General features: G+C 46.0%; 1 long non-coding RNA gene across 1 annotated transcript; it reads right to left on the reverse strand.

The window, feature by feature from the left end:
* Positions 1-9,505: 9,505 nt before the first annotated feature.
* Positions 9,506-60,526, reverse strand: LOC129384967 (uncharacterized). The gene is made up of 2 exons (XR_011893698.1): positions 60,385-60,526; positions 9,506-9,655 (listed from the first exon to the last, which is right to left on the reverse strand). It is a non-coding gene; the product is annotated as an uncharacterized lncRNA (long non-coding RNA).
* Positions 60,527-60,948: the final 422 nt, after the last annotated feature.

A 60,948-nucleotide genomic window follows, 5' to 3' on the forward strand; every position in this document is an offset into this window, starting at 1 on the left:
GTGTTCTTTATACGTCACTACTACGTGAAATATGGTGGAGGTGCTTTATGTTCATGTACCGAACGCCCCCGACAAGCCGTGATGCAAGCCCGGACCGCACAGACAACACGAACGTGGTCCCGGAACATCGACCAAGCCGCCGACTATAGCAGCTGCCCCCCGAACACGGACTTTTACCAGAGACGACCAAGAAGATCGTGGCCAACACAGCCCCAAAAGCAGCCGCAGCGTCCTCAATAGTACTGCAGCAGCCCAGGTAGCCACCGGCGTTCTGCTGTTCCACATTCGAGGAGCCGGAAAGCTGTCTGGAGACGTATGAGAGGGTCGCAAGGATTAACAGCTGGAACAGCGACGACAAGCTTCGACATGTCTATTTAAGATTGGAAGATGCCGCCAACACGTGGTTCTAGAATTGAGAAGCCACCTTAAGGTAGTGGCACCTGCCCAAAGCGGCTTCCTGCAAACGTTTAGAAGCGTCGTGCGTAAAGAGCGAGCCGAAACTCTACTAGAAACCAGAGTTCAACTTCCCAATGAGACCATAGCGATCTTCACGGATAAGATGGCCCGTCTTTTCCGGAACGCCGACACGGAAATGTCGGAGGAGAAAAAAGTCCGCTTCCTGATGCGGGGCCTTAAGCAAGAACTTTTCGCCGGACTGATTCGGAACCCACCCAAGACCGTAGCTGACTTTTCCACAGAGGCATCGAAGATTGAGGAAGATTGAGAAAACTCTGGAAATGCGCACTCGGCAGTATAGCCGACAAGTGCTCACGCCGCAGTGCGCCATCCAATGACTGGGTTCTGACGACCTTCAAGAGACCATCAATGGAATTGTGCGCGAAGAACTGCGCAAGGTCTTCCCTTTGCCGCTACCACAAGTTGACTCGTTTGCCGACATCGTGAAAGACGAGGTTCAGCGATCGCTTGGAGTTCTTCAGGTGCAACTACAATTACCGCAGACCCACCCGGAAGCGATGACCTACGCCTCTCTCCCATCGTCAAGATCCCCCTCCGCGACCGCGCCAGGGCCCTGTGATGCCGCAATTCCGTCGTCCACAACCGCTGCCGCCAGCACGCATACATGTCGCCCAGCGCAGCTACGCGGGGAAGACGGAAATTTGGCGCGCCCCCGAGGAGTGCCCGCTCTGTTTTCACTGCGGAGAAGCTGGACATATCTACCGCCGATGCCCATACCATGAAATGGAACTACGAGGGTTCCCCGCCGACGGTTCGCGCCCGCAGCAAGGTGAACGCCTCTGCGGTATTGCCGACTACCTCGTCGCTACTCAATTGAGCTCTCGAAAACCGCCCCGTTCGCCATCACCAGGCCGCTACCTGTTGCAGCAGCGCCGTCCATACACTGGGCCAGCCGGAGGCCACTCTGAGAGCCCATATTCGGAAAACTAAAAGCAGCAACCGATCCAGGTGCGGTTACTGTTCGTGGAACTGAGGAAGATCCTCCGCTGCCGACGAGGACGCCGAAGAGACTATCTCGACGACATAACAACGACACGCCGCCGACCCGACGAAGTCTAGAAGCAAAGAAGACGCCTACTAAAGACGACCTGACGACGCCACGTACCAGCCACAGGTCAACGCGACGCAACCGTGATCCGACGCCAAGACCCAACTGTAACGCAAGGGAAAGAACCACCGACCACGACATGCTTTACGACGGCCACGCAGTCACCGCCTTAGTGGACACAGGAGCCGATTACTCCGTCATGAGTGGACACATCGCCGCCTAGTTAAAGCAAGTTAGGTCTGCATGGGAAAGCCCTCGAATTCGGACCGCTGGAGGGACCCCATTACGCCGGCTAGAATCAGCACGGCAGGAATTATCGTTCATGAGAGGACTTAGCCTGCCACCCTCGTTATCCTCTAACAGTGTAGACTAGATGTCGTGTTCGGCATGGACTTCCTAAACCAACACGGCGCAGTCATCGACCTGAAGTCGAAATAGATAACGCTGTCGGAAGATAAAGCGGTACTGCCGGAGAGCTCTCGTAGTGGCCACGCCAGAGCTCGAAGATCAAGTGAGCATCCCACCGTGCTCCAACATTGCTATTTCCATCAGCACCGAAACACCCGCTGACGTAGAAAAGGCGTCATTAAGGGTAACCAATGGCTACTACTCCACCGTGAAATATGTGTCGAGTGAGGGATCGCTGGACTGCACGGAGGAAAAACGAAGCTGTTACTGACAAACTTCAGGCGGGAGTTCAAGCGCGTCAACAACGGCACGACATTCGCGTGCATCGAGGAAATTGTGGAAACCAGCAATGCGTTCGTCCTCTCGCATTCTGTCGCATCTACCCTGACGACCATAGTTTCCCAACGAGACTTCGACATAAATCCAAGCCTCCCCATGAGTAAGCAGCAACAGCTCAGAAATCTTCTTCGACGACACAAAATAGTGTTTTTCGACGTCATTGAGGATTCGGCAAATACCAGACGCGAAGCATCGCATAATAAGTGAAGAGTGCGCTCGACCACTCCGCCAGAGCTCTTACCCAGTTTCGACGCGAGAACGTGACGCTTTTCGGCAACAAGTAGACGAAATGCTGCGCGACGACATCATGCAGCCGTCGAAGAGCCAGCGGTCCTCTCCTGAAGCCTTGGTGAAGAAAAAGGACGGAACCCTACATTTCTGCGCCGATCATCGCCGAATCAACAAGACCACGAAGAAGGACGTATACCCCTACCACAGACAGAGGACGCATTGGATCGGCTCTGCAACGCTAAATACTTCGCATCGATGGACTTCAAGTCTGGCTACTGGCAAATAGAAGTCGAGAGAGATCGCGATAAGACCGCCTTCATCATGCTAGACGGCTTCTACGAGTTCAAGATCATGCCATGCAGATCGTGCTCGGCACGTGCAAAGTTCCACCGCGGCATAGACATGGTATTAGCAGGACTGAAGTGGCACACGTGTCTTGTTTACTTGGATGGCGTCAGTGTCAGCGCCGGAAATTACGACGATCACCTTAGCCGGCATGCGACAGTATGAGAGGCCTTCATATCATCAGGGCTCACTCTGAAGCCGCAAAAGTGCCGCTTCGCTTACAATGAGCTTCTGTTCCTAGGCAACGTCACCAGATATCTGGAGTCCGCCCCGACCTGCAGAAGACAGCTGCCAATGCAATGTTCCCATAGACCATCGACAATAAGGCATTGCGTAGATTCCTTAGCATGTGTCGACTATAGGCACTTCGTCAAGGACTTTTCACGCATTGCGGAGCCACTAACGCATATAACCAAATGCGATATCAAGTTCAAGTGGGAAACCCAGCAGACCGATGCATTTCAAGAACTCAAACGACGCATGCAGTCACCTCCCGTACTTGCACATATCGACGAGGACGCCGATACCGAAATACACACTGACGCCAGTCGCCTAGGCATTGGTGCCGTCCTAGTCCAGAGAAAAGAAGGACTTGAACGAGTGATATCTTATGCTAACCGGTAGCTGTCAAAAAGCGGAAAGTAATTATTCTACGACTGAAAAGGAGTGCCTCGCCATCATTTGGGCTACAGCAAGATTCCACCCATACCTATATGGCAGGTCATTCAAAGTCGTCAGCGACCATCACGCGTTGTGTTGACTAGCTAACTTAAAGGACCCTTCAGGACGGCAGGCGCGGTGGAGCCTCAGACTGCAAGAATATGACGTCACGGTAATCTACAAGTCCGGACTAAAAGACTATGACACCGACTGCCCATCACGAGCCCCATCTATCCGCCGCCGAAAGACGACGAGGATGACGAAGCCTTCCTTGGAATAATAGGCGCGGAAGACTTCACTAAACAGCAACGAGCAGACCCGGAGCTAAAAGGCCTTGTCGAGTATTTGGAAGTTAAAGCGCGGATTGTCTTCGTTCACGCTACAAAACAACCTGCTCGTGAAGATCTTCTCACCAGTCCGTTCCGACTACCTTCTTGTTGTTACGTTAGCGCTGCGTCCAGAAGTATTGCACGCCCTACATAAGGATCCAACCACTGGGCACCTCGGATTCTCCCAGATGCTGTCGAGGATACAGGAAAGGTATTAATGGCCGCGTCTGACCGCTGACGTCACCCGTTACGTCAAGACATGCCAAGACACCGCCGACAAGGCCAGCAGGATTACTACAACCGATCGAACCTCCTTGCCAATCGTTTCAGCAGATCGGGATAGATGTGTTGGAATCGTTCCCGTAATTAACATCCGGAAATAAGTGGATCGTCGTGGCGACGGGCTATCTCACCCGCTTCGCTGAAACTAAAACTCTACCGAAAGGCAGCGCAGCCGATGTGGTGAAATTTTTCGCCGAGAACATCCTGCTGCGACATGGTGCCCCAGAAGTCCTCATCACCGACAGAGGAACGGCCTTTACAGCAGAGCTCACCCAAGCCATTCTGCAATACAGCCAGACAAGCCACCGAAGGACAACTGCCTACCACCCTCAGACGAATGCTCTCACGGAGCGCCTGAACAAGACACTCGCCAACATGCTAGCAAGGTACGTCGACGTGTAGCAGAAGACGTGGTACGCGGTCCCGCCGTATGTAACCTTTGCTCATAACACGCTGGTGCAAGAAACACAGATGAAAAGGTTCAAGCTGCTTTACGGAAGAAACCCGACCACGACGCTCGACGCCATGCTGCCGCACGTCACCAACGAAGAGAATCTTGACGTCGCTACCTATCTCCAGCGAGCCGAAGAATCCCGACAGCTCGCCCAACTACAGTTCAAGAACCAGCAGCGTACCGCCAGCCGACGCTGCAGCCTCCGACGACGCTACGTCCAGTACCAGCGTGGCGACCGTTTTTGGGTTTGGACGCCTATACGTTGACGAGGACTCAGTCAGAAAATCTTGCGACGCTTTTTCGGACCATACAAGATCACCCGACGTGTTGGGGAACTGGACTATGAGGTGGTGCCAGACGACATTTCGCATACACAGCGGCGCCGCGGTCGATCTTAAGTTGTCCACGTGGTGCGTCTGAAGCCCTTCTAAGCACGCTGACGAACTTCCTTAGTTTGTTCTTTCTTTGCTGCGGGTGTTCTTGTTTATTACTGTTGCTTGTTTGCAGCATCGTGTCGATGCTTTTTAGGAAGGGGGTATTCACACGTGTACATGTTTATCTTTATCGGGTGACCCCGTTTCACCGCCTAACAAATGTTATCGCTCAGCGCAGGACGCGCCTGCATGTATCGGAAATTTCTAGAATGTTATCGATGCTTCTATCCGCTGTCTCTTGTCGCCGAACTTTGTGTTATCTGATTGCATGTATGCGCGATGCGAATGGTGTAGAACTTTGTGGAAGGCACGCGGGTCCCAGCGATTACTCTGGAGGAGCATTCGACGACTGATGTGTAAATGCCGACGCTCTTGAACCGCTGATGAGATTTTCACGATTGCAGACCGTGTTCGCCGTTGTCGCCGTTCTTTAAGTGTAGCCTGTTTTTGTGGGCACAGGTTCGCCCAATAAAAGTTAGTTTCGTCTTTCAGAGTAATGCTACTGTGACCTTTATACGTCACTACCACGTGGCAATATGCCTGTTCTTTTATGTACACGGTTTTAAGTTTGTGCTTAGTGTACAAGGACTAAGAAAATTTTCGGTAGCCCTAGATAAAAACTATGGAGCCCAGTCTGTGAAAAGTTCTCGACTAGATCCCTGAAGTAAATTAACGTGTTACAGCAGGGTGTTAGTGACGTCTGTAGTGCAACTGAACTGGATAGCTCGTGTAATGGCGCAACGGGTATAATAATTGGTAGCAGCACCAATCCACTTATTTACTGTACCTCAGGTGGAAAAAGGGCCGCGGAGGCCGAGGCCATCTCAATTAAATGGTTCGGCAGGTATTATCAACTGGCTTGAGGAATGCAGCAGGAATCAAAGCTGGTTTTTACGACGTTGGCTTGCCTTTCAGGCAGCGACATAACGTCATGCGGACCGGTAGAGCACAGGTCAGAAAAAACACCTTCGGACCGGATGTCAGCCGAATGGGCATTGCACTCCAGCGCTTCAGTCCCTATAATGACGAAATAGGGCTTCTTCGCTTGGCAAGTCGACTGCCGTTCTGCGACCTCCGGGAACTTCCAAGCACCGTATTTATTTTGCTTCTTGTTTCCGACATGCACAAAGTTGCTGGTGAATAAAGAAAGTCAACGACTTTTACACGCTTGCCTCAGTTTCCGTTTGGCTGAAATTAGAGAAAGCTTTTGGGTACTGAAAGCAATGCAGGTCGTAAACAAAGGAATTCGTGAATGCACAGTCTGCCGGGAATATTCCCACAACAATATTCGGAGGCCTTCCTGCCTCTGACAGCAGACAGTGTTCCGCTGTCTCCTCCTTTTGAAGTCGGTGGTCTCAATCTGGCCGGATTGCTTCACGAAGACAACAGTGAACCAAATAAGCGGTATTATTTACTCATCTTCACGTGTAGAGTCATGAGAGGGATTCATCTGGAGCTCAATTGTCGTCGGTCACGACAAATTGCTACTAACATTTAAACGACTTGTGACACGATGCAGAATGCGTAAGATTGTATATTTTTACTACTCCAAGACATTCAAAAAGGCATAAAGGGAGATTCAGCATTTTTATGAGTTAATAAAATCATACAAAGTACAATCGTGTTTCCGAAGTTGCATGATTATTTGGAAACATATCGCAATACATGTGGGAAGGATTTTTGGAACGACTCCTTAAATACGTAGCTTACATTGAGGAAAACATTGGGAAATCATTTATTTGCCTACGAAGAACTTTCGACCATGCTCATTCAAGTTGAAGCAGCGATAAAATCACGACCGATACCATATGTCCATAGAGAAAGCGCTGAACCAACTTCGCTTGCGCCAAGTCATTTCCTTATAGGTCAAACAAAGGTTGACTATACTTCCTCCTGACTTATCAAGCACAGCAGGAAAAGAGACAGCGTCGTCGCTCGAGACACTTCGACGAAGATATAAATACAGAGAACCTACGTTAAACAATCTATACAACGGGTGGCGACGACAGTACCAACAAGGGCTTCGTTCAGCTCACGGTAACAAACCAGGAACTCAGAATCAGAGAGGGTTGGCGACGTTGCACTGATAAAGGAATTAAACTTGCCAAGAGAAATGCGGAACATGTGAGAACTGACAGAAGTATTTCCGGGCAGCGACGCGCAAAGTTCCCTCATTTAAAGTGCGCACTTCAAGTGGCCCCACGTCGTGAAGACCAGCACAGATGCTGTACCACCTAGAAGTAAATGGACAAGCTCCAATACTTAAGAAACAAAAAATCATCTTGAAGAGAAGAACAAACACGCAAATGGTTCTGCCGGGAACTGTTGAACATGCTAAGCAAAAGGACAGGAATTACAAGTTAGCCTGGACACGAGCACGTGCCCGCATTATTTTTACTTGTTTTAGAAAGCGTGAAATAAACAAGTACTGTACTTCGCCTCGGCTTCCTGGTTTTCAACAATATACCTTAATTACAGCAGTAAAAAAATATTTATCCAGATGCGTGTGCTTTATTGCATACATTTAAGATAGCTGTCATATATCTATATTTTAGCTTAGCTTTTCCGGAACATGAGACGGAAAGCTCTATTTGAATGAGTAGAGACAAAAATATTTCAAGCTGACAAGTAATTTTTTTTTAATTTTCTGCCAGTCACTTGCTCAACTGAAATCCAGCCAGAGCATTTCTGGGCACCTTGCTGTGGTGCTTCTGCAAGGATTATTCCATTCAGAATAATCCTGGTGGACCTATAAAATTGTGTGCAACTGACTATATTGGGCAGCAATAAGCTTCGTCGAATTGCTTATCGAAAGCGGATTTCACCATAGAATGGCACATTAGTGGTTCAACAAGGAGTTTTTTTCCAGGGGCCTTGTGTTACTTAGTGACTAAGTTGCTCACTTGAGAAATGGTTTACTAGTCTGTCGTACATAATAAAAGGACTTAATTTTAGCAGATTTGTACATTTGGACAAAGATACTCAAATATACATTTACTTACTTGTCCATACCTTTTGGTCGGCCATTTTGTTTAGCCCTACACTATATAGTTGTGCTCAGTGATACCATGTACATATTGTCAGGTACGACTTTGTACCGCTGTAGGCAAAAGGACATTGGGGGTGAACCGTAGGTTGAAGTGTTTTGACGATCGGTAGATGGTGTTACCCTTACTACTGAGCTACAACCTTATAACTGTATATATTGCAAATATATATATTTTCTCCATGTAACAATATGTCCTCGAATTATGTATCTGTGTTGCAGACGGCGAAAATATCCAAATGAGCCAAACGAAGCAGCTCAATCGACATGCAAATGGTCATCTCTGTTCACGCGCACTTTCATTAAATGTATAAACCTAATTGTAACCACGCAAAGCAGAACTACGTTCGTAGAGTACTACGCTAAACAAAATGGATCGTTGAAGACCTAATCACGTGTCTCAGAATCAAGTCTATATTCAAGATAAATTCATTCAACTCAATAGTTAGACACATATGACTCAGAACATACCATTGTCGACAATAACCTTGGACCGAAGTGCGAAGAACTACAAGGTAAACACACACCAGACAAATATGACAAGAAGAATATTCCCTTAAAAAATAAGAGTACAAGAAACAATTTGCCTCATGTCCTCCGCGATATCTTTTTATTCAGATCTTGAAGCACCTTAGCTTCCTTCTGAGATCGGAGCTAGCTGTCACCAAGAAGATACATCAGCCGCTGACAAAAAAAAAACGCACTATTTCATAAAGAAACCTACCCCTCCGAAAGTTCGCGCCACAACGGTTGAGTTTAACACAAATAAACAAACTTGTTTAGCCTCTCTATCATCATCAATGACCACTGCCCAACTAATATTAGCCTTGGAGGGGCCCACGCATCGCATACGCGCACTTGCCAACAATGGCCGCCTGAAGTAGTCCTGCACCTGAAGCTTCTCGGCTTTGATTAGAAAGCAATTGTCATGCTTACTCAAATATGCGAAGACCAGCTTCGCGTCGCCATGAACGCAGGCGGCTCACGCAGCGGCTGCCGCTGATTAACTCTTCTGATAGGGATTCGACGGCACGTCAGCAACCTCGACAATCTGCAACGCTCATCCACATATTTCTTTTTTTACAGCGCATTTCTGTCTACACAGGTGAAAAACAGTCATAAAAACTTCCTGTTACCAAGCGGAACCGTACTTAAAATCGGCCTTAAGTGTACATTCGTAATTTTGCAAGTTTCGGATGTGTTAGGGCCAACCACAGGTACAACTAAAATAAAATCATGCACAAAAATGCTTTAGATCGAAGGTAATAGTCTAGTGCCGGTGCTTTGTTCCCATGATGGCTGCGATAATATCTCTGGAAACTTATTTAAGAGCGCTAGGAATTAGGAATGCTGGTATAGTTGGAGATTGCTCAACGCCGCACCAGTTCTGCCATACAGGAACCTGATAATTCTATCATTTTAAGCCCTCTAAAGCGAAAAGAGACAAAAAAATTAGGAAGCAGACAATATTTACTAAGGGAAAATTATATTCTTCATTCTTCATGTACCAATACGCAATTCAGTTTGTGCTAGTATATTGGTATTAATATCCACTTTGCGATTAAGTAGACTGCGTGTAGGATGCGTTTAGTAGAATACCTCCTGCAAAGAAAAAAGGAAGATAGATCAATATTTATTTCAACATAATCATCATCATGATTTTTATTTTCACCACTGCATACAAGGTGAAAAAGAGAGTCGCAACAACAACGTTTACACGCTGTTTATACAGAGTTTGGCCCTATATCACAATGCAACCGTAGCAGCTTTGCAATAATTACTTAATATACGAAAAATACAAACCTTTTTTTAAATGAGTACGTAGGTACACAGTTATACGCCCATACCATACCTAATGATGAGCATTTCACGAACAATATCTTCTTCTCTTTCCAAGCTGACCATTTTATATGTCGCTATACGCTGACGTAAAAAATACACCAAAACCAAAGAGCCGCATGTGAATGTTAAGTAGTTACAAGCAGTGCAGCTACGGTTGGAAGTAGGTCTTTATTGAGGAAGTACAACAGTATGCAATTTCGTTGTTGTCTTTCTTCACCTTGTTTAGCAAGAACGCCTATGTGCCACTTTGAAGTGCTTATCATACTGCGTCAGCATTGTCGAAACAGCAATATTTTTTGTACCTGCTTTGTCCTTTTTGGGCCTTGTCACGAATCCTGACCAGCAAGATATTTACAATTTCGTTAAATGTTGAGGATTATTTACATCGTAGCGGCAACGTGCGCCTGCATATCGAAAACACGGACAAAGAAAATCTGACACTTTGACCGAGGAACCGTACATTTGCACTAACAGGAGCAGCCTTCTTTTGCAGTAAGTACTGTCGGCGTCACTCATGTGTAGAGAGCGAGAACGGCGGCCGCCGGGCCGCTCCGGAGGCAGTTAGCGACGTCTAACGGTAGCTGCTGGGCTCGGGCGGCCGACGCATTTATTCTCGGGCCCAGCCGCTACCGTTTCACTTCGCTGGCTGGCTGCGGAGCACCCGGCAGCCGCCGTTCCCGCGCTCTACACAAGGGTGACGCCGACTGTGCTCTTTAGACACATTAGACACTCTAGTAGTATACCGGAGTTTTATATGATTCAAACCTCCACAGTACAGAAGAGACATAAGTATTTCAGCCTTAAGCTGAGGTAAACATTCAGCACGTGAGGTGATGCACAGAGAAGGAATTTTACATATAATTCACTGCTCAAGCACATTACATCTCAAATATTTAAAGAAGACACCGAAACTTTTAACGGTACCAACACTTTCTATCGCTTGTATAACTAAAATAACATGTATACGCAATAAATGTTTACCTTAGCACTGCACACGGCTGCTTACTGCAAAGGGTGTACGTCCACCTATATTTGTAGGTTATGTAGCGCCAAATATATAATCTGTGTGATTTATGTTCAGACGCACCAGTAGCGACAGGTGTGGTGTCATCCGCATACGTGATTGTCACTCTATAGTTCATAGACATCAGACATCCAAACTAACCCTAATGCTGTGCCCTGTAGGACACTAGTACGCGCTTGTAATGATGATATGTCATTGCAACCCTTAGAAACCTTATTCTCAGAGAGAGATAAGATAGATCACTGGATAGCAACGGGCTGGCCAGAATTCCCGAGCCCGCCTCGCGCGCTGGGCGCGGGGCTCGGGCCGGGTAAGCAATTGTTGACTTACACCCGGGCGGGCTCGTGCCTAGCGGCGTCTAACTCGGGTCGCCCCCCGATTACAGGCCCAGACATGCTATCTGCGACTCCACAATACTGAAGAAGATAAGAAGTGCAGCCCTATGAAAACTTTAGTTGGGTGTTGTGGGTGTGTTGTATGGGAGAGTCGAGGCGGGCAGGCCACGACACAGCAGCTCTATGCTGTAGACATTAGTTTACATTAGCGGCATTTTTCGGCCATGGAGAAAACGGTTCCAGTTATAAACTGCGCCAACTTTTTAATGTGATCAGCATTCGTTACCAAATTGGGGTACTTTTATCTATCTCTCTATCTGCCTATCTATCGGTCTATTTATCTATTTTACGCCAGGTGACCGAATGGTTGTCTGCTAAATTGAGCAACTGCGCATGTGCTCGAGGTTATGGTAGTTCCATCGTTGTCATACAGTGGGGATCATATAGTTAAAGTAATTTTGTTCTCATAACGCTGTCCTACCAATGTCATAATTTCAGAAACTTCATGAAATTGTCGTCCAGCCTTCATGGTCACCGCCTTAGCAATTACATCAACGTCATTCCACCGTAAACATGCTATTGTCATTCAATCGTGGTTATGTCGCGATTGTTGTGCCACTGTCGTCATTGCGTCGTTGATATACAGTCATCGTCATGCATTTACTGACATACCGTGGTCCTCATTGTTCCTTCGTCGTCATTCCTGCTTCATCCTCTCATTCTTGTCATACTGCCATCGTCCCACTGTTTTCATCTTACAGTCGTCACGCATTCATCCCTATGCCATCATCGTCGTACGCTTGTCTTCCTGCCATGGTCGCTCGGCCATGCCGTCGCGCTGTTGTTGCACTATCGTCATCATTGAAAAAATTAGATGCAATTGTGGACAGCCATATCGTTGTCAAACCCGCTTCGTCGCTCCATCATCATGATTTCTCCTTCATTCTGTTATAATTGTGCTATCCTAAATTGTTTGTAATTATGCAGTTACCTTCATGGCTTTGTAGTTGTGTCGTGTTTATTCATCGTAATCACTTCAGCATCATTCCTTCGTCGACACTGAATGTGCGGGCGGCATACGGTCCTCGTCCTAGCGCCGTGAGAACCATGTTGATCGATGATCATACGTAACAAATCGGGTCAATCATGGACACAGTGTATGTAGCATATTGCCCAAGCACTTGAAATCCGAGGAAGACCACTGCCGATTCTAAATAAAGGTGTCCAACTCAATACCGTCTGTCGCTACGTGGTCGCTACATTGCGTGAACGCTGACTGCATTAACTTCGATTGTCATCTCAAGATGATTTCTGGGGTGATCCTTTTATTTTCACGACACTAAAAAGCGTGTTGAGCATTGTTCTAAGGTTATTAATATGTCGGATTGCTAGAGGTGCTCGTGTTCAAAAGTCACATGTACGACCCAGCGTTCGATGAAGGTAGCGCTGTAAGGTCGACAGCGGCCCCGCCTATTAACAAGGCGAAGCGCATTGGCGAGAGTTGCTTGCTATCACAGAGTCGAATAAAAATGACGAAGGGTTAGAAATCAATTTGCATAGCGATCGCGCTAATGAGATTGAAAACTATTTGATTGTCGCGAGACAGGCCGCGAATACAAATTCTCTGGAAGCTCTTCAGGCACCTAAGGTATACGTCATAAAGCAAGCACAAGACGAATAAATGAGAGGACTTTCGGTACAGCCGGGTATATCTTTCAAGAGAAGACGGGCCTAGAGGCGCAGTCGTCTGCAATATTTTCTTGCTATATATAGATTTTGTTTATAGCCATCACTGATGTGCAGCTTTGCGTTGCCTGTGCGCGATCATTTCAATGGCTAGACAGAAGCTAATTTGTGGATAAGCGCTTAGCGTATTTAAATAAAATGGTAACGAAAAAATTTTGCAATGTTCATTACCAAATTTTGTTGTGTGTTAGCGCCTGGTGCCAATCCCTACAGGTTTCAGTTATTTTTCGTTGTTACCGGTTCAAACGAGCTGAATATACTGCCGTAGTTCTTAGCAAAATTAGTCCAACTAACTAAATTCCGACCTTCAACTTTGCCTTGTTCCTAGCTAAATGCTTTCAGCCTACGATTATGCAGTAAAATGTCTGAACATTAATGAGAGGGATGTGAAAAAGAAAAGAGCACATGGAAAAGCTTACTGTATGTGTGAATTTTTATTTTAAATGCAATTTTTACATTTTTGGTGGTTCAACTGACGTGTTCGTAGCCTTTTATATGTCTTCTAGCAGGATGTGTGTTTCCTGCGAATTTACGTGAACGAACAAGCGATCATATCTCACTCTGACGGAAAACTACCTAACCTTGGTTTTAATGCCCTGTGCTGAAACACAAGTATGCATCGTATAAACTTGCATATGTGGCGAAATAACGATCCTAAGTTGTCGATTCAAACACTGACAAAGTTATAGTGTAGCCAAAAACGCAATAAAAATGGTATCCTCGATAGCAAGTCATGATTGCACTTGAGCTTTAGCCACGCGGATCATCAATTTCTATTTATTGACAGATGCTTCTGTGTGCGTGCATTATGATGTTTCTGGAAGCCAATATGTCAATGTGTTTAAATTTGCGTTGGCGGCAAATGTATTGGCATGAGTTTTATCACTGCGCATCCCAATGGTTATATAAGATTCAAAAGTCAGATGAGATGGCTGGCGGTCGGTAAGGAGGTGTTCACCTATGCCTTTGCTATAGTATATTGCTGCGCTAGTCTCCGATAATTCTAACAGTCTTTCCAAGATCGTCTGGCAGTTAATCGAAATGAAATCGTTATATCTCTCACAATTAAAGCAGCCAGCAAGATCAGACGCCGGGGAAAATGCTGCTTTGATGCACCTTGAAGACCTAGCAGGGCTCGTGGATCACATGCCAGTCTCTCGACAATAACCGGAAACTCGAGCTAGCTTCGAATAGGCTCAAGGTATAATCCGTCGAAAAGAACCGGACCGGGTACCATTCAGCTTTAAAATCAGCACGCCCGGCTCGGGCGGGCCCATGCATTGTACTTTGGGGATCGAGCTGGGGAGGCGCCTGATAAACCGGCCCGTGCAGCTATCTAAGATTAGCAAGCATGCGTGGAATCCTTAAGGCACCTTATTTTACTGGTATATAAAGCACTATTTCATGGTTTATAAGGTGAATACTAGGTGCATACAAAGATTCGCCGTTTCAAAAACGAATCAAATAGACTTTTCTAATTGGTTTGTATTTATTATCACAGTTCGCAATTCAAAATTATCAAATGTTTGTTTTTCTTAAATATGCAAGGAATACCATTTAATAGCTTCTCAGAGTAGAATAAATCGTAGTAGTGAAGACTCTTCTGAATGACTCTACTCGAGGAGCAGCGGTAGCTACTCAAGGGCAGCAGTTCCTGTGTGAAGATATAGAGCAGATAATTTCTTCAAAACACTCAATATATACAGGGTGCTTTTATTGCCATAACGAATATATGGACGCTCCGTGCACATTTCTGCAAACGCAGAAGCCGTCACCCCGAGGATTCGTATAAAATCCAAAGGCGATAAAATCGTCGCACCGCACCGGGTGCTCCTTGAGCAAGTGAAAGCCTTCGAGAGTGTGGCAGCGATCGCGGTTCAATCTTGAGCACGCAACCGGCGGAAGCGGAGGACGCGCGCAAGGTTCCGAGGTGTGCGCGTTCTACTTCGGGCGGCCGGGGCTGCCGGGGCCGCATTTTTCAAATTGCTCGTAGGTACAGCGGGGCGTCACGTTTCTCCAGGCGCTCGACGTTTCTACGCAGGCACAAGTAAGAGGGGGTTTGAGAGAGAGAAAACGTGAGGGCCTTTGTTCCATGAATATCTGACTCTGCCTAGGCACTACGGTGGAGAAGTGTCTTTGCGCGTGCTGTGTGCATTTGTCCCTAGGCGTGCCGACATTGCGGAGTAGGGTCGATTTTCGTTACGCTCGGACGCTGTCTGCCGTCACGGTGAAACAGCTGAATCAGTGATCACAGACGCCCCATTTGGTTGTCGCTGTGTCTAAAGGTACGTCGGACAGACTTTCTTGCGCGTGCGGAGCTTGTGTTGGACCAGTCATGCCGGATTATAACTTTGTCCCGTCTTACGGCACTCTACCGTCAAAAAAATTAAGGAAGAATGCATCACTGATTTTCCCAGGGGAGCAACAGGTGCCGTAGTAGAGGCCTGGCCTGCTCTCCTCGACTTTTAAGTAGCATTTTTGTGTGGTTACCTTCGAGTGAAATAAACGCACAGCGCCTTATCAACCACGGTTGAACGTGACGGCCTGGTCTCACGCCGTGAGGATTATTGCAATTGCGCCTCGTCCACGTTAGGTTATATTAGCTTATGTTTAGGTTAGGTTTGCGTTATCTTAGGTTACATTAGGTTAGCGTAAAAGGCGTTAGGGGAGCGCGGCGTATTCCCACAGCGGTTACACCGTGCGGATTGTTGTCCTTGCGTCGAGGCCATGTTAGGCTAGGTTAACGATAAGTTAGGTTGCGTAAAACACGTTAGGGGGGCGCGGCGTATTCTTATAGCGGTTGCAGGGGCGTCGAGCATCACCAGCGCTCTCTCAGCCGCTCGCCTTCAACCACGGTTGCTAAGGCGGCTCTGCCTCCTAGATATTTATTATATGTGGCCCGCCGTCTTGTAGCGTGCCTACTGCTCTCATGGAAACATCTGCGATATTATCACTTGTTTGACCATGCCGGCAGCCAGTGTCGGAGCGTAAACAAACTGGACCGCACTCCGCAAAGCCACCACGTCTAGGGACAGACGCATAGAATTCGCGCAATGAAAGTCCACCGTAGTGCCTAGGCAGAGTCATATATTCAAGGAGAAAAAGCGCCAACATTTTCTTTCTCGCACCCGCTCTTGCTCGCGCGTGCGGGCAAACGTCCGACGCCTCCCCAAGTGCCACTCCCCACTGTACTTTCTAGCATTTGTAATTTGTTAAACATTTTTATAACTTTTTTATAGTGCTCACCCTGTTCTCCGTTCCTTTCATTACCCCTTCCACCTTCCCTTTTCGTTCGTTCCCAGCTGCGCTACAAGCCTAAAGAAGTCATGACATACCAACTCGGCCAAACTGCAACCCTTTTTAGGCATCTGTAATGTCGCGGCAGCGCACGCCCTGCCGGACCACTGTACTAGAGTGCACTATATTCGAGAGCGGGTCCAACGTGGGAACCGCGCTGAGGCATTTTTTATTGAAAATCCAGATGGCACCACTATAGCCTTCTTCTGGACGCCACGCCCCCGCGCATGGCGCAGGCCGCGGAGGCGCCAGTCGGCAGCGTGGCGCCGCGGTCGAGCGCAGCGTTGTAGTTGCTTTCGGGGATGACCCTGCCTGGATTAGCCGCAGCCACGCAGTCAGATGGATCGCGTTTGCAGTTCGTTTTTCTTTCTAAACCGTGTGTGCGTGTTTCGCTGCGTCAAGAGATAACGAAATGCAGAGCTGTTATTCCGCAGAAATGAGGGTCATGTGCAGTAATGGGATGAGGTACACGAATAAATGAACTATGTGGCATAATGAGGGGTCAAATAAAAATTGGTAGGCCTTTGTTTTCTTCCTTTCTCAAGGCGACATACTGAATGTTACCAAAATTTCCCCGATGCCCTAATAACGGCAGCAATTTGACATTTAGGGACCATGTGGGTCACATTATTCGTTGCGTCCAGCAAATCTTTTTTGTAGTTTAATTGTGTGTTTTGAAAATATTTATGGAATAGGCGTTTTCTTTCCTATTTTTATGCGTTATGCGCCTGAGATATAGTTGGTTTTCCAGAACTCCTAGGTGAATAAAGCAAAGCACATTGTTTATATTTGCTTGGATTATGAAGCATGTTATCGGTTGTCTGTGTCGTCGAGCTCGCGCAGGTTTCCATTGTCACATGCCTCCAATCTGAATGACGGTTGAACTGAGAGCGGGAGCGTTCTCTTTCATGACCGGCCTTCATCTGTTGCGTATGAGACCGTTCTCTTCGCGTGGGCTGCTTGGCTATAGGCTGTTCGCAGTGATGCACCAGAAAATACGGCAAGAGGTTGTGGGTACCACATCAGATCGAAGCGCCGGCTTTCTACGCTGTGTAGATACTTCCTGGCCTTCGATGACATGCACATAATGTATCAGTTTGTACTTTGCATCAAAGTGCAGCTCGCAAATGGAGTCGGTGGCTTCCAAAGGGCCGATCGGTGCGGTGAAGACTGCGCTCCCACAACCGGCACCTTTCTTTATCTTTAGGGACGGCAATGAGCGAGAGCTTGGCCAGACCTTTCAACCTACTGTATGCGGTTTCGCAACCCACTACGCAAGAGTAGTTCTTCGCCGAGATGTACTGGGTGTGGTCATGCTCTTATCTTTGTTTGTTCGTTTATTGATTTCTTTCTTTCTGTACATCAACAGAAATCGAAGCAAAAGCAAGAGGCTTTACAGCCTGACAGAGGTTTTTGCTCCGAGATACAGTGCAGCACGCAGTCATAATAAAAGTAGAGAAACAGCAACAACATACAATAATTAACATAAGATAATCATTCAACAATCTAAATTGTCTCTATAGACATATAAAAAACAACAAAAAAACAGAAATATCACAGAGTAAATAAAAACAAGCAGATCGACATACATATATTGTGACAAGCAGCAACAAAAGAAACAATGTGTGCTCAGAAATAAAACACACAGTGCACATTGAGTAAGGTAAAAAAAGTAAATCAACATGGAAGTTGTAATCAACACTTAAACAGTACTTAAACATATTAAATGCAGTTTTCTAGAAGAATTTGGTAAAACCTATTTTTGGAAATGTGTTTATTTAGGTGTAAAATGTTGCCAAGTTTATTAAGCAGACTGGGTATTTGGTGCACAATATGCTGGCAGTTCTAATTTCTTGTGTTCTTATAATTTGTGGACGGAGGCAGTATTGAACACATCTAGAAGAACTGTACGTGGGATATAGCTTTTTATTTTGGATATGCAAAAAAAGCTTCAAATAGTAGATTTGGTTAGCTTGCAATATGAAATGTTTTGTAAATAGCGGACGCGTGCTGAGGCCTTGCGGGTGACCATAATATCCCTCAAATATCCGTAGCACCTTTTTTGTAAAGTGAGTAGTGTGGTACAATTCTGTGTTGTCGCTCTGCCCCGGAGCAACAAGCAGTAACCAAGCCTGGAATAGAATAGCGTATAATACAGTGCTTTCTTGAGCCAAAGTGGTAATAATCGACTTAATCTGTAAATACATCGAACACTTTTACTTAATTATAATCCTAATTTATTTACGTGTTCATTCCAAGACAGGTCTTCGTGGAACCATACGCCCAGAAATGTTTGAACCTTAACTTGCTGAAGCGTGTGGCCCTCAAAGGAAACATTGAAGCTTATATTCCGTGGCTTATTGATAGGTGCAAACAATGTGTATTTAGTTTTACCCGCGTTTAGCCGTAACTTCTTGATTTTATGCCAACAAGACAGCTTACTTAGATATGTATTTACACTTCCTTCAAGGTTAGAAATTGAAGCACCAGTAAATAAATGTTAGTGTCATCGGCGTAAATAATTATTTTAGGAGAATCCGGAATGCGACACAGGTCATTTACATAAATTATAAATAACTGTTCACCGAGTATAGATCCTTGTGGGACATACTTGTTGACCTTAGCATGCTAGGATGTCTCCTGATTAATACCTACATATTGGTAACGGTCTGTCAAGTAATTTTGTAGCAACCTATTGGCAATACCAAGGACGCCATAATTATAAAGTTTTTGTAGAAGAACGCGATGACACACGGCATCGAATGATTTACGGAAATCTACAAACACTCCCAGCGTGTAAAGCTTTCCATCGAAATTATTTAGTATCTCACTTTTATTACCGAGTAAAGCAAGCTAGAATATGAACATGGCAACGTCTAACGCTAGAACGTTATCTAGTGAGGCGAGTCTAGCAGTGCTATTGGAGGAATTAAAGGGCAGTAAATGGGATGTAATAGGGCTCAGAGAAGTTAGGAGGTCAAAAGAAGCATATACAGTGCTAAAAAGCGGGCACGTCCTGTGCTACCGTGGCTTAGCAGAGAGACGAGAAATAGGAGTCGGATTCCTGATTAATAAGAACATAGCTGGTAACATACAGGAATTCTATAGCATTAACGAGAGGGTGGCATGTCTTGTTGTGAGACTTAATAAGAGGTACAAAATGAAGGTTGTACAGGTCTACGCCCCTACATCTAGTCATGATGACCAGGAAGTCGAAAGCTTCTATGAAAAAAACAAAATACAGTATACTGATGGGCGATTTCAATGCCAGCGTAGGGATGAAGCAGGCCGGAGACAAGTCAGTGGGGGAATATGGCATAGGCTCTAGGAATAGCAGAGGAGAGTTATTAGTAGAGTTTGCAGAACAGAATAATATGCGGATAATGAATACCTTTTTCTCCAAGCGGGCTAGCCGAAAGTGGACGTGGAGGAGCCCGAATGGTGAGACTAGAAATGAAATCGACTTCATACTCTGCGCGATCCCTGGCATCATACAAGATGTAGACGTGCTCGGCAAGGTGCGTTGCAGTGACCATAGGATGGTAAGAACTCGAATTAGCCTTGACTTGAGGAGGGAACGGAAGAAACTGGTACATAAGAAACCAATCAATGAGTTAGCGGTAAGAGGGAAACTAGAGGTATTCCGGATCAAGCTACAGAACAGGTATTCGGTTTTAACCCAGGAAGAGGACCATAGTGTTGAAGCAATGAACCACAATCTTATGGGCATCATTAAGGAGTGCGCAATAGAAGTCGGTGATAACGCCGTTAAACAGGAAACCAGTAAGCTATCGCAGGAGGCGAAAAATCTGATCAAGAAACGCCAATGTATGAAAGCCTCTAACCCTACAGCTAGAATAGAATTGGCAGAACTTTCTAAGCTAATCAACAAGCGTAAGACAGCGGACATAAGGAACTATAATATGGATAGAATTAAACAGGCTCTCAGGAACGGAGGAAGCCTAAAAGCGGTAAAGAAGAAACTAGGAATAGGCAAGAATCAGATGTGTGCGTTAAGAGACAAAGCCGGCAATATCGTTACTAATATGGACGAGATAGTTCAAGTGGCTGATGAGTTTTATAGCGATTTATACAGTACCAGTAACACCCACGACGATAAGGTGAGAGAGAACAGTCTAGAGGAGCTTGAAATCCCACAAGTAACACCGGAAGAGGTAAAGAACGCCTTGGGAGCTATGCAAAGGGAGAAGGCAGCTGGGGATAATCAGGTAACAGCAGATTTGTTGAAGGATGGTGGAACACTGTCCTAGAAAGATTGGCCGCCCTGTATACACAATGCCTCATGACCTCGAACGTACCGGAATCTTGGACGAACTCTAACATAATCCTAATCCATAAGAAAGGGGACGCCAAAGACTTGAAAAATAATAGACCGATCAGCTTACTGTCCGTTGCCTACAAAGTATTTACTAAGGTAATCGCAAATAGAATCAGGAACACCTTAGACTTCTGTCAACCAAAGGACCAGGCAGGATTCCGTAAAGGCTACTCAACAATAGACTATATTCACACTATCAATCTGGTGATAGAGAAATGTGCAGAATATAACTAACCCTTACATATAGCCTTCATTGATAACGAAAAAGCATTTGATTCAGTCGAAACCTCAGCAGTAATGAAGGCACTACGGAATCAGGGTGTAGATGAGCCACATGTAAAGATACTGGAAGCTATCTATAGCGGTTCCACAGCCACCGTAATCCTCCTCAAAGAAAGCAACAAAATCCCAATAAAGAAAGGCGTCAGACAGGGAGATATGATATCTGCAATGCTATTCACAGCATGTTTACAGGAGGTATTCAGAGACCTGGAGTGGGAAGAATTGGGGATAAAACTTGATGGAGAATACCTTAGCAACTTGCGATTCGCTGATAATATTGCCTTGATTAGTAACTCAGGAGACCAATTGCAGTGCATGCTCACTGACCTGGAGAGGCAAGGCAGAAGGGTGGGTCTGAAAATTAATCTACAGAAAACTAAAGTAATGTTTAACAGTCTCGGAAGAGAACAGCAGTTTACGATGGGTGGCGAGGCACTGGAAGTGGTAAGGGAATACATCTACTTAGGGCAGGTAGTGGCCACGGATCCGGATCATGAGACTGAAATAACCAGAAGAATAAGAATGGGCTGGGGTGCGTTTGGCAGGCATTCTCAAATCATGAACAGCAGGTTGCCACTATCCCTCAAGAGGAATGTGTGTAACAGCTGTGTCTTACCAGTACTCACCTACGGGGCAGAAACCTGGAGGCTTACGAAAAGATTTCTGCTGAAATTGAGGACGACGCAACGAGCTATGGAAAGAAGAATGATAGGTGTAACATTAAGGGATAAGAAAAGAGCAGATTGGGTGAGGGAACAAACGCGGGTAAATGACATCTTAGTTGAAATCAAGAAAAAGAAATGGGCATGGACCGGACATGTAATGAGTAGGGAAGATAACCGATGGTCATTAAGGGTTACGGACTGTATTCCAAGGGAACGAAAGCGCAGTAGGGGGTGGCAGAAAGTTAGGTGGGCGGATGACATTAAGACATTTGCAGGGACAACATGGCCACAATTAGTACATGACCGGGGTAGTTGGAGAAGTATGGGAGAGGCCTTTGCCCTGCAGTGGGCGTAACTAGGCTGATGATGATGATGATGATGAAGCAAGCTCGGTGAATTTGCCTTTTTGAAGGCCAAACTGGGCCTCACTTTTGATATCATATTTATTAATAAATTTTGTGATCCGATATTAATAGCACTTTCAGACACTTTCGACAGTATCGGAAGCACCGATATTGGTCGATAATTTGCAATTTCTTTGTCGTTACCACCTTTGAAGACCGGACACACACGAGCTATTTACAGGTGATCAGGAAAAACCGCAGTAGAGAAAGTTAAGGTAATAATGTATGAGAGCGCGGGCGATATCACATCAGCAACGTATTTTATTAGCATATGTTTGATGTCATCATGTCCTGCCGCACAGTTGTTTTTAATCTTGGTTATTACTTCTTCAGCCTCACGACATGAAATATAATGCAAAACTACAGAGTTAGGTAAACCACGGTCATTTGTCAATAATCTTGGATCATCGTCATCACATACATCATCGTAACCACAACTAACAACGAAGTAATCGTTTGTTTCAATTGCAACCTCTCTGTAGCCAAGGCCGCTAGAGTTAGCTAGAATGCTAGGGACGTGGTTTTGTTTTATTCGACCGGAAAGATTTCTAACCTCGTTCCAATTTCTCCTGGGATCATTACTTATTCTACAAAATAAATTCTCGTAATATCTGAACTTTGCACACCTTAGTTCACCATTTAGCTGGTTTCTGTACTTTTTAAACTCAATAAATAAATCTATGTTGCCTGTCTTTACAAATTCATCTTACATGCTTTTCTTCTTTTTTTATTTTTTAAAGTCAGATATTAGTTATCCAGAGTTTTCTAATTTTCTGCCGTTTTACGTACCTTACAGATACCGGGAAAGCATCCTTATAACATTTTATCAGTTTAGACATGAATACGTTGTATGTCATGTTAGGATCCTTTTCCCGGAACACTTCATTCCACTCGGTTTGAATAACATGATGCCGGAATATTTCTAGTGTTCTAGCGTTGATCTAGCGTGACCGCACTTTTTCATTAGCTTCGCGACTATCATTGGAAGAAGGAAGGGTAAAAAACATAGGCTTAGGTCGCTTACATCTACAACCAACACTGCAGCAAAGCAATGCGATGGGTGTATGTTCGTCAAACAGATATAAAGCAAAGTCGCAGTCGGTGCAGTGAGACGGGTTGCCTTAGAAATTACGTTTTTGCAAGCAAACGATTTCGCTAGTACTGCTAACTGGCGTGACGATGCATCCTGAGATAGCATATCGATATTCACGTTGCCCATTACCACAAATGGGAAGCCAGTGTGACACAAATATTCCAGCACGTCTTCCATGAACTTGGCAAATCCAGATTTAGTCACAGAAGGTGGTCGATAAGCGACCAGAGCAAATGCTGTTTCTAGGCGTACCATAAGGCACTCTACAACACTCTGCCGAGTCATCAGACAAACCATAGACATACGCGCGGGCCGTCTGCGCGAGTGTACATCGTGCAGACGGCGTCATTTGACGAAAGCGACGAACCTCGATTCCTGGCAGAGGAGAAATTTTATTGTATTCTTTGTTTTGCACATACTAGGTGCAAAAATCAATTAGAGGGAAAATGACGAAAAAACGTAACCACGACGGTCTACCGAGCAGACGACCGCTCGGACACAGCGCTGTGTCCGCGTATTGCCTTTGTCTCTCTTCTATTTTCGTGCGCTAAAAACCTCAAAGTTGTTTATTTAGGTAGTATGCCTATGTTTACAAGTTCATAGGGCCGATAAAACTTTGTATAACAAGCTTGCCCACTAAGTCGCTGTGGCAATTGATGCTTTGGCTTTCAAGCGAAACGGTGGCTTTATTCAGAGAATAGAAGTTCTTTAATAAAAACGTTACAAGCGCAGTAAAGGTGGCTTTTCGAAGACGATATGTCAAGTAAAGTTTACATAACTTGGCGCTAATAACGTGAGCACCAGATGTTTAATTAAAGCATTACCAATTAACGTTTTATTAGCGCCTTAGGGGCAGTTGTTTTAATGGCGTCTTCGAAGGCAGTCACATTTTCATGCACCTTATTTTTTTTTCAATTTGGAAAATCGCACAGAATTCGAGATATTCATAATCTAGTTTCTATAGTACATCCAGGCAATATCGGCACCGAGCGCAGGGGGAGCGTATAAAAGGAGGCCCCGCTTTCAAATCAGCCCGAAACACCCCGTGACGACAAGGGCGAGGAAGTTAGAAACCTAGCGTTTCGTCCAGTGGCGACAGCATATGATACGGCTCGCTTCACCTTCCAAGCATTTACGGTTTTGTGCCGAGGCAAGGTTTTCCGGCGGTGTGCTATCAATCAAACTTGACCCCACACTTCCATGGGGCGTTCCCGTCTGAAACGCAACAGGCCTTGCTCAATCTGGACGTCGCCTCGACTTAGCTACGGAATTTTATGATGAATATCTCAAATGAGGCGCAATTTTCAATATTGTTAAAAGGTAAGCGTGCATTAAATTCCCACTGCCTCCAAGTTTGACACTTTAACAGGTGCCGCCAAGGCAATCATGAAACCTTTATTAATGAAATATTGTTCATTAGTCTTCCGAAGCTCATTTTATTAGCTGCAAAGTGTGTCCGCCTTGCCAACGAACACGCCTGCAAAATTGCGCTTTCTCTGCGCTCATTACATCTCATCAAAAATATGTGTTTCTGAAAGACCCTTTATTTTTTTACTTTCGTTATATTAATATCATTTTATACATTTCAATTTGAACCACAATTAATCACCCCGGTGCTTTCTTTGACTTCATTGTTTGTTGGCTTGATGTGGTAATGCTGAGCAAAATAGAACCACTAGGTACCCCTTCTCCTCTCATTTATCAATCAATCAATCAAAGGAAATTTTGTGTCTCCCTGCGAAATATGGGGGTGGCGGAAAAAAAAACCTGCTAACCGCAACTTCACAAGGCTCCGGCATTGTCAAGCTGCCGAAACACGATATATATATATATATATATATATATATATATATATATATATATATATATTTAAATTTACGCTGTCATACGTCGTCTTAGGGCCATCTCAAACGTACCCATATGCCCGTGAATATGCGGTTTTGTTGGGTGTAATGGCGCATAAGCAACTGCGGCTATCATGCGCCAAAGATAAGGTAAAATTTCTTTTAAAAAGTAGGGTCAATTCAGCGACGGTCGTTGTCTAGACAAGGACTCCGAGGATACCAACAAATTAAAGACCTGAGTCTTCTTCTCAAATCTCAGAAGGTGGATAAGGTGTATTATAATGTTGTTATAGGGATGTTCGGAGTATTGACAGACTGTATTTAGGATATATATATACAAGCAAAGTCAATGTGGTTAAGATGGATAACCAGCAACAACAGGTAGCAGCCAGCGGCTCGCGATCTTCTTCCTTTTTGTTCTTTTATCCTTCCGTAACAGGACCCCCAGGGTGCTGAAGCGCCGTGTCGGCGCATGTTAGGCGAACAACGGCGAGGGAAGTACGGCTTCAGCCGCGAAATGTGTACGATGTCAGCAGGCGTCGAACTTGAGGATGGATGAATCTGTAACAGCGAGATCTCGTAATTGACGTGGTTAACTTGGCGTAGGACGTCATAAGGTACACAACACGTGTTCGATGTTTTTCTCCCACCAACAGGAGTCGCATATCGGATTCTCCGCCATTTCCAAACGATAGGAGTATGTGTCCGTGAACGTCACTCCCAGCCACAAGCGGCATAGGCCTCGCTAGCATCTACAACGCCTCTCTCTGCGGGCAACTTTACACCGACTGGACTTAATACCGTTTTCCGAGTCAAAGATACTCGAACCATGGCCACAGCAGTCACTGGCACGTAAACCGATTCGTGCACTAGTACAATACTTGAAGTACACCAGCTTAAGACACCGTTTATAGCGTCCCTCCCCCACGCACTCAATGGTTACTCTCTACCTTTTTCCTCCTTATGTTCCCCTTTCACCCACCCCCAGTGTAGGGTAGCAACCGGGTGCGCCTCTCGTTGACTTACCTGCCTTTGCTCTCCTGCTTTCTCTCTCTCTCTCTTTCTGACGACCAGGCATATCGCTTATTATCGCTTATACGTGCAGTCACCTGACAGCTGCCGTGCCCTGACGTCAGCCACTGGGTTACGTTCACTCGCCCTCAAAATATTGCGGGGTGCGCGAGCGCATGGCGAAACAACCCTCCTCCCCTTCTAGCGACGCACCCCTGGTGTCGAGACCGACGCCTGCGCGCATGCGCGTCCCTCCGTGACTGCAAGTGGGCATGTTTCCGCGCTTCCTCCTTCCGTGCCGGCGAAATCCGAATGTAGCCGCTAGATTCCCCTCTTGCGATTGGCACTGTGGAGGCTTCGAAGGGCAAAACTATACGAAGCGTGTTTGGAAGCGTGAGCCTGCGCGCGCCGCTTCGGCTGCTTTTTGTCGAGTCACAAGCGCTGACGCATAGGGCCCGGTGGCGAACGCAACAAGTAATTTTTTTTTTCCGCGCTGCACCCTTTCGTGGTCAATCTTCGTTGTTCATTTTCTTTACGAACTGGGCGTTCTCCCGCAGAAGAGCATAGCAGAAAACGCGCTCTAAGAAGGAGACAGGCAAGACGTAAATGAACTCTTGATTTACGTTGTATCAGCGAAGTTTTGCCCGTGGAAGCCGCCACAGCGCCAATCGCAAGAAGGGCCCCTCGTGACAACGTTCGGATATCGCCAGAGTGCAAGGAGGAAGCGCGGATACATGCAAGCCTGCAGTCACGGCGTGACGCGCATGCGCGCCGGCGTCGGTCTCGACACCAGGGGTGCACCGCTAGAAGGCGAGGAGGGTCGTTTCGCGACGAGCTCGCGCATCCCGTAATATTCAGTGGGCGAGTGTACATGTCCACGCTGATCCATTAGATTTAACGTACAGCAAATGTATTCAATGCTTTTCCACAGGCAGCTGTTTTTATTCCTGATGATGCCAGGAAACCGAGCCTGATGCCACAAACGCTCAGAAATCTAATCTGGAGCGCGTAAATTCTTTTCTCACACCTTGTGTGATGTAGCGTAGCGCTCAGGTGCTTCTTGTATGGAGTGTAGGAAAATCGGTTATAAAGGCAGAAGTGCATGGTTTCTCACATGTGCTTAAGCTCATCAAGTTGATTTGCGCCAAGATAACCTGTCCGAGCTTTCGCACTTGCTTTTTAAGAAGCCTACAGCACCAGCAGTATGCCGGCTGCTTTTAACTGCACCAAATAAAACTATTACACTAATACAAATAATGGTGACATCATTTTATCATTAGAGTGTTCAGAGTGGTAACCTCTGGATGCGGAGTAAGTTGAGAAGTTGGGGGTGTAATAAGATTACAAACACGAGCTAAGTTACTTAGATTTTCCGCAATTGATCTTAGGTTGCTAAAGAAAATGAGGAGTTTAAAGCCCGTACTCGAGATTATCCATCCGAGTGAAAATATTTCCATGAAGCGTGCTTTGCAAGAGCCATGCGAAAAAAAAATTTGCAAGTTAACGCTCTTGGAAGGCGTAACTGATGCAGAAAAAGAACATATGTAAAGTCACGGAAAGAACAGCGCTTCAAGACGCGACACAAAGGCGGAACCACTCACACACTGCGCTAAAAACTTGAAGTGCTGTTATTTCTAAGATAATGAACCAACTAGCCCGTCAGTCAATCCTTGCAAACCTGTAAAGTCAACCTGACCGCACCTAGTCTTTTGTGATGCTGTCGTCAATAGTATGGCCCCTTGAGCATGTTCATTGGGGCCAGTCCGCTGTCGATTTTTCCGCACGCTGTTTTTTCGAAGGCAAGCAGTTTAAAGTTTTAATATCAATATAGCGGTAAACGTGTGCCGCCGAAAGCTTGCTTGGTCGCAGAAGGGATGCATAATGCAATGATGGTGCAGATGTAGCTCGTTGCTGGCATCAAGGTAATGCGCTGCCGCCGAGGGAAGAAAGACAACGAAAGTGAACAGCTTGGTAGTTGCTTATGAAGCCTTGCTGGGTGCCATCGTGACGAAGTCTGGGGCGGCGATATTCATGGCTGAGGCTGTTTTTTTTTTCTTTTATTATTTTTTTTTACAGTGAAGCCGTTAGAGGAAGCTATAGCTCGGGCCCAACTCTGACGCGGCCTATTCAAGTAGATTTAAAACGCAAAATTCTTTTCTGAGGTAACCCCTGGACGTATCTTCATGAAATTGGTTGGATTCGAAAGTAAAAGGTAAATTCTAGTGACTACTAAAAGTGAAATTTATATTTATGGCTTGAATTTCGGTAAAAGAATTTCCAAAAATTCGAAAGTGCGAAAAAGATAAAAGCACGAAGTTTACAAATTAGTAGCTCCGCATCGAGAATAGACATCGCCGTTCTGTAAACGGCGTTCATTAGAGCATTCAAAGCGGACGAATTCGATATGTCGATTTATATCTTACGTGAATTGGTTACGCTGTGCACAAGTGTTCTGCAAAAGCTGTACTTCCATATTGCTAAATGTTTTTGAGATTCATGTGTAATATATCAGTTTTGTCCGCTTTAGATGTATTGTTAGATGTAATGCACATAACCATGATATCATTTTTCATTGCCGAAAAACAGAGCTGAAGCATGATGGTTTTCTTTTCTGAAAATTTGCGATATTTGCCAATTTTTCATAAACAAATCATGACATAAATAACAAATGTGATACCAATATTCACTAGATTTTAAGTTTTTCTTGTAAGTGCAACAAACCTCGTCGAATTTTTGTCAGTGGTTGGTGCAGAAAAATGAATTCTTCTTTTACATGTATTTAGATAACAGCACCCGAGATGAAGCTTCCTCTTAAGGGCTACTTTCGCTACTATCGCGTACGCGTGTAGAATAAAATCCCGTAGATAGTACAATGCCCAGCGGAGCCACGGCGGAGGTGGCGCAGGCGTAAAGAAGGTAGGGCCGATACCGAAGGTAGTGGAATGCCTGGTCGATCCACGGCGAAGGTGCAATTCGTCATTAAGCGACCCACATACACAGATTCTTCCTCAAAGAGTGGAACTTCTTCAAAGAGTGGAAGGGAACTGTGTTTTCTTCTTTTTTTGCGTTGATTTCGCTTTGAGAAAGAGAAAAGGCTATGAAAGAAATGGCATTCGTTCTTATCTCGTAGATTGAAATATGGGTTTAAATATACCTTATATCACATTCATCTGCGAGAGTAGGTGTAAGCTTGGAAATGCGCGCTTACACACACACACACGCGCGCGCGCATACACACACACAAACACACACACACACACACACACACACACAGATACGAAACATGCTCACCCGTATTCACATTTACACGCCTACACACATGCACACACACACAAAAATGCACGCACGCACGCACGTTCGCACACACTCACGCAAACGCACACACACACACAGATACGACACATTCACGCACGCCCACACGTGCACACATGCACAAAAATATACGCATGCACTCAAACGAAACTGCACGCACACACAAAAACACGTATGCTCCGCATACAAGCACTTGTGCGCACGTATTTTCGAATACTGGTACACAAACACGCGCGCACACGCAAATACAAGTACACGCGCACGCACTCTCAAGGTGTGCACACCCATATACACTTCCTCTCCTTCCCTCTTGTCTCACAAAAACATTACCGTGCAAACAGACTGAATGGCACTCGCTTTGCAATTTCCGTTCAAAACTCCAGCCATAATAAATCATTTTACGGTTTACATTTCGCGCTTCGTCAAGTCAATATGCCCTCTGTTCAGAGGGTGCAAGAAAATTTGCTCCTGTCGCGTGACATAACCGCCCATCCCCGACCAAAACTCTGCTTTAATGTGCCACAAATGTTCCAACTAAGTGCCATAAATGCATATGTTGTTACAAAAGGATACCCTCTTGGCGCCGACAGTTTAAACTTGTTGATACTCCGCTATTATTGAGTTATATTATATTATTAGTTATATTATATTATTATCCCATTGAGTTGCCGATCTGCATTGCCGTGAAGTTAAACAGGATGGTGAAGGTGCAATGTCAAGAAATCCTGAGTATGTCCTTGCTACTAGATACGATTTTAAACGTAACACCTCTGCTTGCTTCTTATGTTGCCGAAGGAATAAAATCTGATCATAAAAGCGATTATTTAAAACATAAGCAACCCATTCTTACGTTTTATGAAGTAAATACCGAAAATATAACATTTTAAGAGTCCTCCTGAAAAAACCAAAACTGAATCCAAACCTTGAGATTTGTGTTTCGGCCATCTGGTGGAAGGCTGTCGAACTCAGTCCTACGTGGTGTTAAAAAAAAAAAAAAAAAAGATCACGCCGCATAACGCGGAACGACAACGTCGAGCGACTAAACGACTCGTCCACGGCTTCCAACTTTAACGCAAGTGATACGCTCGGGTTGTTATACATACCACGTGAGCTTGCACGATTGCGTGTCGAAAATCGCTTTTGGGAACAGTGTTACGCCATGTGTAGAGAGATGAAATAGGCATCCATCGAAATCGTAGTCTTCGGACTATATGCGCCGGAGCGATTTTTACGATTGACGCCGTAGCCACAGCTACCGTTTTTATCTCAAAAACCCCGTACAAATTTTCGTCCCCATACGCTTCCGTTGCTGAATCTTCAACCACTCTCGGAACAAAATTCTTACTTGCCAGAGAGTGATCACTGCATTTGGTTAGTGTGGATTGTCCTGCAGAACATGTGTCACCTGCCTTTTTCAATAATCAACCTGTAGCTTTTGTTATTCGCGAAAACCCCACTCGTTCCATTGAAAACGTGCTAGCTTCGTGCCGGGGCCGCTTTGGGCGCTAGTTAGTACGTGTCCAGAAAATCTGGATATGTTATACGCAAATCTCACGTAGGCGCTGTGGCGTCCCAGTCGCGATGATCGTTGGAGATGTACATCGACAGCATCTCTTGTGGGTGTTCGGTTTACATGTTGATAGCTTGTATTCAGTGGCGCAAGAACGGAGGATGTCGTCAAGACATCCTCGACGACAAAGAAAATAAAACATCAGGACAAGAACGAGCAGCCGCGGTCTCCAAGTACATATCTAGATGCACTGTGGTGGAGAATGACGCCGTGGAGGAGAAAATTTGACACGTCAGTTGCGCAACTAGGCGGCAACATTTTTGTTATCGCAAGCGTGTCGCGTAATGAGTAGCAACGGCGTTCCACTTATTCCCTCTGGTTTTCGTCGGAGAACGGCCAAGCAGGTCAAGGCCTACGCGAAAGAAAGGTTCAGAGGGAACGTCAATTGGATGGAGTCGTCCGACAGGTTGCAGGGGACGTTTCTTCCGGCGGTGACACAATTCGCAAGCTACGACATAACAACGCACGGAGTAGCAGAGAACTGGTCAGAAGAGCCGGCTTCGTACGAGGTCGCTCTTACCCAAAACTCCAAGATGTCCCGCCGTCGGTGCATCGTGAAGTTTTTGGAGAACGATGGATCGCAGGTAACGAGGAGGGACAAGGAGCAACACAGGGCCGTCAGGGTTGGTACTGCGGCCGTACAGGATGCCGTCGTACAGCACGAACATGTGGCATGTGCCGTCGGTGCTGCCAGATTGCACTCCGGCGATGATGGGCTGTAAGTATTCATAGCGCTGTTGCTCAGCGAACATGTCGGTCATGTCAGTAAAAGCCATCGCGCAGGGGTGCTATGCAGGATGCGCCGAGTTTCTGGTTCACCCGAGTTTCCTCGACGGCAGTCAGTGAACGGAGATAGCGTGAAACGCGCAAAGGCTGCAGGCAAAAAAATATGCAGACAAAAAGCCGCGTATGACAACATGAGCGCACCCTGCGCGGCACGCTGCTTCCACGTTTCAAGCGCAGACGGCTGCACAACGAAACGCGCCAGCGCCGCGAAATGTTAACAACGGATTATCGCAACTTAGCAATACCGTGACTGTCCCGCTGTCTGTCTGCGCACTTGCCGTGAGCCGCTTGCCACGCCTTTCCCGGGCGCGTCAAGGGCGTGCCTCCTCTTTCGGCAACTATCTTTTTATCCTCCATCGAATGCGAACAGGGTACATGCGGCGCATTCTTGCACCTACGCTTTCGCTCAAACGAATACGTTAAAATACAACAAATTAAATAACGCACATTTTTATTTCTTTAAGTGTCTGTTTTTCGTGTTGAATGCTAGAAATTTCTGATGACGAACGGAGATTGAGCAAATTATTAAATTTTGCAGTTCTTGCCGCGAGTGGCGACAGTGAGGCGAAAGCTTAGAAGCGGGTACATTGAAGCGGGTCACACGCACGAGGCAGTTCATACGGTGAGAGGTCGCCTAGGGGCGCTACAGTGCTATTCTCAATAATGTCAGTGATCACCACTCTTTCTCTATTAGCGGAATAGAAACGCAGCGCCGTGGTACGGCTGTTCATCGCAGGCGCCTTAAGGCCCCCGCTTTACAAACTAAAAACGACACACTAGTCACAAATACGGGAGCAACGGCTGTCGCTGCAAAATGGCGGTGCGTAGTGCCCGTAGTGACGCAGTTTAGTGAAAATGTACCAGTTTATCTGTGTGCGCGCAGCCTCGGCGATGCATTGCGAAGAAGTGCGTGCTTCCCATCGACACAATTAATCGCTTCTCATCGCTTACCCAGTGAAAGTTCCTCTGAGCACATGTACGCACTATTTGAGTGTTTTGTGCGCACCAAGGTGCTTGCGGATTACTTATGCTGGAGCCAGTGGCGATCGTAGAAGGATATCGTAACGACACCGCAGCAATCGCATTTTAGCAGGTGAGGGTTCTTGTGTGCGGTTATGAAATGAGACTTCGAACTGAGGTAGGTGTTGGAACTGTTGAGTGCGCAGTGCTTGTGATGAAGAAATGCCATTGCACTGGGTCTAGAAGAGCGAGTGATTCTCGGACGCTGATCGTGTTTACGACGTTGTGGCTCCGAAACATCACCGATGACAGAGCAGCCATCTCAAACGACTGCTGCGATACGCACTCCTCAGCATCGTCGTCAGCCTCGGCGCATCGACGCCTTGCAAGCAGCTACAGTGACGTGCCGATAATTATTTACTGTGCGCTACGTCGCCACGATGCAGGCAATGAAACCTTGCTGTGGGGCAATCTTAGCCCGAGAACATATATGCATAAGCCAGCGACAGTCAACGCTTTGTTTTTGATAGTAGTGGTCACTACATCACCGATGACAGTGTGTTGTGCGTGTTTTATGTCGGTGGTGAATATTGCTGATGCCTCTCAGCTCGACACCGCGTCGCTGTTGCCGAAAGATAAGTTGGGCGTGGCCCAACCGTGGTGGGTGCGCGAACAATAGTTACATGCCTCGCGCGGGGCGTGACTTCTGGCTTTGATTGACAGGCGAACTCGTGCTAAACTCGTACATCGCGAAACACCCTCCGAGTTCAACTCGGGAACATGGCGGCGGCAGCAGCAGCCTGTGGTATTGCAGCCAGCGGCAGCAAGCGTCAGTATGACCGTCTGGACCCGTTTGCGTACATGACCGCCGTGGAGTTTCAGCGTCATTTTGGCCTGTCGAAGACATCAGTGCGCTGGCTGTGTGACGAGCTAGGCGAAGACTCGTCTGTGGAGACAGCGTGGCGGGCTTCATTCGCTCACCGTTGAAGAGCAAGTCCTCTGCGCCCTCCGTTTCTACGGGACTGGGAGTTATCAGGAAAGCGTCGGCGCCGAGCGTTACATTGGACGTCATCAAACTACTTTGAGCCTCTGTGTCAGAGATGTCTGATGCGCTTATTGATGCGCCAGTGCGGAAGCGGTGGCTGGCTTTCCCGAAGACTGCGGCTGAGCGGGCATTTATAAAAGAACGCTTCTTACTTCGCGGAAACATTACGAACGTAGTCGGGTGTGTCGAGGGAACGTACGTAGGAATTAAGGTGCCTTCAATGTTAGCGTTACTGTGATTAGCATTGAAGCAATGCCTAGACGCACCATATTTCCAAATTAGTCACTTCTGTGCAGCCCACTTAAATTTTGTGTTACCGACGTCACACATGCGGCAGCCTATGATACTGACTTTTTCGCTGGTTGCTGACTTTTTACCGATTGCTCTACTTGTCTATCAGGGTGCGTTCCAAATGGCTCACTTTTTGAGGAAAGAGGTTAATGAAGTGTAAATATCACAAATTGTGTGAAGTACCCTGTGAATGCTAATCTCATAAAGAACTTGGTTTTTTTTATGAGATTACTTAGTACTTAGTACAAGTTAATTAGTATGCATAATGCTGAATTTTGGTCATGCGTCATCTATCGGCCGCACTATGAAACAGCAAGGCATTGCACAATTCGTTCCAGTGTGAGATGCGGATGTCGTGCCAAGCCGGTTGTGCCTATGCATTTATGGTAAAGTGAAAATGCATTGAGAATCTTAGTGTGCTGGCTTGCATGAAGAAAATACTTCAGAGTGTTTGCTGTGTTCACTGTAGGTGCATGTGCCTGTGGTTCGGTGTATTTTCTTTTGGGGGGGGGGGGCAGCGTTATTCTGTATGGACAAATCGTATATTTTCGTCTCATAATGGGGCTCTAATTCTTCAGCAGTAGAACAATGCAGATCCAATGCTCTGCAGAACTCGGTGTGCGTGAAGATGTCGTGAACCACCAAGGCAAAATTACATATCGGGAGAAATGCGGTGCATATGCCAATGAAAAGTGGGTCTTTAACCCGCCATGATAAAGATTGCAGAGCGAATAGACCTTTTGTACAGCTTTAGAGCAATGATTACAGAAACTGTGACATACTCAAACGTGTAAAAGCTTGCCGCGATGCCAAAGTAGGATGAGCGATATGCAGCATGTTTTGGCTGTCCAGGTTGTCTTACGTGTTTGCCCATTTTGAAGAGACATCAAGTGCATGTTACAAGTGTCCCAATATGCACAGCAAAATGTTTACTGCAGTAATTTTATTCATGCTCTAGAATAATAAACAAAATAATAAACTGAAAGCTCCTTTATAAGGTGTGTTCTGGGGACATCCAGCCCACAGAATCTACGGAAAAGCATCTTTATCCAGGTGAAATATCAATAGCAGGTACTGATATATAAAGCAGGAAACTTATACAAAAATTTTATGGATTCAACATCACATGGAAGGCATTACCGAATCGTGATCACCACGTTACCGATATCCTTGAAAAAAGTTTAGAATCATTGCATTTTACCGGTTATGCAATATGGGACATAAGCCTGGAGGTTAACAAAGAAACTTCATAAGCCGAGGACTGTGCAGAAAGCGAAGTAACAAAAACTGTTGGAGGTAGCATTAAGGCAGGAAGACAGTGGCGTAGTAAACCGTGGCAACTGATATGCTACTTCAGATTAAGAAAGAAAAATTGAGTCGGTGGGCAGGTCATGCATGTCTTCTATTATTGTTGCCAATTCATACCAGGTGATTACATAAGCGTGACAGCATGGCCAAGTCAAGAAGAGAGAGAGAACTGCAGCTGAGGATGGTAGAAAATCGCGTAATGGCACAAAAATATGATGTTTGTAGGAATAGGATGCAATCAGCTCGCATAAGACGGGATTGTAGGGCGAGGCATTTGTTTTGCAGTCAGCAAAAATAAGTTTGTGGTGCTGACAGTAGAGAGTCGTGAAGGTGAGGGGACACCTCAGCTGCTGTCACACTAATCAACATGACAATTGGCTCTGAAAAAGACAACCCCAGTTATGCAAAATAACGCAACGTTGTCCCGACAGATTGTTTTATTATGTCTATCTACACTAAAGGCTTCCACAGTTAAGGGCACTTAGTAGCAATAGTGCAACGAACATTTTTCTTTATAAATAATGGTTTATATGCGGTTGATTTATTAACACAATCTATTTTTCTTGCAGCAAAACATTCTGCTGCTGGAGGCACTCCACTGCCTGGTGGCAGTAGGCGAGCGCCAGGCACGTGCTCTTGAGAGTGGGGCAGACGTCCGTAGGGCTGCTCTGCAGCAGCAGTAGCGGTGCCCATACTGCTCTCCAGTCGAGCCCCCAGAAGACACTTTGTGAAGGAGCTTTCAGTTTATTAGTTCCTTTATTATTCAAGAGAATGAATAAAATTATTGCAGTAAACATTGTGCTTTGCATATTGGGGGAAGAAGAAGAAGCAGACTAGTGCGGTCGTGCAAACATCGGCTCCCGCTTCGATCAATGTTTTTGTGCCGAATTTCTGTGCCACCCCTGAGAACCTGGTGGTGATCGACGCCTCGTGTCACAAGAATTACGTGGATGCCCATTTTTTGCCGGTGGGTCCATTTTTCGCCTCGTTGAAAACTGTTTTCTGCGTGCCACGTAGAAAAGGTGCCAGCCCCTGACTCACGCTGTAGGCCTAGGCCTCACGCGCACGACGGAGTGTAGGCATGGCCTCCGGCTTAGCTGTTGAAGGCATGGAGATCACCTCGGAGGAAGATATCGGATGGATGACAGCCATCACTCGCCGAAGGAGACGCGCATTAGCCGCTGGCGGGAAATCCGTGGCTATAAAGGACACCAACCATGGCGGGAAAGGTAGTCGCCGCACGGCCACCTCGCAGAACGTGCTTAAGCACGTCCTGATGCTACCGAGGGATCACATCAAGATAATTGTCCGCCCCCGTGGCGGCCTCGACGTTAAAAAGTTCAGCCTGGTACATCTCTCCAAAGCGCTGGCCATGGCAGCAGCCTTAGCGCCGGAGGACACGACGGAGGACACGTACTGTCCGAATGGCTATCAAAACATCTTGGTGGTATCGACTCCGCGGGAGGAAAACGCAAGAGCTTACGCCAAGGTACGCAAGATCCATACGAGGGATGGACCCTTCGAAGTGGCGGCCTACACCGCAGCAGGAGAAGATACATGTAAGGGTGTTGTTCGCGGTATCGACCTGGACATTAGCGACGCGGAACTGAAAGCCCTTTTCGTCAATCACCGAAATCCGGGCCTCGTCGAGGTACGTCGGATCAAGCAAACTCCAACGGTGGTGGTACTTTTTGAAGGACAAAGAGTGCCAAACCACGTTATTTGTGGTAACGTACTCATGCCCTGTTACCTCTACCGACGACAGATAGATGTGTGCTACGGCTGTGGTGAAATCGGACATAGATCCGACGTTTGTCCCAATCCGGCAAGTGTTAGAAAGTGTAGGGGCTGTGGAATCACTTCCCCACCTGAAGATCATCATTGCGATCCCAAGTGCGCTATTTGCGGTGGCGCACACCACACTGGGGACCGAAAATGCAGTCGAAGATTCCAGATGCCTTATATCGTGAGGCAAAGGCGTCGAAGGCGCCAACGACAGCAAGCACGCTGTACACAGGTGGCCGACGACATTGAAGACAGCGACAATCCCCAGCGCAAAGGGGTCATGCAAGAAATTGACCCCAACTTGCGCTCTCGCACGAGAGGACGCTCCAGCTCACGAGGGCGCTCCCGCTCCAGAGGGCGTTCTCGATCCAGAGGACAACCCAGCTCTGGAGAATCTTCTGTTGTTGACCAGCAACCCCGAGGACCTGGGGCAAGATCGAGGTCCCTTCCCAGTCGACCCCAAGAGCAACCTGGGCCGATCGAGTCAAGAACGGAGGCCTTGGGAAACCAGGACAACCGACAAGGGCAAGGTCTAGGAGTACTAATGGTAGGGCACAGCCGGAACGTGAGTCAAATCCCCGAATATTGGCATTAGAATCAGAAATTCGGAAATTAAGGCAAGCGCTGTCTGAGCTCAGGGAGGCTTTCAAATCCTTTAAAGAAAGGTCCGAAACACCCCGTAGTCAGATGGAGACAACGGCTCCAAAACCCTTGGCCGGCAAACCTAAACGTAAAGCCCCCCCACCCCGTTCCCATTAGCGAAACAGAGGAGGAAGATTTAGAAACCTCTGAGGCAGAGGAGATGGGCGAGAGTGAGGCACCCCCCAAACACAAGAAAGTCAGAATAGCCGCAAGGTTAGCCACAATAGACAGGTCTCTGGCGAAAATCATGGAGCTCATCACTAATCTAGATGCTCGAGTGGGTCAACTAGAAAGGCCCAAAGTTAAGGCAAAGGCAAGCGCAGCGGCTGCTTCGGCAGGCCACGGAGGCACAAACGGTAGCCCGAGCGCGGACTATAGTGGTTCGGGTAGTCAACCAGTGGTATCATAATGGCTTCAAACGACAACAATAACATTAAAATATGGCAGTGGAATTGTGTGAGTTTCCGAAGGCGCAAGGCTCCCCTGCAGCAGCTCATTAGATCGGCCAAAGTTAAGCAGCACGTTATTCTCTTACAGGAAACACTAGCTAAGGAGGATATCTCTCTACCGGGTTACAACTCCGAAACCTTGACCATTCCAGGGGGTCGGGGAATAGCGACTTTGGTTCGAAAGGGTACCTCCTATGAAACTCACGAGGTTCCCAAGTACAAGGTTGTCTAGAAGCACAAATGATCGAACTCATCCTGAAGAAGAAAAAAGCAGCTAACGTGTATATAGCTAACGTTTAGAGCTCTCCGCAAGATAGGAAAAGGAATTTTAAGACCCTCTTGGGCCGCATTTCCAGTAAGGCAGATACAGCCCCACTCGTAGTGGCTGGGGACTTCAACGCTCCCAACAAAGAATGGGGCTATGGTCATCAGAGCGTCAAGGGTACTAATTTAGCAACCACGGCAAGTGAATTAAAATTTGCTCTTATTACAGATGCTAACTTCCCCACGAGAACTGGTACCTCCACTACCAGAGATACAACCCCGATCTTACATTCCTCCGGGGAATTGAAGGCTCATGGGACAATCTGCAGGAGAATTTAGGAAGTGATCACTACATAATTGAAGTCATCTTACAGACACAACCACCACCACTAAGGAAATATGAATACGTGGACTGGGATCTCTTCCGTAAGCTGCGTAAGGAAACCAGCATAGATGACGAATCTTATGACGAGCTTTTAGATCAGGTAAAGGCAACGGTTAAGAAAGCTACTAAAGTAGTCTCAACAGAAATCGAAGTCCCAAAATGGACTCCAAGCTAGCTCACATGCTGGAAGCGAAAAATGCCCTTCTAACCAGATGGAAGAGTCACAGACTCAATAGAAGACTTAGAGCCAAGGTCGCCCAAGTTAATCGTGATATCGAAACATACGCGGCTCAACTTTCACGTCAACAATGGGACGAAACTTGCGTAGAAACAGACGGCAGATTGCGCAGAGGAGGCAAATGGAACCTATTGAAGAGCCTACTTGATGACAAGCTCTCCAGAGGTACTACAAACCACGCCATAAACAGGCTCGTCAATAAACAGATAACTATAGGGCGGACAGCAACAGAGGTCGCAAACGACCTCGCACACATGTACCTGCCACTTAAAAATGATTATGAAAACGAAGAAGAAATAAGCGAACGTTACTCCGGAAAATCGCATCCGGACATGGACAGTGACTTCACTGCAGCTGAGATAAGGCATGTACTTTTTAATTTAAATGGGAGATCTGCCCCGGGTCCGGATGGCATCACAAATAAACTTTTGCGAAACCTGGACGATGATGCCATAGACATAATCACGGTCAAAATTAATAGTCACTGGAGATCCGGCACTGTCCCACCGGAATGGAGGGAGGCCAAGGTGACGTTTATACCGAAACCCGGCAAACCACTAACAATGGAGAACCTCAGGCCCATATCACTTACATCCTGTATTCGCAAAGTAGCCGAACATGCTATTCATAATAGGATAATAGAACACATAGAAAACCAGGAGCTTTTCAGACACAATCTCATAGGCTTTCGGAAGGCATTATCCACACAGGACGCCATGCTAATGATCAAACGGGCTATTATTGACGACCCTAGCAGGGACGTAAAGGGCCTCCTGGGTCTGGATCTTAACAAAGCATTTGATACGGTTGCACATAAACATATCCTACATGAAATCTCAACCTTGAACCTGGGAAGCAATTTTTACAATTATGTGAGGTCCTTTCTAGCTAATCGGACAGCTCGGGTCAAACTCGGGATAGTCACAGGCGGTCCATACAATTTAGGCAACAACGGCACACCACAAGGTTCAGTATTGTCCCCACTCCTCTTTAACATTGCCATGCACAGGCTCTCGGAGGAATTGTCCAAAATCCCGAGCTTGGGGCACGTCATATATGCTGACGATATCACAGTGTGGGTCCCAAGGGGGTCACTCGCAGCACTAGAGCAGACACTACAGGCAGCGGTAGACACCACAGAATCCTTCCTTAAGGGCACCGGACTCAGGCTATCACCTACTAAATCTGAGCTGCTGCTCTTCAGACAGGGGAGACAAGGTGTTAGAAACCTTGTGCCCTTAGAAACTCTGCCAATAAAAATCAGACAACACAGGACGGGTCATACCCAGAGTAGAGCAAATAAAAATTCTGGGTCTTCTCATTGACGCAAGGAGCTGTAACGCTACGGCCCTAAACCGTCTCACAGGTCAGGCCAACAGTACTTTAAAGCTCCTGGGCAGGGTCTCAAACCGAAATGCAGGCCTCAAGGAGGACAATCTCATCAGAGCATATCATGCATTTTTCATCAGTCATGTGACGTACATAGCATCATACGTGAACTGGGGGAAGGGAGAGAAGGCTAAGCTAAACGCACTTATACGCTCCGGACTCAAAAGGGCTCTGGGACTCCCGCACGGAACGAGTACCGAACTCCTCAACAAGTTAGGACTTCATAACACTATAGATGAGCTCATTGAGGCACATTCCATGTCACAAATTGCAAGACTCTCGAACACTAAGCCAGGGTGTAAAATTCTAGATGAAGTCGGAATACTGCCTCGAGGAGGAGACGTCTCTAAGTTCAAAATACCCAAGGAGGTGGAGACAATTAGTTGTAGACCCCATACCTAGAAATATTCATCCTGTGTACAACAAGGGCAGAAGGGACGCCAGGGCCAAATGCATTTTGGGTAAACTGCACCAACAACACAGCTCAGCTCTTTTTGTCGATGCAACTAGTTATGGATCGGGCAACCGCTACGCTATTGCCGTGGTCGATGAGAGCGGTAAATTAATAAACGCGGCGTCACTAAGAACGACCTCCACTCATGCCGCCGAAGAAGCAAGCATAGCACTTGCAATTACACTGAGGAGAGGCTCCACGATTTTCTCTGATTCCCGTACAGCTATTAGGAATTACTCAGCCGGCTTCATCTCAGTGGAAGCACACAAGTTACTTATACACAGTATTAATACTCATAATTACGACCAATTGGATAGCTCACACCTAGTCTGGTTTCCGGCTCATCATGGCCACTCGGTCAGCCCCAGTGGCTGCAATCCTAACGAGCAAGCTCACTCTGCTGTGCGAGATCTCACATGCCGCGCATCAGGTCAGGAACTGCTCCAGGATGACTGCGGCTCCTACAAAGACCCACTTACTACTTTTCACGAGATCACCTCACACTATAGGGAAGGCAGGAGGTTTTTTCCTCCCCCCCATCAGAAGCTCAACCGAGCTCAGGCAGTCAGATTAAGAATGATTCAAACTAAATCTTATCCCACACCTTTTGTGCTTAACAAAATTGACCGGGATTTCCCCGCGGAATGTAAAAGTTGTGGATACACTCCGTGTCTATTTGATCATATGTTCTGGCTGTGCCCCAACCAAAGGGCTTCGGATCTCAACAGTGAGGAGGACTGGAGCCGGCGCATATCCAGCGAAGTCCTTCAAGATCAACTCCTGGCCGTCCGGAGAGCTCACGACATCGGGAAAGCCTTTGGCCTACCGGTGCCTACGTGGGCGGAGCCACCGACTTAGCCTGGGGGCTTGTGCCCTCGGACCCTAGTTTCTCTGGACGAAAATAAAGTTCTTGCCATGCCATGCCTTGCATATTGGGACACTCGAAACACGCACATGGTGTCTCTTCAAAATAGGCAAAAAAGTAAGACAATCTGTGCCACTGTTGGACTGTGTAAATAGAAAATACACTAATGCGGCATACACGTCATTGTGCTGTTGGTTCTTTCTATGTGCAAGAATACAGTGCGTGTTCATTAACCATAAGATGAACAGTGTGTGTAATTCACAATGAAAAGACTGGAAACGCAGCAGAAGCTTAATAATGCTATCACCTATCGGCTGTGCATATGGATGCAACCGTCCCCGATTCAAACGCCATTACATGCATGTTCCATGCCACATATTCTTTAACAATGTCATATTTGGATGTACTAATTTTCACACAGCTTAAGCCCTTGCCTAGCTCACTTGTGGTGTATCCGTTTTATAGGCCAAATAATTGTAGACTTTGGCCTTTTGTGTTGTACGAAAAGCGGCATCCTCTACAGTTGGATTCATCTTCAGAGGAGAGGAGTGGCCCCGCCAAGATGACCAAAGCGAAGCAGCCGATTTCCTCCTCGTCTAAAGAAATAGTCCCTCCCCAACGAGGTTGTATAGTGGGTCCTGCGGCACGACGTCAGTCTAGAGTGCGTGCCCATTGGTTCAGGCTTGTGTTCACATGACTTTGAAGTGAAGATTCCGCGGCCTGCTAAAGCTGTAATTATTTATTTATTTATTTATTTATATATTTATTTATTCAGTACCCACAGGCGCCAGAAGGCATTACAGTGGGGGGGGGGGGGAAAGGTTTTACAGAACAGTTATAAACTTTCACAAAAGATTTTTTTTTACCCGACGTGAGAAAAAACAACAAAAGTTCAACAAAACTTACAGAATTTCCAAAACACGGTAAGTTATACATGGGCAATTCAATCTAAAGGTAAAATAAATGGGCTGGTTGAGTCACTTCAACAGGGCAAAAAATACATAATTTGACACGACGTTGACGACACTGGCAGGTAACCTATTCCATTCTTGTATAGTTCTTGGAAAAAATGTTTTCTCATAAAGTGCTGTCTTGCATGGAACTTCTCGTACCTTTAGCGCATGATCCACGCGTTGTGATCGGTAATGAGGGGGCATTATATATTTGTCCCTTTCTATACCGATTGTGCCGTAGAATATGGAATGGAAAAGCTTCAGTCACAGCCCTCTGCGTCGTACCTCCAAGGTATCGCATTTAAACTCTTCCTCAGCACTCGTAACGCTGAAATTAACTTTATATCGACCTGACACGTACCGCACACCTAGATTCTGTACCCTCTCAAGTTTATTATTGTCACGTGCCGTCGTAGGGTCCCACACTACACAGGCGTACTCAAGGACGGACCTTACGTACGTCTTGCATAGCAGCTCTCGTGTAGACGTGCTGAATGCCCTGGAGTTCCTACGAAGAAAACCTAACATTTTCCCTGCCTTAGCGGTTACATAGTTAACCTGTTTCTACCATGATAATTCTGGGGTGTACAAAACACCTAGGTATTTAAACTGTTACTTTAGCTATTCACTTGTTATTCAAGGTGTAAGAGAAATTTATAAACTTCTTCTTTCGAGTGAATGTCATGTTGACTGTTTTGGTTAGGTTTATTTGCATGAGCCACTTAGTGCATCATTCACTAATTAGATTGAGGTCTTCCTGAATCAGACTGGCACCATCAATGTTGTTAGTCACCCTATATAACAAGCAGTCATCTGCAAACAGCCTTAGCTGCGATGTATGACCTTCGCCAACATCATTGATATACAATTAAAAAAAGTAAAGGCCCCAGGACGGACTCCTGGGGTACACCGGATGTAATTGCTTGCGGGCGCGACTGAACCCCGTTTACAACCGCGACCTGCCGGCGCAGGGTAAGATATTCTTTAACCCATGCGACAACCTGCGGGTGAATTTTATATTTATGCACTTTTTCTATGAGCAATGAATGGGGTACCGTGTCGAAAGCCTTTCTGAAATCTAGGAAGATAGTAAACTGAAAGCCGTTTATCCAAAGCAGAATCAATATCATTTGTGAATTCTAACAACTGTGCAATAGAAGAAAACCCCTTACGAAATCCGTGTTGGGAGGACGCAATTACAGAATTAGTATTGAAATGAGCTACAATGCTCGTGAATAGAATATGCTCTAGTATTTTACATGCAATGGATGTCAATGATATTGGACGATAGCTTGAAACGTCGCTTGTAGGGCCAGACTTATGAACAGGGACCACAATACCTGTTTTCCAGTCATCAGGCAGGGAGGCTTCGAGCAGCGACTTGTCAAAAAGTAATTTCAAGTACTTAGAAAGCGGTTCAGCGCATGACTTGAACAGGAAGTTTGGCAACTCATCGGGACCACAGGCTTTAGAAGTGTCGAGCCCTCGAAGCAACGATTCGATGCCATGCATATTGATTACAACATCATTCATGTCACTTGTTTCAGGCAGCGTTAGCTCGTCCGCAGAAGGCATTGTTGCAGGAGTGAAAACGGAACAGAAGTAGGCGTTGAAGCGTTCTGCTTTGTCAGTGTCGTCATGAACTGTGACATCACCGGACCCGAGAGGGGGAATATTTACTACATCCTTTCCGTTCTTTCTCACGTGTCCCCAAAATTCTTTTGGTTTATCTTTAAAACGTGATTGAAGAGTTTTTAATAGTTTTAGCAGTGCGTGTTGCTTCTGTAACCTCTCGAGTTATTTCTTTCAGTTTTTCCGCTGTTTCACTTGATGGTGTTCTGCAAAAGGCGCGATAAATTTTTTGCCTTTTTTTGCGCGAGTTGGCGCAACCTTTTCGTAAACCAAGGTTTGTTTTTGCTTCTTCTCGTCGTCAGTACCCAAGATGGGACAAACCGCTCACGTAGTTCCAGTATCTTTTGCTTCAATAACCGCCAGAACTGTTCCACATTCCTACAGTCGGCTTCTGTTTCAAACACAATAAAATAGGCGTCCAACGCTTGATTAATGCAATCTAGATCTGCTTTTTTATAATTGTACATTCTTCTGTTAGCATAGGTTGTGGTTTTAACATAGGCTAGTGACATCGTCGACACGACAGCCTGGTGGTCACTTATACCAGGAATCACGAGTGTTGAATCCACAAGATCAGGTCGATTCGAAAGCAGCAAGTCCAGAATATTGTTTCCCCGTGTTGGCGAGAGGACCAGCTGGTGCACTGCATACAGATTCACCATATCCATCATTTCTGTATTGCTTATTCCAGTAGCTGTGATACTATTCGATGTATCCCATTTAATATCCGGTAAATTGAAGTCGCCCCCAATTACCATGGTATCAGTATGCACTGCATCAATTATGCCTTGAAAACACGTGCGAACGTCTGGTGATACGTTTGGAGGACGATAAAAGCTACATACTGTAATGATCATACGATTCGGAAGTTCTAGTTTGCACAATATGGCTTCACATATGCCAACATCCACTTGAATCTGAGAAGACCTTACGCTGTTATCTATTAGTATAAATACACCTCCTCCATGACAATTTCTGTCATTTCTATAGCAGGTGTATCCTGTTGGAAATATCTCCTGATCACTAATGTTCGGTTCCAACCAGTATTCTGTGCCAAGAATGACTGAAGGCTTTACGGCGTCTATGAGTGCACACAATTCATCTTTTTTATTTTTTATACTCCTACAATTGAGTAAAAGAAAAGTAAGGTTAATAGCGCTAGACTGGCATCGTCACTTCTGTGAGGTTACCTGCATTGTTACATCATCGCAAACAAACTTCTGCCCGTTCAAAAGTAGGTAATCATACCTAAGGGTAGCCTTATCGCCGTCCCGTTTATGTACCTTTGCATAGTCCCATTAAATCTTTCTTTTCTTTCGCATTGTTTCCGAAAAGTCTTCAGAAATAGCAATTGCAGTACCCTTTAACTTTTTCGCGTTACTTAGCACGCGCTGTTTTTCTTTAAACGAGGCAAATTTCGCAATAATAGGTCTACTCTTCCCAGCGTGAAAGCGTCCTAACCGGTGAGCCCTTTCTATTTCAACAGTGGAAATTCCCAACTTCGAAGAACATATATCCAAGACCTATCTCTCATAGTCGACATTTGTCTCTTGGCCTGCTGGTCGGGTATGCCATGAAAAATTACATTGCCCCTTCTACTACGGTTCTCAAGATCGTCAACCTTTGACCGTAAAGACCTGAAAGCTCGACCCTGAGTCTCGTATTGTTGGCCGCACTCCGTCACGGACGATTTTATTTCATCAAGTTTGGTTAACATTGCTTCAAGAGATTTGATACGACCACCTAGTTCGTCTATAGCGAGCCTGTTTGTAGCCTGTACAGATTCAATACTGTTCAATTTCTCCTTAATCAAATTCTGGCCTGCCAAGAGCTGCTGCAAGGTCCCCTCAGTTGATGGTCCGGGATTCAGTTCAACGTCGCCACATAATATTAAAAGCAGCAAATAAAACGAGAAGCGGCGAAACAGGCGAAACTGTTTCCTTGAACAGTGTTGCGTACATGAGTGTGACAGAACACATTGAAACAATTTCTGGGGTGAAACCGGCAAGCTAAACAACGAAAAAAAATAAGAGGATTCCTTATTACCAACCTGCAGAAGCAGTAGAAACATCGTGAAGTGCACTGTTGCCGCCATGCCGGTTTCACGCCCCGTCGGTGAACTGAAGAGAGCTGCTTTATGAAGCAGACGGATACCGTCCAGCCGGTAATCACTCAATTGGTTGTTGGCAAGAACCGCACATGCGCCGAAATCCGGATCGTCAGCCGATGTCATCCCGCTGTCGTCATCAAGTGCCATGTCGGATTCAAGGGTTGTCGGCGCTCGTAGTCATTGCAAAATGGCTCCCTCCAACGTTGGAAGAAACGCCGGTGTTTTCCTGGCACATTGTCGCGTAGAAGAAGCGCCAGCGACCTGCATAAGCAGTAGAAACATCGTGAAGTGCACTGTTGCCGCCATGCCGGTTTCACGCCCTATAGAATCACGTAATGCCTGGCACCGGTTGCATAGACTTTAGAACCTTGATAGCATACAATGATCAGTAACAGAAATCTATAAAGGCATCCAAGCAAAGCTGGCTGGCCACACTTCCATTATGAGGGGCTGTAAAAGGGTCTCGCCAAATATTCCCATGACGTCCATGAAAAATAGGCGGTGTTTGGCACTTCTTTAGAATCAAGAACAGATTACAGTGAATGTTGTGAACCATGTCTAAACACACTGAACTTGGTTATCTGTACAGCATATAATGGAAGCTTGTGCTTCACTTGGGAAAAAAATTGCTCTGTCCAGTAAAATTGTTGAGTCCGGTGTGGCGCCTATTGTGTCAACTGTGTCAATATACAAATTACACTTTTCAAAAGCCATTCATTTCACCTTTATTTTTGTATGAAGGTTCTTTCAATCAGCGCTTGTGTTACATGAGCAGGTGGATGTGAAAGCAGTGCTTTGTTTGCAAACACTCAGGCTCCCATATTTGTGTGGCAAGGCACTGGCATGTTGTCGAATTGTTCACACTTCCTCGGTCCTGCACAAAAGAAGCCTAATGCTCTATTTGAATTTGGATTGCGCAACAATTCGACTGCACGCAAAGACGAGTAACACACACAGCACAGCACTCTGCTAAGTGTATTTCTGTGTCCCGTCGAATTGTTGTGCAGTTCAACTTCAAGCTTCTATAGCAATACACCCAGCTTTCAACCTCACCAATGCTCTAGATATAAGGCCACAATGGCGCACATCTTTGAAATATCCCAACACAAATTAGCTCTCCATAAAATCACCACAAGCGTTCAATTTTGCAGCACAGGTGTATGCGCGTGCCATATTCTTTACAACTAAACAAACATGAATCAAAGGGGCAAGCATTAACCAGCTTTACTGCTGCCGTTACCATCACTATCATGACACCAATGGAAAGAAAGTGCCACGTTTTAGTAAAGGGAGTGCGGGAGGGAAAGGCGTGACAGCGAGGCTTAAGTTAAAAATAGTAGTTACAAGACATGTTCAATGCCAAAATATGCTGCATGTCGCTCATCCTACTTTGGAATTGTGGCAAGCTTTTACAGGTTTGAGCAAATCACGTTTTGTGTAATCATTGCTCTAAAGCTGTACAAAACGTCTACTCGCTCTGCAATTTTTATTTTTATCATGACGGCTTAAAGACCCACTTTTTATTGGGCGTCTGCTCCACACTTCTCCCAATATGTAATTTTGCCTTGGTGATTCATGACATCTTCACGCACACCGAGTTCTGCAGAGCATTGGATCTGCATTGTTCTACTGCTTAAGAATTAGAGCCCCATTATGAGACTGATATATGTGATTTATCCATCCACAATAACGATGCTCCCCCCCCCCCCCCAAAACAAATACAATGAACCTCTGGCACATGCATCAACAGTGAACAGAGCAAACGCCCTGAAATATTTTCTTCATGCAAGGCAGCGCACTAAGATTTTGAATGCATTTTCATTTCGCCACAAATGCATAGGCAGAATCGGCTTGGCGCAACATCCGCATATCGCGCTGCAACGAATTGTGCAACGCCTCGTTGTTTCATAGTGCGGCCGATAGATGACGCATGACCAAAATTCAGCATTATGCATACTAAGTAACTTCACCAATGAAGAACGCCATGTTCTTTATGAGATTAGCATTCATAGGGTAGTTCACATAATTTCTGTTATCCATTTATCTATATATACTTAATTAACCTCTTTCCCAAGAAAGTGAGCCATTTGAAAGGCACCCGACACACAAGCAGAACAATTGGCAAAAAGTCAGCAACCAGCGATAAAGTCAGTATCATAGGCAGCCGCATGTGAGATGTCGGTAACACAAAATTGAAGTCGGCTACACCGAAGTGACAAATTTGGCAATATGACGTGTCTAGACATTGCTTCAATGCTAATAAAAGTAACGCTGACATTGAAGGCGCCTTAATTCCTACCAACGCTCCGTCGACACACCCAACTACGTTCGTAATGCTCCCGCGAAGTAGGAAGCGTTCTTCTATATATGCGCGCGAAGCCGCAGTCTTCCGGAAAGCCAGCCACCACTTACGCACTGCCGCATCGATAAGCGCGTCAGACACATCTCTGACACAGCGGCTGACAGTAGTTTGATGACGTCCAATGTAACGCTCGGCGCCGACGCTTTTCTGAAAACTCCCAGTCCCGTAGAAACGGAAGGCGCAGAGGACTTACTCTTCGACAGTGAGCGAATGAAGCCCGCCACGCAGACGAGTCTTCGGCTAGCTCGCCACACAGCCAGCGCACTGATGCCTTCGACAGGGCAAAATGACGCTGAAACTCCACGTCAGTAATGTACGTGAACGGGTCCAGGTGGTCATACTGCCGATTGCTGCCGTTGGATGCAATGACACAGGCTGCTGCTGCCGCCGCCATGTTCCCGAGTTGAACTCGGAGGAGGTTTCGCGATGTACGAGCTTAGCACGAGTTCGCCTGTCAATCAAAACCAGATGTTACTCTCCGCGCGAGGCATGTAATTCTTGTGTGCGCACCCACCGCAGTTGGGCCACGCCAAACTTATTTTTTGGCAACAGCGACGCGGTGCCGAGCTGAGAGGCATCAACAATCTTCACCAACGACATAAAACATACACAACGCACTGTCATCGGTGATGTACTGAGCAACACTATCAAAAACAAAGCGCTGACTGTCACTGGCTTATGCATATATCTTCCGGGCTGAGATGGCCCCACAACACGGTTTCATTGCCTGCATTGTGGCGACCTAGCGCACAGTAAATAATTATCGGGACTTCACTGTAGCTGCTTGCAAGGCATCGATGCGCCTAGGTGGACGACGATGCTGAGGAGTGCGTATCGCAGCAGTCGTTTTAGATGGCTGCTCTGGCATCAGTGATGTGTCGAAGCCACAGCGTCGCAAACACGATCAGTGTCCGAGAATCGCACGCTTTTCTACACCCTGTGCAATGGCATTTCTTCATCACAAGCGCTGCCCACTCAACATTTCCAACACCTTCCTCCGTTTGAAGTCTCATTTCATAACTGCACACACGAGCCCTCACCTGCTAAAATACGATTGCTGCGGTGTCGTTACGATATCCACCTGCGATCGCTGCTGGCTCCAGCAGAGGTAATCCGCAAGCGCCTTGGAGTGCCCAACACACTCAAGTACTGCGTAGATTCGCTTAGAGGCACCTTCACTGGGCAAGCAATGACAAGCGATGAATTGTGTTGCTGGGAAGCGCGCACTTCTTCGCAGTGTATCGCATCGGCTTCGCGCAGAAAGATAAAGTGGTAGATTTTCACTGTACTGCGTCACTACGGACCGCAAAATAACGTACAGCCATTTTGCAGCGACAGCCGTTGTTGGCGACTAGTGCGTCGTTTTTAGTTGGCAAAGCGCGGCCCTTAATAACCTAGTGAAGCGCCTGCGATGAACAGCCGTACCACGGCGCTGCGATTTTTTTTTTTTTTTTGCTTATAGCTTTTGCGCATTCCACGCTATCTTCGTTCACTGGCTGCCGTCGAACGAATTCGGGTAAAACACGTGTCAACGAGAAACTCGGTGTATCCTGCATAACACCCCTGGTTATACACCGGATGCGTCACCTGGTTGTACACCAGATGCGGCATCCGAGTTCACATTTCGCGGTACTCCGTTGGAGGCCGGCTTTTCGGAAGACTGCAAGGATTGCAGCGAGTCAGGTAAGGTGGCTGCCGAACCTGTGAGAAAAAAATTGGAGGACGCTTAAGCTTCGCCTTCAAGAGTGGAACGCGATAGCGTTATCGCACCCCGTTCTCACCGCCTACTCAAACGATCTACGTCACCCAAACGTCGCGATCGGCACAGATAACTGGGCCGCGGCGCGCCATGAAGGCGCACGCGATCATGGAACGAGTGGCTCGCCGCGTGTCGAGGCAGTGCCGTTACATTGCGAGGAGGGGGTCTTCTGTGTTTGCCGCAAGATGGCTCTGCGTGTGCGCAGAGCGCAGAAGAAATGTAGCGGAAACGTACTTCGCTACTCGTGAAACTGCGACTTCTGTAAGTTACATGGTCATAATTACCGATATACACCGCAGTATAACTTTCTGCGGCGCGTTTATAAGGTAACACCGCATTCACTAGAGGCGATTTTGTCGCGCTTTGAAGGAACGAACTCGTGGCTGAGTGGTAGCGTCTCCGTCTCACACTCCGGAGACCCTGGTTCGTTTACCAACAGCCCATCTTGCAAAGTGTTTTTTATTTATGGAGTGCCTTCTGGGATTTATCGCTCACCCAATGCCGCTGACGCCGACGCCGACGACACCGGCTTTTCTGCGACACGAGCTCCTTAACGCTGTCGCGTTGAAACAACAACGCCGTCAAAGTAACAAAGAGAGATGGTCCATTCGGTGTCTAGCAGAAGCGAGTCAATCGTAGGCTCAAATGTCGCAGTAGCATTGCATAGACCGAAGGACATGTCTTTTAACTGATAAAAACCGTCAGCTGTGATGAAGACCGTCTTCTTGCGGTCCATTTCATCAACTGAAATCTTCCAGTAGCGTGATCGAAGATCAATGGAAGAGAAGTATTTAGCTCCGTGCAAGCAGTCCAAGGCGTCATGAATGCGTGGTAGTGGGTAGACATCTCCTCGCGGGATCTTGTTTAAATGGCAATAATTGACGCAAAAGCGCCAGGTACCATCTTATTTTTCAGAAGCATGACAGGCAAAGCTCATGGGCTGGCTAATGGTTCGATTATCCCATTGCGGAGCATTTTTTCCGCTTCTGAGTGGGTCACTCTACGTTCAGCATGTGATACACGACAGGGACGCCGAATAATCGGATTCGTGTCTCCAGTGTTTATACGGTGGTCAACAACAGATGCTTGGCTTAAACGCCTGTCGCCAAAATCAAAGATGTCGCTGTACGATTCAAGCAGCAGACGCATGTCCGTGTCCTGTGCAAAGGTGAGGTCAGGTGTAATCATCTTCGCGAAGCCATCCGTTAAAGAACAAGAGCTCTGAGCTGCAATTGGCGCTAAGAAACAACTCTAGACATACAAACTCTCAATGTCAAATTCCGAAGAACTAGAAACGCCGGCCAAGAACATGGCGGCCGGAAGCACTTGAGAGCCCAGTCTGAAATTAAGAAGCGAAAGAACGACGCCGTAATTAGTAACTGTGACCAGCCCATGAGGAAGAGCAGCGTTCCGGTTCAAAGGCACGTCGACGATGGGGTGAAGCACATATTCAGCGTCGGAAACCGCGGGCTGTGCGGTCAAAGCGACGTAAGTGACTGCCTCGGTCACTTCAGACGCACGTCTTCAAGCTAGCACAAGTGCGGTGGGGCAGTGCTCAGAGCATCGGCGAGTTGAGGCGGTTCCAACTGAAGAACGCCGATTTCGTAGTGGATGAGAGCATAATGATCGGATGAAAAGTCCAATCCAAGGATAACGTCGTTAGGGGAGTTGTCTATCACAGCAAAAAGAGCAGAAGTAGGGCAGCCGGCTATGCTTAAATTCGCAGTACACATTCCAAGAGCAACCAGCACGCCGCTGTCTGCCACACAATGCACTAGTGCTGCTTCTGAGGAGAGGGCCTTATTTACACGTCTACGCAGGCTAGCAGCACTTATCCCAAATACGCGGGCTCCACTGTCGACGATTGCTTGGACAGGTTCGCGATCTATTATAGCATAAATGACACCTCTCTTTATGGGCACAGACAGAGGATTTGCGTCAGAAGTCGGCAATGCAGCACCACCTCCGAGGGCTGCATTTCTTAGTTTTGCGAAAGGGTGCGGCTGAAAGTCACAGGGGACGAAAAGCGACGCGGCTGCGGCGAACGGTAGGATATTGCGGTGTATGAGACTGGTGTCCGCGCAGTGGTGGTGAGCGACTGTAACGCGCGTTCGTAGCAGAGCTGTCGGCGCTGTTAGACTCGCGGTGGGCGAAAGCTAGCGGCTCTTTCCATCAAAACCGCTCAGGTTGTTAAGCTTGCGAGATGTCGAGCACCGCGGAAACGTCGTTGATCCCACTTGCTCGCCATCATTCATGGTGAGCACGGTGATGCGACGTCCACTGCTCAGCTTCGTTTCCGGCAGTGGTACCGAGCAGCTCTCACAAATTCATCACGGTGATGCTGGGAGTATATATAGGCAGACTGTATTTACAATATATATACAAACGGAGTCAATGTGGTTATGATAGCTGACAAGCAACAATGCGCAGCAGGCTGCGTGTCGCGATTGTCTTCTTCCTTTCTCTTCTGTTATCCATCAGCAACAATCTGAAGCGGAGCGTTGGCCCAGAAGTTAAAGTTTTTCACGGATACCTGCTTTTATTTAGAAGCTAGTAAAAAGTGCATATTGGCCTAAAATCAATGCTGGGTAAAAAGAGTAATGTTCATTGTAAAATGAAGTAAAGCATTTTTTTTTTCTCAGCTTTTCGTGTTTCACGCATGATAATAAATGTGGTTTATGGTAAGTTCATTTCCGCATTTTTCACAAACTGGCTTGTTTGCTTTGTAGTAAGGAAGTTGTATGTAACGCACTTTTGTCCAATGCGAAAGCGAAATAAAATGGCTTCGATGAAGCGTTCTCGGGGTGAAAATTACTTCTATTCTTTCATGACAGGTTTTACTAGGTGAAGTTTATTGCTGGATTAATTTTTGCGCGTAGTCTGCGATTTATTTCTCAGCTCATGGTGCACTAATTGCATGCAATCTTTATCAGAAATTCTCGCTTTGATGATTTTTGGCGTGTCGAGCTTTCACTGCACATTCGTCTGCTTTCTCAGTTCCACAGATTACTGCGAGGCTCGGCGCCCATCAAAACTTTATGTTGTGTCCTTGTCTTGTGACTCTTGTTATGTGAAGTAGGATGGCGCCGATTAATGATGTAATTGCATTTCCAGGGTGAAGTTATGTTAGTACGCTTAGTGAGTCTCTGTTAATGATGCTGTTCTCAGTGTTCTCATTTATTATTTTTTCTACAGCCGAAGATACTGCACTCCGTAGAAAAAATGAATGCACACTGAGGTAGGCTTAGAGCATTTTCCCTAATGGTATCGTATCGCGGTACTTCTAACGTAGCCTGCTGATTTGGAGCCATCAGTATAAAACCCCATGTAGTTCGCGTATTTTTCGTTTAGTGCTAAATTTTATCGTAATATATCTTCGTGTGGTTTTTTTTACTGCAAGAATGTTAATGTGAAGATGCACACTGAAGGCTAGCAATACCATAGTGGAAGTGGATCCGGTTTCCGGGATCTCTGTGGCAATGTGTGCGTTATGTGTATTTCTTTGTATCTCTCTTGAAAGCTTCGGGATTGTTGGTTTCGTGACGGGCACCTTGTAACTATAGGTAACGACATGTTTACGCAGTGAACGAATTTTTAGGATGTATGAGCATGTGAGCATGGTTCTTCTGTCTGAAATTGGCGGTTAATTGGTTTCTGCATACCTACTGTTTATAGGCGCAGTCCTGTATGCACCAGTTGAAAGACTTAAACATAAATTGCGTAAAGAGTCCAGGCGGTTCAAGGATGACTTCCGTGCCGAGCCATACACTACGCACCCATAGTACATGCAGCAGCGTATAAAAGAACGATAAATTTGTAGAAGGCATACCCTTTCAGAAGCACAGGGTTTGTGTGAAAGGACTTTATGAATTTTCAGAGATCGAGATGCTTTCTTTTACAGGCCGTTTCTTGTCAAAAGTTATACCTAGCAATTTGTGCTTGTTCTGGGTGGGTAATTCGGTTTTGTTCTGGTGTCGGGTGGGGTCAGTCTGTACGCTTTGTTTGGGTGAGAAAGAAGCCAGCGGAAACCATTTCTGTCTGCGCATGTTGCTAGTTTATTTATTGTTAGCTTTAATTCTCTTTCACATGTTGATATGTTGGATAACGCGCAGGCTGCCTGAAGATCGTCGACATAGACTGAGTACATAATGGATTTAGGGGTTATTTTGCTAATACAATTCATTTTTAGAACCAAGAGCGTTACGCTTAAAATACACCCTTGTGGTTCTCCATTTTCCTGAACGAAACTCTTCTAGGCGTATATGGAACGAACGGTTAGACAAGAAGTTTTTATGCAGTTAAACATCCAGCCGTGCGTGTTAAGCTTGACCAAGTCTTTAAGAAGCCCGAACCTCTAGGTTCTGTGTTATGCCTTCTCTATATCGATAATGACAGCAAGACAGGGTTGTTTTCGCATAAAAGCTTCTTGGACCGTATATTCATGATGAACATTATGATGGTCATTAGTGGAGGATGCCTTTTTATAACCACATTGATAAATATCAGGGTGCTCACGGGCTTCAAGCACAAAAGTTATCTAATACTCAAGACACTTTCAAAGGACTTTGCAAGACAGCTTGTGAGGGCTATAGGCCTATAGTTGCTGGGGGAGGTTGGCGGTTTTCCCGGTTTCAAAAATTGAACAATAATGGCTTTCTTCCAGGCTTCTGGTATTTTCCCCGATACCAAAACTTTGTGAAAAAATCTTAAAAGGCTTTTGCGGCAGGTTCACAGAGATGGCCTAGCATTTGATACTGTATTTTATCGGGGCCAGGTGCAGTCTGTCTACCAGCGGACAGTGCTCTGGATTTCTTGAAGTACAATTAAGCTATTGTAAGGTTCTTTTCTAGTGCCATTTATTGGTGGTCTCAGCTGTATTTTTCAATTTTAGAATTGATTCTTCATAGTGCGACGAACTGGAGGCTACTAAGAAATGTTCACGCAATATGTCGGCCTGTTCTTCTATACTTGTCTGTATACCGGGGGCTATGAGGAGGGGAAGTGGGAATGGGGGGCAGCTGTTATTTTGCTTTCGTACCGTCTTCCACATTTGTTTTGATGTTGTTGAGCTGTTTATAGAGGACACGTGGCTATGCTAGATGATTTTCCGGCACTGCGGCGGATATATCGGGATTTCGCTTTCTTTTCTTCAATTTACAAAATTTTCAGCTGCTGGGAACCTGCGAAAAGTTCCCAAGGCTTTCTAGTGTTCTTTTTTTCGTTTCTCTACATTCTTGTGTATACCAACTTTGGTATATTGCTTTACTTCTCCAGAGGAGTGAATCAATGACCAAGGTGGGCCCGGTGACTGTACCATGGTGCAGTTCGCTAACCGCTTTGCTTTTGCCATGCAGATGGTCGTCTATCGCATCTACAACCTGCTGCTCCCTGTTCTGGCATGCGCATCCTCGAATGCGTCGTCAGTGCAGGCTTCCCCTTGTCACGAAGACGGAGCGGCCACGTGCAATCCTTTGCCTGGTTTCCACATATCGCCATCTCCATCTGCCTCACCGTTTGCATGCCACCTACCGGTCCTGGAGCCAACTTGGAAAGATTCATCGCCATCGACAGCCCTACCAGCTATAAAGCAACAACCACCGCCGAGGCAGCTCTGTGGGCCCGGTGACTGTACGTTGGTGCAGTTCGCTAACCGCTTTGCTTTTGCCATGCAGATGGTCGTCTATCGCATCTACAACCTGCTGCTCCCTGTTCTGGCATGCGCATCCTCGAATGCGTCGTCAGTGCAGGCTTCCCCTTGTCACGAAGACGGAGCGGCCACGTGCAATCCTTTGCCTGGTTTCCACATATCGCCATCTCCATCTGCCTCACCGTTTGCATGCCACCTACCGGTCCTGGAGCCAACTTGGAAAGATTCATCGCCATCGACAGCCCTACCAGCTATAAAGCAACAACCACCGTCGACGCAGCTCTGTGGGCCCGGTGACTGTACCTTGGTGCAGTTCGCTAACCGCTTTGCTTTTGCCATGCAGGTTAGTCAAACATATGCACTTTTTGCTAAAAAATCAGGCAATTATCTTCTGGTACAGCTCCCGAGCCCGCGGTGCTGCGTCGCGATTGCCACTGAGTGCATTTCTGTCATCCGTCTGCTATTAATCATATCTGGTGACGTCGAGACTAACCCTGGTCCTGCCAGCCTTGACGTTGTACTGGCCGAATTGCAGAAACTAACCGCCGGCCAAACAACACTTGTGCAGGAGCTAAAGGGCCTGAAACTGTAGCTGACCACCACAGACAAAACAATCAGTGACCTGCATAAGCGCATGACCGACTTAGAGGCCCATTATCAGGCTCTCATGCCTCTACGCCAAGACATAGAAATACTGCAGACAACATCAACTGAAACAACTGGCCTAGTCACAGCATTAGAGGCCCGTTTCGACGACGCCGAAAACCGATCTCGCCGCAATAACCTGATCTTCCACGGAATTACTGACCCCACTACAAATGAAACATTTACTAAATCTGAAGAATTAATAATCCAGATCTGCCGTAATCATTTACAAACCGACATCAACCCCACAGATATAGAACGGGCACATCGCTTAGGAAAACACACCAAAGATCGAAATCGTCCAATAATAGTAAAATTCGCACATTGGAAAACGAAAGACGCCCTTCTGTCAAAAGGCCGAATGCTGAAAGGAACTAATTATAGTGTAGGTGAAGATTTCTCTCGCCTGACTCAGAAAGCACGGAAGGCCCTTTTGCATTTCGCCAAATCTAAACCACTTGCATATTCTCTACGCTATGAAACTTTGTACATTGGTCCTAAACGATATGTTTTTGATGAATCATCTAACTCCGTAAAAGAAATTGTGTAGCAATCATCCCGTCCTCTACAAAAAAAGAAACAACCACAACTTGCACCTAGAAAAGTTCTTTCGTTTTCCGCAGTCTTTACTAACGCACGTAGTTATCTTCCAAAGCGCGAGCCTATATCTAACCTCATATCATCAACAGGCAGCAACTTGCTCATTCTAACAGAAACCTGGCTACACAATGACATCACTGATACCGAAGTTTTGGCCGAGCTACCCGACTTCCATGTTTATCGAACTGACCGCGTAGGCACAAGGGGCGGTGGCGTTCTTGTAGCAGTTCACCGGCAACTTTTGTGTTCAGTTATTAACATCGCATGAAAACTCGAAATACTATGGCTACTATATCGCACATCACCACTTACAGTGCTGCTGGGGGTTTGCTACAGGCCTCCACATGCCACTCCTGAATTCTGTGGGGAGCTCAATAACAATTTAATACAACTAACGACCATCTACCCTAATGCCTCCATCTTACTTTTCGGGGACTTTAATTTCCCAAACATAGACTGGAGCAAGTTAACATATTCTTCAATAGTAGGTCCCCCAGAGAAAAGGAATTTCATTGACATTTGTTTGAACTTTAATCTAACACAATTAGTTTCGGAGCCAACGCGCGTCACACCAGAATCCGCAACCATTCTGCACCTCATCCTGACTAATGATCCCAGTACCCTCTCATCAATTACACAGCTTCGAGGAATTAGTGACCACAAAGTCATTCATGCCACTTTCTCTTTTCCTGTAACACCAAATAAGACACATGAGAAAACTATAAGGCTTTACGAAAAGGGTGACTATGACGCAATTAACCGCGAACTTGAGACCTTCTTCCCCACGTTTGAAGCCGCGTATGGCAATCGGTCAATATTCCATAACTGGTCGATGTTTAAGGATAAGTTAGCAGATTTGGCTAACAAATATATTCCTAAAGTTCACATTCGCCCCAATAATCAAAAACCTTGGTTTACTAACGCCTTAAAGAAACTAGAAAATAAAAAGAAAGGTCTTTACCGAGTGGCTACAAATAACGGGAACTCGCATCGATGGGAAATCTACTACAAAGCTGAAAACGAATATCTGATTGCAATCCGCAGTGCAAAGCGTTCTTTTATGGCACTACACTCCCAAATTTGCTGCGCACTAACCCAAGACAATTTTGGCAAGTAATAAATCCTCATCCTGTTCACACTATTACGCTCACCAATGACTCACACGAGACAATTACCGATACTGAATGCGCTGACACTTTTAATTCCGCATTTGCAACAGTATTTACGAAAGAAATCGAAACAAACATTTCTTTACCTTTGTACAACATTGAAGGTCACATGCCATGCATCACATTTTCTGCTGACGGAATTTCATCCATAATCCAGAAGACTAAGCTATCATCGTCATTTGGCATTGATGAAATTAACTCTAAACTTCTAAGAAACACAAGACACATGGCTGCATCATACTTGTCCTTACTGTTCTCACAGTCACTCTCTTCAGGAAACATGCCGGGTGATTGGAAAGTGGGAAGGGTCATTCCAGTCTACAAAACCGGTAACAGGAATTCTCCATTAAATTATCGACCCATCTCGCTAACAAGCATGCCGTGCAAAATCATGGAACATGTCATCTGCTCTCAAATCATTGCCTTCTTGGACAGTAATAACTTTTTTCACCCTTCACAACATGGTTTTCGCAAAGGTTTTTCTTGCGAAACTCAATTAGCTATTTTCGTTCATGACTTGCATACTAACCTTGACATCAATGTACAAACTGACGCAATCTTTTTAGATTTTGCAAAGGCATTTGATAAAGTATCCCACCAACGTTTGCTACTAAAACTTCAACTGTTGAACTTGGACCCTAACGTTCTAATCTGGATAAATGACTTTTCGTCTAATCGCACACAAATGGTTTTTATCAACGGTAACCTATCAAGTCCCCTCCCAGTAACCTCTGGCGTGCCCCAAGGATCTGTTCTTGGTCCCCTGTTATTTTTAATATATATTAATGACTTACCTCAGTGTGTCTCCTGTAATATACGCATGTTTGCAGACGACTGCGTCATCTACCGCTCTATCAATAACTCATCTGACCATACTGCTCTCCAAAATGATCTTAACAGTGTTTTAGAATGGTGCAGCAATTCGCTGATGACCCTTAACGCCAAGAAATGTAAATTCGTGTCCTTCTCCCGCCGTCGCAACCCTTCCTTCTTCCCATATGAAATTAATACCACACCATTAGAATCAGTACAATCCTATAAATATCTAGGTGTAACCCTGTCTCACGATTTGTCTTGGCGCGCACATGTCACTAGCATTATCTCTGCAGCTAACAAAACCTTAGGTTTTCTAAAACGGAACCTACGGCTGGTCCCATCAGATTTAAAATTACTAGCATATAAGTCACTTGTCAGGCCGAAACTGGAATACGCGTCAGCTATCTGGAACCCGCATCAAGCATATCTCACCGACGCATTAGAATCAGTTCAAAATCGTGCTGTTAGATTCATTCATACCTCATATTCATATGACGTCAGCGTTTCATCACTGAAATGGGAATCCGGCTTGTCAATACTTTCATGTCGACGTCGCATTTCCAGTCTTTCCCTGTACCACAAGTTCTTCTTTTCCTCCCTTATTCAAGAGCCTCACATCACAGCAGCAGCACGCATATCTCATGGCACCAGCCATGCACTTCAAGTGGCACGCCCACGTGCACGGACAACCACCTTCGCAGCCTCCTTTTTCTTCCGTACCGCCGCAGACTGGAATGGCCTTCCCGCCAACATCGCTAATACGACTTGTCCATCTTCGTTCACCGAACTTGTAACCGACCATATTTTTAAATAATTATTTCTGACAATGTTTTGCTATCTCATAAAAACCCACCCCTTATGTAATGCCCCTACGGGGGACCTTTAAGGTAATAAACTGAACTGAACTGAACTGAGCTTGCATACAGGAACTGTCTCATTTCAATAAGCATGATTGTTGGATATAAAGGATGTACAGAAAAGGTTTAAAGCATATTTTGTTGTATTTTTCGTACCCTAATGTAGCGCGCCGCTCTGTGGATGGGCTGGAGGTTTTGCGAGGGAACTTGAACCAGGCTCAGCCGTGAACCGACTCTCCTCGCTAGCCGCTTCCAGGACTCGACCAGTATGCTCTCTTCGCCCGTGCGCACCCGGGAAGAGTCCCACCTTTATATAGGCAAATTCGTAAAACAAGGATTACGTGACTCTTATAACATTTGAAAAATGCACATTTTGTAGAGAATGGGTGTCCACTGAATGAAGGCAGCGTGAAAATAACATTGGCATTTAATGCAATTATAAACCGACTGCCAATAAATAATATTTACTGCGATATTATCGCACCTTTCGGAGAGTGATATTATAAGTCAGAGCTTCTTACTGCGATGAGTTTACACACGCTTCAATGACTTGTCTCAGCACAGTTTCCCTTCTACTGTTGCCATATTTTAACTGCGTTAATTCGATTGCACGGCCAATATTGTACATACTATCATTGTAAATTAATGACCGCACCTCGGAAACACACCTATGATCGCTATTAAAAATTAATAGCCATAAATAAGAACTGTCGGTAACAA

Source organism: Dermacentor andersoni, chromosome 4, assembly GCF_023375885.2.
Source record: "Dermacentor andersoni chromosome 4, qqDerAnde1_hic_scaffold, whole genome shotgun sequence".
In the NCBI taxonomy this organism is placed as follows: Eukaryota; Metazoa; Arthropoda; class Arachnida; order Ixodida; family Ixodidae; genus Dermacentor; species Dermacentor andersoni.